We start from the raw sequence: 72,089 nt of genomic DNA on the forward strand, positions 1-72,089 counted from the left end.
ACACATGAAATCTACCAGCTAGTGGGCAAGGTTTCTCACACCAGAGGGAAGACTCTGATGAAGAAGCACTGGATGACGACTCCTTAGAAGCAATTGTAATGCAAAGGATGTGTCCCAAGTGCAAACTGAGCTACAAATGGTTGAAAAGGCTTCTAATTGATGGGAAGCAATATTACAGGGATGTGCAGAGACGTCCTAAACTAACCAATGCTTACAATAAAAGGCCATATCCATCTGGTGTTAGGCAGCAGCCATTGATGGTTGAACTAACAGCTGATAGAATGCATTCCAAAGGCAAGAGGCCTTTATATGAGTCCAGGCCACCTAATTATTACAGAATGGAGAGCAGTCATTCTGAGAGGAGACTGGAGAGAGGTTCAGTTTATGGGATCAAAGCCAGAGATTGGCCCCCTAGACCAGCCTTACGCAGGACAGAAAGTGGACACCTTCATCAAAGGCCTGAGTTAGGCCCAAAGCATGAAGTCAGGGCCAAACAGTGGCCTTCACAGCCAGCTTCGAAGGTGACTTCGAAGGAAGAAAGAAGCAGTTCAATAGCCGGGTCAGTAAATTCGTGGGTACCTGGGGTCCCAGATTGGTTTGTGATGCAGAACAAACCTAGGGAAGTGTTTACCCAAAGAGATGTAATTGGAAACCAAGACAGGATAGTCAAGCCTCCTTTGGTGGCTCCAAACAATTGGGTATTGCTTAAACACCCAAAAACAAAGGAACCAGATATGGTCCCCGTAATTTCTAAATCACAAAGGAGGAAAATTCAGCGTAGGTACACACAGTACCAGCAAGACCTGAAGGAAAGTGGAGAAAGCTCTTCATTGGTCCAGACAGAAGGAAAGAAGAATCCAAAGTTAGACCATTCTCCAAGACCAACTCTACAAGACAAAATGGGTTGTAGCAGAGAACAGTTGGCCAAAGTGCACTCTGAACTAAAAGCTAGAGAGAAGTCCAGTTTGGCAGGATTGGAGAAGGCGTTGATGGAGAGTGATAGCGAGGCAGAGAAAGAAGTTGGCCTAGGCCAAAAGAAAGAAATTGTTGAAGAAGAAATGTTCGAAGCCTTCATGGCTAAACAAACATTTTTTGTTGAAAAACCAGTCAGAAAAGACCATTTGAAAGAGCTTGTTAGTAAGGAAGTACCAGAATGCAGTATGGAGGATGCTTCTGAAGTAACTGAACAAGATGGCCATGAGGAGAAACAGACAGGCATAGCCAGCCATCCAATTTGGCTCAGTATCAGTGAATATGGTACACATACTACCGCATGAATTCCAAGTTGGAGATGAGAACCAAGAGGGGCAAGAAATGGACCCAATTCCAATCTTTAGTGAAGACTCACAAGTGAGTATGGTGCAAGATGATTCCGGAATGGCTACCCCAATGGAAACTGAATATGAGAGTGAAGAAGTGGTGAGCATTAACCTCTCATATCCTTTTGAATATCCCTCGAACTCTATGACACATCATGTCAAGCCTTTGTATATCAAGGCCTTTTTCGATGGGATACAATTGAACCGAGTCTTGATAGATAATGGGGCAGCAGTGAACTTACTACCGAAATCTTCCTTGAAGAAACTAGGAAAAAAGAACCCCAGGTTAATCCCAACCAGCACAACCATTGTTGGTTTCGCCGGAGACAAACAAATGGCTCAGGGGATTCTGCCTATCAACCTGAGTGTGGGAACCAGGGACTGCATGACAGCATTTTTCGTCATCGACAGCAATGCTAAGTACAATGCTTTACTTGGTAGAGATTGGATTCACACTAACAAGTGTGTACCTTCCTCTTTGCATCAAAAAATAATGATGGCCTTGGGCAATGGGGAGACAGAGGAAATTGATGCAGATCCTCAACCCTTCATAGCCTGTGCAGAATTCGTAGAGGCCAAATTGTATATTGAGGGAGTGACACCACTCAGTATGCTGAGGAAACCTGATGGCTCAGCTGAAGTGACGGCTGATGAGGAAGTGACACACCTGAAGCACTTAGTCCAGGAGAGTGCTGATGAAGAGGCTGTCGTTAAGGATGACAATGACGCCTGGTTGTAGGCAAAGAAATGAAGTCCAAGAAGCCAAGTCTTTGGCTCTAATTAAGTTCTCAATATTGGATGTAAAATCAATAGTCCAGAGAGTACAATAGCAAGAGAAAGAAGCCATGATAATTGGCTGCAAGCAGAAGCAACAACAGGCCAGAGTTTTGGTCCTTGACAAATACTGTGCATTGGACATTGAAACAAAAGTCCAGGAGATACAGGAGGAAGAAGCCTTATGGATAGACTTTGTCTATGAGCAGGAGGGTAAAGATGTTGAATTAAAGAACCTGGAAGCAGAACAAAGCAAAAAGACTGCTTCGAAGGCAGAAGGGATCAAAGAAGAAACTTCAGTAAGTTCTCAGACACAAGACTCCTTAGAAGAAGTAAATTTAGGGGAAGGTTCTATATAATAGCCCACCTATAGAAGTGCTTGTTTGAATGCTCTGGACAGGGACCAGTTGTTGGTTGTTCTGAAGAAATATAAAGATTGTTTTGCATGGTCTTATAATGAACTACCAGGATTGGATAGGTCATTAGTGGAACATAGGCTCCCTATGGGGCCTAATTTCAAGCCATACAAGCAAAAGCCAAGAAGAATGAGTCCAAAAGTGATTCAGAAAGTTAATGAAGAAATTCTTAGACTACTCAAGGCAGGCTTTATCAGAACAGCTAGGTATGTTGAATGGCTATCCAATATTGTGCCTGTAGTTAAGAAGAATGGTAAAATGAGGGTATGCATTGATTTCAGAAACTTAAATCTAGCAATTCCAAAAGATGAATATCCTATGCCTATAGTAGACTTGTTGGTAGACAGTTCAGCAGGACATCAAATTTTATCAATGATGGATGGGCACTCTGGTTATAACCAAATCTGCATTGTAGAGGAGGATGTTCACAAGACAGCATTCAGATGTCTTGGGAATATTGGGACCTTCGAATGGGTTAAAATGCCATTTGGCCTGAAGAATGCTGGGGCTACATATCAGAGGGTTATGAACACTATCTTTCATGACCTCATTGGAGGGTATTTAGAGTGTTATATTAATGACATTGTAGTTAAATCCCAATCCATGGAGGAGCATCTGTTTCACTTAGAAGCAGCCTTTGAAAGAATGAGAAAGTTCAAGTTGAAACTCAATCCTTTTAAGTGTGGTTTTGGCGTATCATCTGGAAACTTTTTGGGCTATGTAGTACACAAGAGAGGAATACAGATTGACCAGAATAAAGCCAAAGCCAACATTGAAGCCAGACCTCCATCAAGTAAGAAAAAATTATAAAAGTTCCTTGGACAGGTTAATTTTCTTCGAAGATTCATTTCTAACACTGCAGGGAAAACTAAAGTATTTTCTTCCTTATTAAGGCTAAAAGATGAAGAGGAATTTGTGTGGATAGCGGAGCATCAACTTGCTTTCAAAGGTATCAAAGCCTACTTGGCCAACCCTCCAGTGCTGATGCCACCAAAGGGTGATAAGCCCTTGAAGTTGTACATAGCTGTAGCAGAAGATTCATTGGGAGCTTTCTTAGCCCAAGACAAAGAAGAAGGTAAGGAGCAAGTTGTTTATTACCTTAGTAGGTTTTTAAATTCTTGTGAATGTAAATACTCAGCTGTAGAAAAGTTGTGCCTTACATTGTATTTTGCTGCAATGAAATTGAGATACTATCTTTTGCCTACAATTGTCTTGGTAATTACAACCATATATTTGGTTAAGTATATGTTATCTAGACCTATGTTGAGGGGAAGAATTGGCAAATGGATATTAGCCTTATCAGAATTTCATTTAGAATATGTTCCCCAAAAGACAGTAAAAGGACAAGTTTTAGCCAATTTTTTGGCAGACCATCCATCTCAAACAAAAAGCCAAGAGATAATAGAACTTGGTATGGCTAGTGTTGAGCTATGGCAAATGTGGTTCGATGGATCAAAAGACAATGGCCTAACTGGAATTGGTATAGTGATTAAGTCACCACAAGGAATAGAAACCACACATGGTTCAGAGTGGATGAAATTACTTGTTCTAATAATCAAGCTAAATATGAAGCCTTAATAGTGGGATTGGAAATTCTTATTGGACTACAAGTTCATGCAGTTGACATATTTGGAGATTCTCAATTGGTGGTTAACCAAGTGAAAGGGATTTTCAAATGTCAAAGTATAAGCATGTTGCCATACTATGTTGTTGCATTACATCTGCTTTCTTAATTTCAAATAGGAAATGTAACTCATGTCCCAAGATTCTTGAATAATAGAGCTAATGATGTGGCTCAGAAAGCTTTGAATTTCAAGAGAAAGGATAGTACTCAAAGGGACATAAGCCAAACAACATACCAGAAATCTATACCACCCTTAAATAAAAGGAATGTGGTCCTGGAAGTCAATCATAATGACTTACAGGAACAAGATTGGAGGCATCCAATAATGCAGTACTTGGCTGGCCCATCCTCGAAGGCCAGCAAAAAAATTAAATTGCAATCTATGCAATACATCATATACGGTAATGCTCTCTACAAAAAAGGGGGAGATGGTTTATTGCTGGAATGTTTAGGCCCAAAAGAAGCATTGATAGCTATGGCTGAGGTTCATGAAGGCATCTGTGGTGCTCATCAGCCTGGTGTGAAGATGAGGTGATTGCTTCGAAGGCATTCCTACTATTGGCCAACTATCCTTAAAGACTGTATAGAATATGCAAGGGGTTGCTAGGCATGTCAAAAGCATGGCACGATCAGGCATGTGCCCATAACTGACTTGCATGCAGTAGTAAAGCGTTGGCCATTTAGAGGATGGGCCATGGATATGATGGGGAAAATACACCCACCTTCTTCGAAGCATCATTGTTTCATCTTAATGGCCATTGATTACTTCACTAAATGGGTCGAAGTTAAGTCATACAAGGCTGTAGACCAAACTGAGGTTATTGGATTCATTAAGGATTTAATCCACATATTTGGTATCCCATAGACTATAACTGTTGATAATGGGACTGTGTTTGATGGGAAAATGGTAAAGTCTTTTGTGGCAGAATTTGGAATTAGCCTTGTTAATTCCATCCCCTATTATGCACAAGCCAATGGTCAAGCTGAATCATCCAATAAGTCCTTGAAAAAGGGAATACAAAAAGTTATGGAGGACAATCCTAGGGATTGGCATAACTTGTTGTTGGATGTATTGTGGCCTTATAGAACTTCCCCAAGGTCAAGCACAGGAGTCACTCCTTATGCCTTAGTATACGGGCATGATGCAGTGTTACCTGTGGCAATTAATGTTAAGTCCTTGAGGGTAAAATGTCAAGACTAGTTAAATCCTGAGCAATACCATCAGAGTATGTGCTTGGAATTAGAAAGCATAGATGAAGCTAGAATTCTAGCATTAAATAGCATTCTTTTCCAAAAGAAGAAAGCAGCCAAAAACTATAATAAAAAAGTCAAACACATTGGCTTTGATGAAGGTGATTTGGTGTGGAAAACCATACTCCCAATAGGGATTAAAAGCCATAAGTTTGGCAAATGGTCACCTAACTGGGAGGGACCATACCAAGTCCATAGAGTCCTTCCTTTTGGAGCATACCATTTGAGAAATTTGAATGGATATGTACAACCCAAAAAGATTAATGGCAGGTATTTGAAGCCTTATTTTTCAACTATATGGGAAACACAAGGAGTAAAATAAATGCCAAGTACAAGAACACAAAAATACTCAAATGATAAACAATAATTTGTCTTTCACAAAGAGTTGAATACATTCTGCCATAAATTGGCCCAAAAATCATTATAATGCCTCAGTTGTTCTTTTACAATGGATGCTCTATTATTAAAAGATGAAAACAACTAAATGGCTGTGGTCATTTCCTGCTTTCGGTCAGCCAGTCCTTGGTTGGTGATCTGCAGTTTGGTGTCAGTTCGGATTAAGGCCTGGTTCATTGTAGATAGCTCCTCCTCAAGTTGAGCTTTCCTCTCCAATAGTTGAGTTCGAAAATGGAAGACAAAGGAATGTTTTTCCTTTAGCCCTGAGACTTCAGCATGTACTGTGGAAACAAAGCTCTGGTCTCTCACTAATTTCTCCTCTGCAGCCCTGGTAGCATGACAAATGTTGATGTAAAAGTCAATAGTAGTTGCTGCCTGAGATAGATGACTTGAGACAGTTATACTGGATTGCTCAACAACTTTGCAGCACTGAAGGAAGCCATTTCTTATTATAGGCTTTGTAAAGCCTTGAAAGGAATCCTTGAAAAAGATGTCAATAACTCCAGACAGCTGTCTAAGTCCATCAGAGGCGCAGAAGGCTTACTACTGGAAGAAGAGGAGCTCTCAAGAATTTTTAACAAGGAATCAGCCAGAACTAATGGCTCAGCCTCATCATTAGCTATTGGAGAGGTAGAGGGCATGTCAAAGAGACGGGCTAGTCTTGCTTCGAAGATATCTACCTCATCTGTAGACATGAGGGGTGCAGAAAGAGCAGTGGTGGAAGGCACAGAGGACTGCATAGGGATAGGAGAAATGAGTGGAGCATCTTTAGCAGTCTCTATGGTCTTAGCCACCAATAGGTCAAGGGAAGAAGGGTTGGAAGTAGGTAAAGGTAATAAACCATGGGTTGGAGAGTTACCAGCACCCTCTGTAGGAGAATCAGCTACCATCAGAGATGGAGCAGCAGTTGGAATTTCCTTAGGAGGAGGGGAAAGAGCAAGGCTCGAAAGCGAACTGAATTGAGGTAGATCTAAAGATAAGTAAGGAAGATACAGATTTAATCCAAAGGAAAGAGATGCAGGAATGCTTGGACTCAAGAAGGGTACATTGAATGTAGGCCTAGGAAGTAGGAGTATTATTTGAACGGATCTCACATTTTGCAATAGGTCAACTTCAACTGAAACTGAGGGAGTCCTTATTGGGAGAACAGGCTCAGTAGTCATTGCTGCAAAAGAAGAAGTACAACGTAATGTCAAGTCTCAATACCAAAAATTTGACAAGAAAAAACAGTAGAGGCTTGAAAGAAGTTACTTGTTTCAGAAGTGATAGTAGCAATAGGAGAGCTACAAAAAGAATAATGCTCAGCAATATGTTGCCTTCTTGCAGCTTCCCTTTGAATTGCATCAGCAGCAGCTATTTCATCTCTTAAGAATTGCTGCTGCCGTCTCTTCTCAGCTCTCTCAAAGACAACTATGGCCTTAGAATGTTCCTATTCTATTGCCTTGGCAGCTGCATCATGAATAGGGTCTTTGACCAAATCAGAAGCATAGACAGTCATCTTCCTTCTCTTTTTTCTTTGTATTGGTCTTGCATGTTCCTTCTCAATTTCTCTCTCTTCGATCTGGGATTCAGATTCCTCAGAAATAAGTTCCTCTTCTACTACTCTGGCGGCTGTCTCATGAGTGGGATCTTCAATCAAAAGAGAGACAGTCATCTGTTCCCTCTTTCTCCTCTGTAATGGTACTTCCTGTTCTTTCTCAATTTCTTCTTCTTCAATTTGGGATTCGGATTCCTCAGGAGTGAGTATCAGCTTCCTTTTCTTTTTCTGCTTTTGTTTGTCCTTGAGAGTAGCTAGGATTGCAGCCCTCTTAGGAGATTCTTCTTGTGGAGACCCTACACCAAGAGGTATGAATGTAAAGGAAACAAACAAAAGAGTCTAAGGGGAAGGCTAAAAATACTTACCCCACTTTGAAGCAGCTCTGGTAACTCTAGTAGGAGAGGATGAGGCTACAGGAGCAGTTTTGGCAACTGTGGAAAGAGAGAGGACGTTCTCAACTGTTGTTGATTTGGCCTTCGAAGACACTCCTAGCCCTATCAGTAAGTCATGAGGATGTACGGATAGGCGCACTTCCATATTGGCTGTCCACCAGTTTTGAAATCTTTTCAGAGTCAGGCCAGAAGGAAGGAAAGGGACAAATTTGAACTCGCTCATTTCTTTCAACAGTTTGAATGTTGCTTCTTCCAGTTTTGATTTTGGTATTCTCAGGTCTCTGGCTGTAAAATGGACATTCGAGAGACTGTAGAGTGGAATGGAAATCCCCTGAGTTAACCCAAATTGCCTGGCAAATTGAGAATGACAGTACACCTCAGCTATACACTTATAAGCTCGAGGGTTTAAAGTGCCAATGAACAGCTTCCTCGGCAGCAAAATAGAAGTCCATATGCCTTTGTGGGGTGGGGTAGAGCACTCTTTATCAGCTAAGAATGTTCGTAGCCTAGCAGGTCCTTTGTTGGCATCAAAAGGGCAGAAGAAGGTAGCAGGTGGAGAAATAGGAAGTTGGTGGAAAAAGGTGAGGTAGTAGGCAAAGGAAGCATGACAAAGAACAACTCTGGCATATTTTTCCCCATAAGTGCTAGGGTCCTGAACAAGGAATTTTAAGCATTTGGGATGTAAATCAGTGAAGTAAGCAAAGAGCCAGAGTTGGAGCATCCAAAGGGGACCTCCTTGGTTCACATCAAGAGGTTTCTCACAAAATTGGGAACAGGCTCTATAAACATGGCCTAAGAGATAAGGAGCTACGGCTATGTGTTTTTTCAAAACAAGTGCCTTCGCAAGTGGAGCGAACTCAGACATAATCCTCTGAGGTGATGTACAAAAGAGAAATTTGCACAACCAGTAGAAAATGAAGGAAAAAAGTTCTCTATCTCTGACGGGACCTACCCTTTTATTTTCAGCCTTTACAAAATCACTGTAAGAGGAGTTTAAGGGTAGAAGGGAGAACTTAACATGGAGGTCTAGATAGCCGGGTGTGAAAGGAGAGCCAAGGGGGTAAAGCCCTAAAAGATGGCAAATATCAAGAACGGTGGGAGCCATCATGCTACACCGAAATTGGAAAAAATTGAAAGCCATGTTCCAAAAACAAAGAGCAGCAGGAATCAAGAAAGAGTCTTCAGGAATGATAAACCTGGAAAGACGGAGGGCATCGAGAATATAGAGCTCTTGCAGGTCGTCTTCTCGCGCAGGTACAACTCTGACATACCATTCTTCCCATTCAGCTCTCAATGTCGGCCAGTAGCGATGAGGTCGGGTCACCCTCCAATTTCTCTAGTCGAGCCCTCCTTTGTAGAGAAGAAAATAGTCCTCTAGACGAGGGTATAAAGTTGGAAGTTGAGCAGGAGCCTCTCGAAAGATGGGACCCAAGACCTATTCTTGTTTGTTGCTGTGACGAGGAACGAAGAAGCGGCCGTCTATAGTGCTTTACTTATTAGTTGTTAACTTGGCGATCTCTTCATCAATACATCTTTTCAAAGCCATGGTTGGGCTTATACGATCACCAGCAAGCACTTTTAAAGAAGAAGAATCCATTGGTAGCAAGCAGCAAGGAAGAGGGGGTTAACAGAAGAAAAGGGTTTGTGTTTTGAGCGAGTGAGTGATTTCAGAGCACGAAATAAAAAAGGTTTTAAAAAAAATACTAAAAGTACAAATACGAAGAGCTTCCTTCAATATTGATACTTTTGGAGGGAAAAACACATCCCAGATGTTGAAGCCAGCTTCGAAGTATAGTATTTGGCTTCGAAACCAGATTTTGGCGCCAAAAGTCAAATAATAAACGGCTTCGAAACTACGAAGCCAGCTTCGAAGTACATTTCATACTTATGGATGTAAGAATGCTTAAGTATTTGTTTGCTTCAAAAGGATTGAAGACCTGTTTTAGGTTTCTCAATAAAAGTAATGTCTTTCAAAGTAAAACTTGAGACCCCTTAAGGATGGGAATTGGTATTCGAAATATCAAAACCAATAGTTGGTTTGTATACATACAGACAGAGATTGTCTTTTGAACTAAAAACAGCATGGACTGTTCTTCGAAGCAAAAATGGTCAATTTAAAATTGGTTGATCATACTAATCATGACCATATGTTGGTTATGATTAAAACAAGCTTTAAGGGATAAGATTGTTAAATTCGAAGCACTAATTCTAGATGAAAATCAGCAAAAATTGTTAACTATATTCCATAAATTAGAAAGGTTCATTGTTAGTTCTTTTTAGTGTTTCATTTAAAACGATTGAGTACAAATTTGAAGGACAAGATTGTTCAGTTCGAAGCCCTGAATTTGCTTTAAAGACAAATGGGGACAAGATCAAACCATACCAAACAAAGAAAAAGTCTTAGTGGTATTAAAACAAAAGCAATTACATCGAATGGCCCTATTTGGATACAAACTCAAGCTCATAAAAATAGGGAATGGAATAAATAACAAGATCATGAAATTTAGTCCAACTATGATCAATGAATTTCTATTTTTTCTTTATTCTATCCTCTATTTCTTCTAACATTGGCTGCATGAGCTGATGTGCTCTCACTTCGTAAAAGAGCTCTTCAGCCTTTATTTCGAATGTTGTATCTCTCAATCCTTGTTCCAATTCGTCTATATCCAAGTCATCCCAGTACGCAGAATCTTTATTCTTGAAATCATCGAATTCTTCAATGAAGTTCTCCGCTTCGTACTGGGCATGAACTCGAAGGGACGAGAGTTGGTCTAAAGATTGTGTGGTGGCCATAGAGGTCCGATGCCAGTGGAGAAGCAATGAAAGTTAGTCCAAAAACATGTGAAGCTCTGCTTGGGCGAGGGGATTGAGGACATGACCCCGAGTCAGAATATCACAAGCCCATCGAAGGTTCTTGAGAGGGACTTCATCCTCAAGAACATTGAAGGGCAAGTGAGAGAAAGCTGCGAGCAGAAGTTGAGCTTGCTTTCGCTCAGCTGGATTAGAGGAAGGTGGAGGCTTGTAAGGTGGAAAGACCTTATCCGCGGAGAGGGAAAGCCTCAGTCTCTCTGTTTGGCAAGGATTTGGCGGAGGAGAAGGTGTGGATGCTTCTATTTCAGGAGATGGAGCAAGGGCAGAAGGAATAAGGGCATTAATATAATCGAGCCAGTCAGAAGAACAAATCTTTGCCTTTTGGGCTAAGAAAGATGGATTGTACCCTTGTGCCTCTTCTAGGCATCGGGTGGCATGCAATATTGTAAACGTCCCCGAACGCCCCGGGAGGAACGAGTCCCCAGTCCGTTCGATATTGGGCTCACTACAGTTCAGGACTCAAAATTGTCACGGTTCTTAATCTTGAACCAAAGAATCCAAATCCGGCAAATCATTTTGAGAAAACAGATTTTTTGTAAAGAAGTGCCAAACATGGGCTGCTTTGCCAGATACAGAGTCGCCACCTAAATATTTTATTTTAGAAAAATTTAGGAAACCCTGACTCGTTGCCTAAGGCCACATGTCCGTCATCACCAAAATTGCCTCGGCTCGGGAACTTGCGTACGATTGGGGAAGGTCACTTCGTGAGCACCCCCGCTCGCCCGATCAAAGATCGGCCTCTACTAACCATGATATCTAGTTTCGAAAATATTATGCGTTCTTATTCCGGTTATTAGCCTAGATTTACTATGTGATGCGCACAACATACAAGTATAGACTGGGTCGCCTGAATTGGAACAAAACATTTCATGTTTGTTTATTTGAAAGATGGTTTGATGGTGCTACCCGCAAGTAGGCTAAGACGTGGATTTGCCACGCTCGGGTGGGCTTAGAAAACATGATTTTGCCACTATCTAGTGGGCTTAAAACTCACAATTAATGAATTGTTCCAATTCAAATAACCCAACCTTCACCCACAGGTATTCAGACAGTTATATCACATAAGCAGTTAGCCTCATGGTAAACATGCTGTCATGGCATTCACTCACACGCATGCAAGGATGCTAAAGCATAAAACTTACCGAGTACTCCAAGCCAAAACAGAAGCTAATTAGAAATCCATGCATGATCCTAACTATACAGAAATGCCTAATGCAACACATGCAAGATGCAACTAAGATAGGCTCAGCTATTCTAAACATGGCATATGAAATGCTACAGTTAACATATATTCAACTTGGAATTGAAAACGCAATGCAGTTAGTGTGATGCGTCGAGCCCGGTGCATGCAATACAGATGAATGAATGCAAACATGCTATCACACTGTATGCTAATTGAAACATGCCCTAATCTAACCATCATAAGTGGGTATATAAAAGGGAGAAAGACGTGGGGTTGGAAGACATACATCACACACACGCACACTTATTACAGTTGTGCCCTCGCGCAGAGGGTCCGAATAAATATACAGTCCCAAATAAATAATTACAGTCCCGAATATGTACAAAACCCTAATTAATTAATAAATTAAATTAGGAAAGCAATAAATTGGCATGCAAGCCAGGGACTGCCTCAATTCTGCTCCGGATGATGAAGGATGCATGCTCGGGTTGACTTTGTCAGAAAATCCACTGCAATGCCCCAATTAGCCTCTGTTTGCAACTATTCTTAGGATGCGTGCCAAGCTCCGGAAGGCTGCTGATTCTTGATTTTCTACAACAGAGAGCAACAAAGGGGCATGACAAAGTATTTTCACATATGTATGCATGACTACTCTTCAGGGAGGGTAGTCCTCGATCCTCGTGCCACCAATCACGCATCTCGATGCATGATGGCCAAGGGGTCGATTTGCACAACTCAATGTGAAATAAATGCACATATGTACACAACAAGGCCTAGACTCCATCATGGATAATCCGGAGTGCTGGCGACCAGGAATTGAGACACGTTCCGTCACTCGGAGTACGAAACGTACATCGTTTCCCGTGCTTGGGCTAACTCCTATCCCAAGCACTATGCAATATGCATGACATGCATGAATGCAACCCTAACATGCAACCTAGCATACACAATACTATGAAATGGCATACACAATGCACGATGTAACGAGGCATACACAATGCTCTAACATGCAACCTAGTATACGCAATGCTATGAAATGAAATGGCATACACAATGCATAATGGACTTACACTAACATGAGTGGACCTCAGCCACACTCACATCAGTAGCCATTAGATGAAAATGAGACTCTCGAAATACGTGCATGCATGCACGCAAGCCGAGGACCGAACCTAAGGCATAGCATGCAACACCAACAAGGCATGGCAAGGCATGAAATATGGCATGCAAGCATGCAAATTTCAGTGCTGAAAAATGATGCAAAATAGCCCCAAAACATGGAAACATGGCACCCGATGCATGGAATGGCCCCGAAACGCAAAATTAGGCATATGCATTGGCCTATAGCTATACAAAACATGCATTATTTGATCATGAAGCATGAAGACAGAACCAAGGAAGTCCCAAAACATGCATATTTCCAGTTCGTAACAAGTCTCAAAAATGAACACAAATAGGGCTAATCTATCATGCAAAAATGGCCCTAAAAGAGAGATTAAACACAAGGGACAGTAGCTGGCCCCAAATGGCAAAGAGCCCTTCAACAAATTTGAAGAGGGGCTCAGAAAAAGGCACTTTAAAGTTTACATCAAGCCACGAAAATAATCACAAATAAGGCCAAACTATCATGCAAGAAAAGGCCTAAAAGAGGGGTAAAGAGACAAGTGGTAGCTTCTGTTCTCAAACAGAGATAGCCCTTCAACAATATTGAAGAGGGGCTCAGAAAAAGATATTTCACAGTTTATGTCAAGGTCCAAAACAGTTCACAAATAGGCCTAAAATATCATGCAAGATTAGGCCCTAAAAGAGAGATAAAGAAGTAAGTGGTAGTAGGAGACCTCAAACAGTAGGAGGTCCTTGATCAAACATGAAAAGGGGCTCAAAATATGGCTATTTACAGTTTGGGTCAGATCCAAAAAATGCTAGCAATTATGGCTTAGATACAAAACAAAATAAGGCACAAAAGAGGGAAAATGGGACTCACCCTTGTAGACCAATGGACCAGCAGCTCTTGGACGAATTTTGGGAGCTCTTCACCTCTGGAAAGCAGCCTCAAGTTGCTGGAATGGAGGATGGAGGCCTTGTGCTATGAGGTATAGGGTAAATGGTGTAGAACCAAGGGTGTTTTGAGGGTTGGAATAGAGAGAGAGGGAGATTTAATGCAAGAGCTTCAAACCAATTCTTGTAACCCTCCAAAATGCAGCTGGGGGTGCTGGTTATATAGGCAAAGGAATGGAGGAAAGGGGGGGAAAATCAAATTCAAATTTCCCCCCAAAAGACCCCCCCTCGGATACAGGATCTGGGGGGAAACAGAGGGTGCAACTGTAAGGAACCAGGTGAGGGGGTCATGACCGGCCAGTTTTCTTGGGTTCAGGTGGCCGACCGACCACCCTCCTTGGCCGACCGACCAGGGGTCAAAAGGGTCAACCATAATTAGTGGCCGGCCACCCCATATTGGTGGCCTCCCATGTGTGCACAACACAGCTATGTGGTCAAGATCCTGAAAATGTGAACCAGGAAAGAGAAAAACCCACTTTTTAGAGGGGTTCAAAAGGGTCAGGAACAATTACTGGCGGGCCATGTCATATTGGTGGCCTCCCAAGTGTGTACAACACAAATATGGGGTTTAGGGTTGAAGAAAGTGGCCCTGGGGTGGTCAACATTAGCTTTTTAGTGAGGAAAACGGGTGACGGAGAGCGATGAAGAAATAAAGCTGGCTTTTCAGAACAATTGCTGGCCTCCCACCCTCCTACAAGCTTCCTAACAATTAAAATAAGGTCTCCACCAAAAATGAACCAAAACCGATGCAAAACGAAGGTTCGGGGGCCAAAACACGCGGCCTGGGGCCCCGAAAACTGACTGTTAAGCATCGGAGGCGGCGTTCGATCACGAAGTTGGTTTATCGGGCCCCAGTGTCCCTCAAAAGGGAGTAAATAAGATGCATGCCAAAAATCGGAGCAAACGGAGGTGGTTAAGCGTTCCCGAACCGAGGCACACGGCCGATGGCTCCGAAAAACCAAAAATCGGGCTCCAAACGAGAAAAATGGCCTACGACCACGAAACGTAGCCTACGACCACGAAACATAGCCTACGGCCACTGAGAGATGATCTGCAAGACCTCTCTCTCCCTTCGGGAGGAGAAAGCGGGACCTGGTTCGCAAACTGAGGCAAGATACGAAAGAGTCCGGAAGTCTGGAGGCAAGGCTCGCAGCCGAGACTCTGAAACTTCTGAACGAGCACAATATGCAATATCGCCGAGCGCTCACTCGGTGACGTCTGAGTCTTAAGGTCGGTCAAAAATGGGATGTCTACAACTATCTTTGTAGGCATGGAGGATGTATACCATGCCACAAGCAGATTCTCCTCCAAACTACGTTGATGGTCAATGGGCGTGTAGGGATAGACCATCGAGCTTCGCGCATAAGAAGGGAACTCTAAAGGGTCAGTAAACTCGACAAAGTGATGGTTGATTTGTTCCCTCAAATCACAGGCCTCAGGTTTTGATCAGCTTGTCCAGTCAGAAGCCCTAGAAGAGGAAGAAGTTGTAGCCTTATCCCATGCAGAGGGATGTGAAGAAGAACTTTCCATGTCCATATTTGTGACTTTCTAAATCAAAGGATTGAGAGCAGTTTGTTCGTAGTCCAAGGATGAGTCAGAAAAAGAACTTCCCATGTCAATATTTGTAAGTTTCTGAATCGAAGGATTAAGGGCAATATGTTCAAAGTTCAAGGGTTGGTAATTTGCAAAGGCATTCATGACCTGAATATAGAAAAGTGGGTAAAGGTGGCTAATTAATGCATGGAGGTTCTTTCGAGGAAGAACAGCATCATCACATGACTCTTCGTGTGCTCGATCAATGGAGGGGAAAATTGATTCAGCCATAAAAAATGTATCAGTCTGTTCGAATACTAAGGTGGTAGGGGTGTTCAAAAGATTGAAGGAGAGTTTAATCCAGATGATGAATGACAGTTGCATTTCTGGGAGAATGCAAAACCCATGCACATTCTAAGACGTGGGAAAAAGACCTTGATCCACTAATATCACCAAGTATTGGGTATATTAGTGCGGGGGGTAATGTTGGCTACATATTTTGTACAAGCCAATTACAATTCGACGCGTGGCAAAATAAGGATAATATAGGAAGACTATTCAAGTCTTCGATCCTGATCATACACGTGGTAGTTGGTATTGGTTATTACGAGATCTGAGTAGCAGTGGTTCAACAAAAAGATGCAAGGTGATGTGGCTTCAACGGTTACTCACATTTCAAATTCAAATTTAGGAGGGAAGCCCAACTGCAAGTAATGGCGTAATGGAGCTAATCTTGATGCAACATGATCAACGATCATGGAGGAGTAGTTCGACGGTTAGAAATGCAGTTTGATGGTTAGCCTTGAGTAGTATAAATAGCAGAGAAGGCCCCAGAAAAAGCCTCCAGACTCAGATCCAACAAACTAGTCTTATTCTACTTTGTTTCCTTTCCAGTTTTACATTTACAGTCTTACGTTTCTAGTTCTTTACGGTTCTGTACTTTAAAATTTCTGCACTGCACTTCATTCATAGGAGTAGTTTCAAGTAGATTGTCGTTGTAAACCTCTACGAGGCTGAGTTTGGATCATTGTAAGTTTTTCATCTTAATGAAATGCTTCAACTGTTCTTCATTTAATTGTTATTTGTTTAATTCTCCTAAGCAAGCCACCAGTAAAAGTCCTCTTCATTGAGGCTGAAAGAACTAAAACACAATCGTTTGATAATTGGTTGGCAATTAATTTTCTGCAAGGACTGATTGATCCTTGCTGGCATGCTCGCAATTACAAAAATAACCTTCGAAAGCCAAAAAGCCAACAATTACATAGGGCATTCTACCTTTACTGAGAGTGATAGTACCTATGTTGAACATTCACATCTCTCTATGAGTGTCTTATTACACCCAACAATATGCTATTCAAAAAATTAAATACAAACCCATTAAACCTGTCGAGCAACATTCAAATCAATAAAATATATAATCACAAGACTTAAAAGTAAAAGTAAGCATGATTAATAAATCTAATTAAATAAATATTCATTTTGTTATTTTTTCAGTTTCCTTTGAGTGGATATATGATTGTAACTCATTTATCTTTCCATTATAAGGGCAATTCTGTCCATCAAAAGCCCATTGGCCACGAAACCAAGCACACGGCACGCCCTTAAGTATAGAAACTTGACGGGAAAATGAAACAAAAAAAGGTTCCCTAAATTGCTAGTTGTGCAAAACGATAAGATTGTGTTGGGCCCAAGTTCAAATGGTTGCTCTCTCTCTTGTTTGAAGGGCAATTTCATCCATTCGGGCATGTTGGCCATTGGACTAGACATACACCATGCCCTTGAGTATAGAAACTTGCTGGGAAAAGGAAATGCAAAATGGTGTTATTGCAAGTTGTGCAAAAAGATAGGATTTTTTTTTGTATACCTTAGCTATCAAAGCACAAAAGGGGCAGTCTTCTTTGAGCCTTACTCATACAGTTACTCTCTTATTCATACACGAAATTGAACACACGTTGCGCCTTGATTATAGAAACTTCAGAATAAAGAAACATAATGCGAAAGAATAATGTAGATTGCAAGTTGTCAACAACATATTGAGGTGTGTGCTTACTTTTTTCTTCTTTTTTTTTTTTTTTTTTTTTGCCTTTTTCTTTATTTCGCTGTATATTATTATTCTATAGAGGAATAACAAGAATAAGGTGTGGTTGCTAAACCCAGCTTTCTAGAAAACCCGAAAACATGTTGCATTAACGTAGTTTAGGAAATAAGTTCAAAACCGCTAGAGATCTAAATAATTTTTTTAGAAAAATCTATTTTTATTAAGAAGAAGCAAACTTGCCTGCTATTCATATAACACAAAAAGTTTTAGCATCCCCTGCCAGCTAAAGCAGTCAAACATAATGCAAAAGGCATATTTCTTAGAAACCAGGTTTCAAATTTACCTATATTCTGTTAATAAGAAAGCATTCAATATTTGCACGATAATATTTTCAAGTTAACATCCGGATTATTTCAATTTACTCATTTTCCGTTGTTTAGTTGAACAAAAAGCGAGTAAAACACACTACAGGAAAAAGGGGTTATGGTGGCGGTTTTTTAACAATGTTTTTTTAAACGTCACTGTTATTAACATTTAACGGCATTTTATAAATGCCGCATATTCTATTACACAAAACGGCACCGTTTTATAATAGGAGGCGTTTAAAACACCTCCAAATGCGGTAGCCACACGCGCCTCGTTTTGTGAAGCTTTATTTTGAATCGGAACCCTCTCTAAGCGATTCAGATCTATCTCTCTCAACCCTTATACGCACACATCTCTCTCTCTCTCTCTCTCTCAACCCTCTCCAAGCTCAATCGAAGATTCAGATCGAAGCGATTTTGAGCTCCATCAAAGATTCACATCAAAGCGATTTCGAATCTCCATCGAAGATTCATTTCTAAGCTGCATCGAAGATTCAGATCGAAGCTCCACTGAAGCGATTTCGAAGCTGCACCGGCGAGGTAGCGAGCTCCACCGTCTCATTTACAAAGATTCAGAGATTCAGTGATTTCCAGAAGCTCAGATCTGAACTCTGACCCCTCGATTACTCGTATTTCAAGCTCCGATGGCGGCGAATAGTCTACTTTGTTTCTGAACTTTAATCGGTACTCTCTCTCTCTCTCTCTCTTCTCGGTTTGTTCATGACGACAAATTGTCCTTTCGTTTGACTGCATTTGTACATGCTATTAGTTTGGCTATAGTTTCTCTTTAGCTCGAAACTGGTGTTTGATTTGGATGTCTCGTGGAGTTGAATATGTACATTTTGAGTTTTTGATCACATTAGTACTGTTTCAATATCAAAGAACTTATCATTCTTACTTCTTGGAATTATTGTTAGATGAATTTGGTTCTTGGTGGTGGTGGTGGTGTTGGTGGTGGTGGTTGGATTTTTGTTTTGTGATGGGCTCACATTGGTTGACTATGTTAATCTCTCCAAATGAAACTTCCTACTCATGTGTGGCAAGATGCTACGTGTTGAACCAATTTGTACTGATTTACTTCTAAGCTACTGAAAACCTCCTTTGTAACTTTATGATTGGCATTGTGATCCAAAATTTTGCTCTGGTTAATTATGTTGATTTAACAGTAGGATGAAAATTTATTGTCTTAGAACTTTTAATTGTTTTTGTTTCTGAGAACATGAAAAACAAAAATGCATAAGATGAAAAATGATACCAAGCATCCCAATTTCTATTCTCTGCTTTGCTAGTTTTATGACTTTTGAACATTTGGAATCTATCGCCATCAATCCTCAGGTTGAATAATGAACAGAGGGCGGCTATTACAGATTATTTCCGCATATATAAGGTTGTTTATTTCTGTTCCTGAATTCATATGATTGTTGGAAAATTGTTCATATCATGAAGTGCAAGTGTAATGAAAATTATCATACTTTTGGTTCAGGGCAATGAGAATAGTCATAAAAACGTTTCTTTGTATCTATCATTTGTGATATAGGAATAACCAGCATATTTGAAAGTTTCACTTGCTATAGTATAAAATTCTTGAGAATAGCAGAAAAGTGAATGTTTGTTGCAAGATAAGAATTTGAATTGCATTTTGTGAGAAAAAAAAGTCATGAATACTTGTTCTTTAGTGTCACTTGTACTTGGCATACTTGTTTAGCCATAGGGTTCTTAGTATTAGCATAATGCTTCTTTCTTGTTATTAATTTCCTCAACTATTTTCCAGGTCATATATGTGTTCCAATTGATCCAAATCATTTGTGAAGAATTCAATCCTACAACTGTACTAACCCTTTCCGAGGTAATTCACTGTGTATAGTACATTACTTACACTATTGTCCTTTTACACCTTTCTAATGCAATCCTTGTATAATAACTTCTATTTATGTATTTTAAAAAATCTTAGTAAATTTATATATAAACAATTGTTGCAGGTACTCAGTGGCTCAATGTTGTCCACTTCCTTCTCCTTTCGTTATCTTTTCTCTCCATCATTACTTGTACCATCTTTAGAGTTGAAGGGATCTAAGTTGAGGATCTGAATTGCTATTGGATTTTCACTATTAATCAATGTGCAGTCTCCTTAGTATCTTATTTTGAAAAGGGAGTTGAGCAGAGTAATAGTAGTCCTTTTTCGACTATGGGTTTTGTCTTAAGCAAAATCGTTTCTATTCATTTGAGGTATAACTTCACCAATAAAGCTTGATAGTCTGGTGTTTATGGCTCTATTTCCCCCAAAAAACTGTTGTCTGAGCCCACTTATTTCCCAGAAATTATAAATCATTTACCCCTGGTTGAATACTTCCCTTTACCTTATCCCTGTAAAGCAATTTTGCCTAACGTCTTTATTTCTTTTCTTTTTTTTTAATAAGATAATTAGTCCCTTCTTACTTACTAATTATCTGATGGATTCTTAATTATTTCATGCCAGTGCAGCTTGAGGCTATTCCCATGTCTGTCCATTCTCTTCTGTCCTCAGTTCTTGTTGTATCCTTAAATGATGCACTTTAAGTTCGCTATCTGCATAGTCTAGGTGCAGTATGCTGAAAAGAGTTGTTTTGGTCTACTAATTGTTATTTTGTTTTAAAAGTGCTTTCATTACTTCTAATTCGAACTTTATTGTTAATCTGACATAATCTCGTATTCACTACCACAAACTCATAGTGTAGCTTAGGTATTCTTCTCCATCTACTTTATGTTATACGTCTGTGCTAAGAGCTGCCAAGATTTGAGGTCATCCTGCCATTTTGCAGCCTCATAACTAATTCCATTACTGGATGATTTCCAAAATTTGCCTGGTTTATTATTTCAAATATTTTTTTGTTGGAGCATATAATGTTATTGTAGACCTTTTCACTTGTCTCCATGTGAAAAGGTGATGATGGAGGATGAATATCACTGGATACTGGCTTGTCTCAAATCAATTCTTTTGTTATTAATTGGTATATGAATTTATCAAATTTGTAGCTTTTGGGCGAACTTAATGTGTGAGGTTTGAGAGCAGATGGTGATGACGGTATGTCAACTGAAATTTCAGTAAACTTGGAACATGTTTATTTCCAACATTTTCTCCTTCCTAAAATCCATGGTGGTGATGACAAAATATTTGATGTGCACAAAGAATCTTTATGTAGATGCCAAGGCAAGACTTACTGTGGATTCTAAATTACTTAATTCTTTATGTTTAATGTGTTTCATATATTGTGGTATCTCTTTTTATTTTAAGGTGTCACTTGAGAATTTTACTTTAATAGTTTAATTCCAGTATCATGTGCATCCTAAAGAAAGAGAAAAAGAAGTATGATTGGCTGATTTGTGCAACAATTTAAGATATAGTAATAAATTGGGAAAGGTTATAAACTTGATCATATGTATTGCCTTTTATTCTCCAAGAAATCTCTGATGTTTGAAAATATTAGTGACTTAAATTTGAACAAAGAATTTCCAGCTAGATGTCCTTACAGCTAATTCTTTTCTACTATGTTCAACTAGATCTTGTGTATTGTATGGATTACTTAGAGAAAAACGTTGACTGGTTGGAGTCCAAATTAAAGCCTCTTCTCGAAGGTTAGTATTCAAGGCCTACATTGGCATTGACTTGTAACTTTTTTTTTTTTGGAAGTGATTATCAACCATCCTGGATTCCTGGTTCTTGTCATGCTTTCATATTTATCAGGTCCAGAATAAATATTGAATTGTTTTATTATCATTTGCATCTTTTTCTAGGGTGCTGCTCATTATGGTGATGAGCTGTACTTTGTACCAAATAGGATTTCTATTGTTTCAATATGATGAATCTATAAATTTTGTGATCATCGAGATTAATTGTTCAGTAGATTATTTTTAACGACGCTTTTTTAAATGCCACGTTTATTAATATTTAACGACGTTTTATAAAAACGTCGCATATTCCTTTAATAAAATGGTACCGTTTTGAAATAGGAGGCATTTTAAACGCCTCCAAATACGTTGTGCCTCACGCGCCTATTTTAAATCTGAGAATACTCATTAAAGCTTTGTAAACCCCTATTCTGAATCTTCACTACTGTAGCATCATTATTAGCCTGGTATGTCATTTGTTATCTTTGATATCTTTTCTCTTTGTCCTTGCTTTATTGTATTTATGGCCTTTTATGATGACCTCTAGTATAACAACTCATCTTTTTCCATGTCAGTTATAATGCTAAAACCATATCATAATTATAATCTTAAAAAAGAAATTTTTTTTTTTGATTGGCAAAAACAAAACTTAATTAGTTTCTCATTATACGTGCAAGACTTGGTTATGTAGATTTGTCCTCAAGAGTTGTGGATCAGATGTTTCAGTTTATTGTCCTAGACATTTCTGCTAAGTTTTATTTTTTAGTTTTTATTTTTGGTGAATCATTGGTTATTCCCTCCATTTTCCCATGAATAACAGGAATAAATTGGACATAATAGATTTTATCATTATTTTTTTTCTACAATTTTTCCTGCCAATGTTTTTGAGGTTTATATATATAAATATATTACATTGATAAGTTCTAGCATTCTGTTTGGCTGTTTTGTTTGTATGCATTGTCCTAAGATGGAATAGTTTTGGTTCCAGTCTCGTCCATTGATTGGGTGTAAATTGCACTGCATCTCAGGCTGATGCCCTCGTATTGAAACTTCAAACAATTGATAATCAAGAGACGGATGTCAAACCAACACTTTTAATAGCAGCTGACACAGTATGTCCTGTTTCATTTCTCTTGATGTACCCTATTTAATCAATTTGGTGGATCAAATCAAGATTGGGATCGCCTAGTTCCATCTATGCAACAAGGATATATTGCATTTTGAAGGAGATGGGACATGCCTCAGAACATTGTCAGGGATTTGCCCCCCCCTCCCTTTTTTTTTTTGGACAAATAAAATTACATTTTGTTACTTATTTCATATTCCTAACTTCAAATGATTTGGAGGTGGTTGTCTATGAAGGTGCAATAAGGGAAAAACCATCTAGTAAGGAAGCAGCGCGCCAATTCATCAAAGGTTTGCTTCATACTTTTACCACAATTTTCTGCTGTCGTAGTTTATGGTTCTGCCAATCTTACCATTTCTTTTCTCTACATCTCTCTTAACATCCAGCACACAATCCCTATTACATAAGCACAACACCTATTGATCACCCCCTCATCTCCAATATCCAAGGTCGAATTCGAGCACTCTCATTTCAGCGCGAGGATTCAAGGTCAAAACCGAGCTCTCCCATGTTGTACTCTACCATTGCACATTATTGTTATTAGTATAATTTTTTCTATAATCATTAGATGTGTAAGCTCCTCTGGTTGCTTGGTGTGCCAGAAAACTTTGAAATTTATGATGTGCAAGAACTTCTTTGTCAAAGATATTTTATATTTTGTAATCCAATATATCTATCTTTTAATTTGCATGACATTCCCTTTTCTTTATGCAAAAAAGTATTATTTTCTAGTGTTGTGTTTGTTAGTTGGTGCTCTTTTCGCACTATGAATCCTTCGTGTTTTTTTTTTCGTAAAGAATTATCATGTATAATATGTTGAAACTACACTTGTGGTGATGACTTGCAGATTTATTTCCATGACATACTGGATCAAGTCATTGATAACCTGGTATAGTATGTTTTCATTATAATTGGTGGTGGTTGTATTATTTGATCAACTGACAAGTCGACTTTTGTTTTCTTTCTTTCTCTAAGTCCAGATTAAGGAGGGGTTTGTTCCTTGAGTAGTGATAGAGCTAGGCTAAGAACTAGAAACATTCTCAACCAGCATATATGGACCTATTTAAGTTAGTTCCTTGGTTTCCTTAGGTATAACTGCATCAACTCTAGGACAGGCTTGAATTAAACTAGCACTTTTGCTAAAGTATTATCTTGAGGTAAAAATAGTGGTTTAGCCAAACTATTTTTATTATTTATTTTTTTCATTAACTATAGGTGCTTTCATTTTATCCTCAGGCAATCTGTAAATTGCAAGAAGACTAACACCAGCTTCTACTTGAGTGGCAGACTTTGAATCTAACCTTGCAAGTACTCTTCTTTGCATTTCAGAGGTAGTGCCTACTTTCCTCTTGTATTCTTAAGGATGCAGTTCTGAGATAAAGTTTAGTGACTTACCAACAGCTAGGATGGCAGAATGTAGCATTGGCTTATCTTAGAAAATAGATCTCTCAACATTTTCTAATTAGTAATATAATAACTTCGGTTCATTGGTTTTTTTCTCTCTTTCTTTGTAGTTTTCTTCTTTATAATAAAAACAAAAAGAAAAAAGTCTTCAAAAGCTTACAACCAGAGTTTGTATGGCAGGTTTAGGGAGACTAGGTGCCTAGTTATTTATTCACATCCAGAGATGTTTTAAAGTAGTAAGGCTTTATGTTTGATAATCCTGTTAAGTAGTTAAAACTAATGAGTTTTTATTTAATTTTTTTTTTTATGTTTTCTGTAGATGACTACACACCGTGCCTTCCAGTTTTGCAAGCAATACAAACGCACAACAGAGTTTCGCAGGCTATGTGAAATCATCAGGAATCATTTGGCCAATCTGAATAAATACAGAGACCAGAGGGACCGACCTCGTTTATATAATATATCATTTGGAGCTTGAACATGAGAAAGAGCGGAGTTTGAGGATGGCTAACCTTATAGGGTTCATTATCGACCCTAAACTTGAGAGTAGAGAAGTGGTAATGTTCGATTGGGTATGCTTTCATGTTAATTTCTACATATATTTTTCTTATTGTGAATGATTGCCTTTTTTTGTCCACAGCTTTCATAGTCATCTCTTCTCATAGAACTGGTAAGCACAAAGATATCTGCTCTATCATAATCCTCTCTCCTCTTTGTATTAGTGAGGTTTTCTTCTTCTTCTTATTTTTTTTTTTTTGTTTTTTTGTTTTTTTGTTTTCTATTATTTTTTTTGTGGTTTGGGTTGTGAGTTGAATTTTTTTTCTTATAGTGATTGCATGCTTTTTTGAATGCGTGTGGGAAATACACATTTATTTCACTAATAGAATGTCTCTTGATGTGCTCATTTTTATTAGAACTATATTTTGCTAGTGATATTATGATCCTGTCAACCACAACCCCTGGCCAAGGTGTTTGTGGTCTAGTGGCAAGCTGTGGTTATGGCGGATAGGTTATGGTTCTGAAAATTCACTTAAAATGGTTCTTAATGTCTTAAAATGGGTCTGAAAATTTCCATAGGTGAATGGGTCTTAAGGTCCATCTTCAGCATCTTGGAGTAATACTCATTCCATTGGTGAATAGGTCTGAAAATTCACTTAAAATGGTTCTCAATATCTTACTTGCAAATGATCGCCAGATTGATAGTTTTAAGGTTGGAATCAACACACTTATTAGCCACTAACTCAACAAGAATCACTATTCCTCGCATGAAAGCACTATGGGATTCTGAGATGAGCTGTGCAATTGCCTTCCTCAATCTCAATGCTAACACTGGCAATAATTTTATAGACACCGTCAATCAATTTAATAGGTCTTAATCTTGAATGTCCACTGCACCCCTTTATTTGACATGGGGTAATGGAGGAGGCATTCGTACTCATCTCAAACTCTTGTCCCAAAAAAGCATGTAGAACTGCTTGCCCGTGGAGCTTAGTCATCATTGAGGAGCCTCAATTACTTCTTCCTCTGAAAATGGTATTTTTAACTAGTTCCTATCCTCTTATAGCATACTAACCCCCAATTTTCCAATTAGGGTCCCAACATTTTGTTGAATATTGGCTACAGATTCTGGCCATGTGATGGAAAGTGGCAGCCAGCTACATGGTGGGGAAGCCATGAGGCCATGTGAGTTGGCCATGAGGCCATGAGAAGCCATGTGAAGCATCAATCTGGAAAGCCACCGAAAGCACAACAATGGGCTGGCAGCCAGCTCATTTCAAAGACTTTCTCTTGCATTTGTAATCTCTATATATAGAGAAGCTAAGGAGAGTTGAGATGAACAGCTAAGATAACAGAGAGGTGTGAGCTTAGAGAGCAAAGAGAGAGAGAGAATTACAGAGAGTGTTGTAATTCTTACCATTTTGTTCAATATAGTGAATCCGTTGCCCGTGGACGTAGGCGACTTGCCGAACCACGTTAAATCTTGTGTGTTATTGCTTGTTTGAGTTCCCTGGTGTGCCCCCGATCCGCAACACATTTGGCTCAGAATCAAGCCTGCTATACAACTCCACAATAGTTTTAGAGATATCCTCCTCCCTAGTCAAAACTTTCCCATCAAAACTCAACCTGCTGATGTGATTATCTTTTCTTTGTGCATTAGCCATTCTGTTAAAGAAACCGGTGTTTATATCAACCTCCTTTAGCCAAATAGATCTAGCTCTCTGCCGCCAACTAATATCTTTTGAATGTGTAAGCCTCCCTACCTTCTCTTCATGCCATCTTCCAACCCCTCTAATTCGTGTTCCAAATATAAGCATCGTTGCATGTGTTGGATACAAGGTAGGTAGGTGTCTTCATCAGTGCCATAAAATAGGAGTTATTTTGATATGTGGGGCCTTGGCGGTGTTTGGCACTTTGTGTTGCAAAAAAAATGCTTCAACATTGTCTGATCTTGACATTGTCTGATCAGACAATGTGATTTCTTTTCAGCATTGTCTGATCTTGACATTTTGGCAAGTTGCAAAAGGTGTAATGACCTGTGTGACTCAAGAAGTAAAAGATCTTTACCATCTTTTGGAGCATGAGTTTCTCCCTCTAGATCTTGCATTAAAAATGCAGCCTTTGTTAACCAAAATTTCCAAACTTGGGGGTAAGCTTGCTTCAGCATCTTCTATACCAGAGGTCCATCTATCTTAATACATTCCCACGTTGGAAAAGCTTGCCACTCTAAGATTGCTTCAGCAGGTACACGGGTGCTAGGTTTCATTTTCGTTACTTATTTTTTTTCCAATTTTATGCATTTTCTAAAAACTATTTTCATCGTGCTTGATATTTTTCATTTCTTGTTTTCCAAGTGTCTCAGGTGTATCAGTCAATGAAGATAGAGAGTTTATCAAAAATGATCACCTTTTTTGAATTTTCTGCTGTGGAGAAAATCTCTATCGATGCAGTCAAACATAATTTCCTTGCAATGAAAGTTGACCACATGAAGGGTGTTGTTGCATTTGGTAACTTGGTAAGTAATTCTCGTACCTTTATGTCTATATTGCTGTCTACTTGCTTTGCTGAATGTAACTTTATCATTTGCTGATGCTATACACAGAATAGTAGTAGCAATGAAGTTAACATTTGGTTGTTTCATTCTTATCCACATATGGAAATCATTTTGATGTTATGTATATATTGTATCAAGTACAATGTGTGTACGTTTATGTATTTATGTAAATCTGATTTTTTTTTTTTGTATGTATTTGGGTGTGTATAAGCTAGTCTTATGCATTTATTACCTCTGAGAATATTGCTATTTGAAATTTCTTCTGTATTTTTCCATTTTTTGAAATGCCTCAAACCTCTGTTTTATGACAAGTACAACATATACATGTGTTTATATTGTTTATCAATTTCATATCCTTGTCTTATGGGTTAACATATTACTGTTAAAATCTTGAGTTTTGATTGCTTGCTTAGTTTTTTTTTTTAATTTCTATTTTTGTCCATGTATAATGTAGATGCAAATAATAGAAGTTTTTATGAACCAAGATAGTTTATGAAATATTTTGCCTGCACTTTTTGAGTTTTGTGTACTGTGTTGCATAGTAGTTTATTGGTTTCAATTTTGTTTCTATTGGCATTGCTGTTTTTTAATTTGCCTCTCTACAACTAATTCTTGTTATGGTTAAATCACAATTTCACTTAATGATATATATAGGTATCAATCACACCTGAGGTTATTTCCAAAAAAACTCCATCGGAAAATCATTAACAAGCTTGTTGAATTGTACCGTGAGTCACACTTGGGCAAGCGACAGCTAGCTTATGATGGAAGGAAGCATGTCTACACTGCTGGGCCTTTGCCTTTTTCTTCCAAGGACTTTATCATCAAGCTCGTCGACCAAGATAGAGGAGAAAGTTATCTCTATTTTGTGGTTTCATTGCAATTTGTTATAGTTGAGTTGTATATATATGTCTTTATTGAAGTGTGATTGGTGAAGAGCATTGAAAATAGTAACCTTATTATCAATTGCTTTTCAACTCAAATGGAAAACTAGCTCCAATCTTTTTCTTATTGATTTTGAGTAAGATGGTGGCTCTTATGTCATTATCTAGATGCAAATTTGTGCTAACAAGAAAATATGGTATGCTTTAGTTGAAGTTAATGCTATGCTTGCTTTAATTGCAAGAAGGATCGTGAATTTAAGGTCTCAATCAAATTTGCTGCTAAACCTGACATACATCATCTTCAAGAATTCATGCGTGGTAGACAACTTGATACCCCACAAGAAACTATACAAGTTCTTGATGTGGTTTTAAGGGCAACACTATCAACGAAGTGATTTCTCTCACTGACCAATAACTATTATTAAGTTTTTTGTTTTTTGGCTTGAACTCTTGTTTTGTTTCTTTTTATCTTGGTCATGTGGTACATCAATTTCTGGGAACTGGGGTGATTGATTTTGAAGCTTTTGATTACAGTAATGCAGTTGTGGGAAGGTCATTCTTCTCTCCAAGCTTTGTTGTAGGTGACCTGGAAATGGATTTCAATATTGGAAAGGATTCTATCAAAGTCTTCGTCCTATTCAGATGGGCCTCTCCCTTAATATTGGTAGAAATATTTTTCAATTCTCCACTCCCTCTTCCCATATTTTATGAAATATATAGCACTGGCTGAGGTTATTATGGGCCTCCTCCAAAAATTATGATGCTGTTGATCATTCTTAATTGGACATCTGAATGTTGTTTTGCAGATATGTCAGCCAGAGCATTCTACGAACCCATTCTTGTTACTGACTTTGTTGCAAAGTATTTCAATGTTAAGGATCTGATAAGGCCTCTATCCGATCAAGAATGTCTTAAGGTATTTTTTGGTAGCTATACCTCATGACATACAGTAGGATTTTATATTAATTTGTTGAAAAGTGAATACTAAATATTTTAGGCTGAGATGGAACAAAACTGAGGGTTACGATATAGACTGAAGGTGAAGAAATAGGATTTCCATGACTAGATGCTATTCTTATAAGCATTTTACTATTTTTTCTTTTGGGTGGTAGTGGTTGTATTTCTGGTCAATATTAATATTTCAGGTTTAATGTTTTCTCTTTCCAAATTATTGGAACTGATTTTGTTTGTTATTATCAAGTCAAGAGAGCTCTCAAAGGCATTAAGGTTGAACTTGCTCACAGGAAGCATGTTCGGTGCCGTAGAATTTCAGGCTTGTCAGTTCAACCAACCAATAAGTTAATGTAAGTTAATAATCAGTATTATTTCTGTATGTGTTACACTGACATGTTTACTACATGATGAAGTGCTCTTTGTTTCCTCTAGTACATTTATTTAACACAATTGTGTCGTCATGTGAGGATATAACAAAAACAAAGAAGCACACAACTTGTTCTGCTGATGTTCTGTATCAGATTTAACAAAAACAAAGAAGCACACAATGAGTGGGAGTTAGATCAAATGGCCACTAAATTTGTTTATGCTATGAGAGCATTATTTATTTAATTTTACATGATTCTCATATGTGTCTGTATTGTCTTTGGGTATGTCCTTTTCTTTATATGTATTTAGTGCTTCTTGGTATATGATAAAATCTTCTTGTTAGTGCTTCTTCAAGTTTTAAGTACTGTTTATAAGTATTGGGTACAAATTCTTCAATTTGTGTTTATTTTGATGAATCTAATTGCAGTTTATGTTCTGATGCAGGCATGTAGACCAGTGAAGACTACAAGTGTAATGCTAAGACATGATTTTTGGATATATGTTAGTTTGTGGTTAATGTTAAAACATGATTTTTGGATTTTGGATATTAGATATGTTAATTTTGTGGATAATGGTGATTGGATATTAATTGATTGAGAAAGTGAATTAATGCTTCATTACAGCTATTTGAATGGGAGTTATTATTTTATGTTAGTGCTATTACAGGAATTTTTTTAGTTCAATCAAATAAAATTAGCACAATTTCAAAAAAAAAGAAAAAAAAAGAGGGATATGACGGCGTTTCTACAAACGCCTCTTAAACCCTACTTACTAACGATCATATTTTAAAAAAAGATATAATGATCCAAAACGTTGTTAAATATCATCAGTGACGTCAGCATGTCTTTAGGAGGACATTTGGTGGCGTTTTTAAAAACGCCGCCTATACTAATATCACGACGTTTTCAAAATGTCACAAAGTTATAGCGACAGCCGCATCTTCGGCGTTTGGTGCTAAGCGTCGCAAAAAGAATTAGCAGCGTTTTTGGCACTTATAACGGCGTTTTTTAAACGCCACTAAAAGTCTATTTTCCAGCAGTGACATAAATATTTTTGCATCATTTTCTCAAAAATGACATACTTTTAAAAATTGCGTGAGTCAATTCAAAAATTGTAAAATATAAATCAATATTAACGTCGAAACAAATGGACATATGTCTATTTAGCACAGTAAAAGGTAACATTTCTATATAACAAATTTCACAATTTTGGTAAATTCTGTTGAAACATTTTACACAGAGAGAGAGAGAGAGAGAGGCAGAAGCGTAACAACGGTTAGAAGAGCTTCGCAAAACCAGCAACCATTCCCAACCAGATGACACTGATGATGATGATTTTGAGCTCTATTCACTTGTTTGTTTGGTTCCAATCAATTTTTAAAAATTTGAATTTTTTATTTTTATCATTTTTTTTATTTGTATTGAATTTTTTTTTAATATTTTAAGCAAAATTTTTACACTTAACATAAATAAAATTTAAAAGTATAATATTTGTGAAAAATAATTTTTAACAATTTATAAATATCAAAAACAAAAAAAAAAAAACGAAATTTCAATATATTTTTGTATTCTTGTGTATTTATTAATTTTTTAAAAAAATATTTTTTTTACTATATTTTATGTAAATCTAAGTTAGGTGTATTTAAAAATTAAAAAAAATTTACTTAAAATATTAAAACAAATTCATTAAAAATTAAAAAAATATGAAAAATAAAAAATTAAATTTTTAAAAAATTAAATTAAGTAAATTAGAACCAAACAAGGTGATTCTTTTTCCTTTCTGTTTTTTCGGACTCTGTGTTTCTTGTGTACTCACGTCAAAGAATAATGCTATATACACCAATTTATGTACTAATTAGTGCATCAATTGATGATGTGGCATAATTTAAGAGGTTTTTGATATTTATAATGTAATTAATGAGTGGGGTCAATAATAATGTTATAATTAGTGTTGGTATACTAGTTAGTACACTAATTGGTGCATGTAGTACCACTGCACGTCAAATGTAAGTTAAAAGCATTTGCTATGTTTAATCATATTCACATCTCAAGAATTTGAGGGTTTGGAAGATTTATCTTAAGTCTTATTTCAATAATCCAAATAGTTTACTTTTGTAATACTTTTAACAAAATCACTTTATCAAAAAAAAAAAAAAAAAATTCCCGAAATGTACTTTTGTGGAAATGGCGCCAAAAAAAAAAAAAAAAAAAAAAAATCAAATTTGGATATCTACTCCCAACTTATCCTATGACTGGAATAGAATTTCCCTTAATTAGTATATAAAATCTCAAAATACATAAATCTCACACATTATGTAAACATCATGCACATATCTATAGTCTGATGGTATTGCAAAGAATTTGAAATAACATTGTCATATTTATAAAAACACAAATCTATCAAAATTCACAAACCCAAATCTATTTAACCCTTCAACAAAATACACATATAGCCCAATCACATCTAATAAAAATAGGGAATAAATCAAAGGCATATTTATATAGTCTAGTAATTCATTTAAGAGAATTTGAAGCTAGCCCTAAGGTAAGGCGAGTAAGGTCAACACTTTGGGCTCTTAAATTTTGTCTAAAAAATAGAGTCCTGAAATAATTTCAATCTTACGATATGTTTGGTTAATTATTTTGGTCATAAGTTATGTTTGGTTTATTAAAATAAAATTAAATAGAATAATCATTCTATCATAATGTCTATTTTCACATTTAATTTACTAAAAAGGATTACAAACGAAATCATCATTCATCATTGTGAATAAATAATAATTTTGTAAAGAGACTAAGGAATGACTATTCCATTCAATTCAATTTCATTTCGGTTAACTAAACACTACATTATAATATTAGTAATTTAAAATCATAGATTATTTAAACAAACAATTGAGCTGATTAATTATTTAAAAATAATAGGTTGTTGCTCGCCAAATGTGTGAATTATTATATAGAATATTGTTTGATTATATGAGTTACAATTATTTCTATAGAAATAATTTTTTAAAGTTGAAAATAATCAAATTTTACAATTTAATTTACTACGTCAGGAAAAAAATGTGAATAAAATAAGAGTGTTAACAATTGAAAATGTTCAAAATTTATCTCAATAATTATGTATACCATATGCAACAAATTTATAGAAGGTACAAGAAAAAGAATAAAAATAAATTGAAAATTGTTATTATTTTACCAATTTCAAAATATATATGAGAGTCAGGGTTCATCTTCTGAATTCGCGTTAAACCCCGAAAAAGTTAAGGTCGGCCTGACTTTCATGTTTCTAAAAACATAACAACCCAAACCCATCAATTGATCAAAATCTTTAGCAAAATAAAAATTAAAAAAAAAAGAAGATAAAAATGTAAAAAGAAAATAAACATATATACACGTCCCAATCTCAAATAATAAAATTGGGGACTAAACCAAAAAGGATTAAACCAAAAGGACAACACACAATACATGATATGACAAAGGAATTCATAAAAAGAGGGAGTGTTTTTCATTTAAAAAAATAATAAAAAATAAAAAGAGTGAAAATGTAACATTTCATATTCCTTGGATTAGTGGGATTTCTCTTCACTCTCTTATTATTATACTTAGAGTCTTTTTGATTGATATTGGAGTATTGATTGGGGTGGTATCATAATGGTAAAGGTGATTAGTATTCATTTATTATTCACCCACTCCAATTATGTTGGAGGAGGATTCTTTCCAATTCATAATTTGAATTGGAGAGCATTGTTTAAACTCGTGGGAATTACCATGAGTTTTATTTTGATAATTCAAATTATTTATTTTGTTGAATATTTCATGTATTTAATCCATACAAAAAATTAAACTGATCCGATAATTGTAATATATTCAATTTATTAGATTTGACACCAAAAATTTGGACAACAATCTTGTGTTTTGAAAAATAAATTATTTATTTTTTTGGTGAGAAATTCAATAAATTAAATATATTATAATTAGTAGATCAACCCATTTTTTTTATGTGAAAGAAATAAACGAAATGAATACCGGATAGAATAATCAATTCGAATTATTAAAATAGAATATATATGGGCACATGAATCCAAACGGTGCTCCTATTTTAAAATAGACTATTTGAATTTGATTTTGTCAGGCACTAGGTGAGAGTTATGTTGGCAAAATAACTCTGAGCAATTCCAAATTAAAGGGCAAATTACATATACCCCTCGAGGTTTAACTAAATTACAGATATCTCCTGAAGTTTGAGAAATTACGAATTCTCCCCTGAATGCTATATTTGCATAAGAAATTAGGGGGTAATTTGTTATGAAATATAAACCTCAGGGGACAAATTATTATGAAAATACAAACCTCAGGGGGCGGGATGTAATTTCCGAAACCTCAGAGAGTATCTGTAATTTAGCCAAACCTCGAGGGGTATATGTAATTTGCCCCAAATTTTTAAAATATAATCCCAGTAACAGCAGCTTCACCTAAACAGTAGTACACAGCATCATCAAAATCAAAGAAAAGTAGCAAAATCAAAATCACAAAGCAGAGCCACTAGCAAAATCAAAATCCTTAACATCGTTGCCTACCCAATCTCACAGCTCCAAAACAAACAATTCCCAAGGTAGTAGTGCCCGAAGGCTGAGATTATAGATCGCCACAAATTCTACAACTCCTCAGATGACGACCTAGATTGTAGACTTTTTTACTCGCGGGACTTACTGCAGATGCATTTCCGGGAACTACATTTCCATATAGAGAGAATTGTTGGGATGCTTCTTCACTAGTTGATTGGCTACTCTTCTCTTCTTGCTCCTTGTACACAAGATGGACTCCGACCTCCTTTACATGAAAATACCCATTTCCAACCACTGAAATATTCAGTTCATCGCCACATTCCAACTGATTTTCAAACTTCCAATAGCTTAACATCATCATATCCTCATCAGCTTCTGGAATGCCAAAGACAAATTGGGAATGATTCCAAATAAAACTCTTGGTCGAATTACTAATAATGGTATGTGTGACGCAATCAAACGGATGAAACCAATCATCTTCTTTTCGATTATTGGAAAGTGCATAAATAGAACATACACTCAAGCATCGGATTCTGAAATTAAGATGCGACGGCACAGTAAATGATATTGAAGATCCTTCATTTTTAAGATTAAACCAGTCTGGAACCTTGCTTCCTAAACAATAAGCATAGAATATGCGTTTTTCATGACATCCCTGTGCGACATAAAGCATAATTAATTTAACGATTATGTATATATATATTGTGTGTGTGTGTGTGTGAGAGAGAGAGAGAGAGAGAGACAGAGAGAGACCTGTAGGGGAAGCTTCCATGGATTCACTGAGTTCGGGCCGCAAAGCCTAACAGTTTGGCTTCCCATGGATCCTAAGTTGGACAAGCCCAAATTGTTAATTATCTCCATGTCAATATTTCCTAAAGGTTCAAGCTTGAACCTTCCCATAATCTCAACTATTTTGTGATTCTCGCCCCATTGTATTCGATTTGGATGCAAAAAACGAGTGCCTTGATTGCCATATATGTCATTATATTCTATGGTTGGAAAGGTTACTTTCTCCAACAATGTACATCCTTCGAACCGTAATTCTTCCAGTTTCTGCGACACTTCAAGTGATCGGAGCTTTGTGCACCTATCTAAACTAAGGATCTGGAGTCCAGTATGACCTCTGATGCAATTTGGGAGGCTACGAATTGCATTACAACTCAGATTTAAAATTTGGAATGAGCATAGGTTGCCAAGAACCATAGGAAAATCATCATCTGATAAATTACAGTTCTCAAGACTCAAGTGTACCAAGCACCGTGGTAAAAGAGCCCATGAAATTTCCATGCTTTTTCTTGGCTTCAACAGACAGGGATAGATGAATGAATGCCATGATTTGACCTCCTTACTGGTAGAGAGTAATTGACTTATGGAAATTCCACTTGCATGGAGAACTGTTAATGACTCCATAGTCTCTATTCCTGTTGGCAGTTCCTCAAGATTTGAGCAACCTGAGATGTCAAGTGTTTTCAAAAACTTTAGCATACAAATGCTTCTCGGGAGCATCCTCAAATTTTTGCAATCTTTTAAATTGAACAAAACAAGTCTCTCAAGGTGTCCAATGGATTCATGAACCTCAACTAGCCTTGCACAATTTTTAAATATCAACTTCTCTAGATTGGGGACTTTCGAGAAGTCGGGAGTTTTAGTAAGGCAATGGGAATGACTAAGATCAAGGATTTTTAGTGACTTGAGAAGCTGTAAAACAAGAAAAAAGCTGCTATTAATATTTCTTTCAGTTTTCACACGAAATTAAAAAATATATAATAAATGTGTAGCATACCTTTTCTCCTTCCCAAATTATTTGCAAGCTACTATAACTCATGTCAAGAACAATCAGGCTCTCCAAAGGAAAATCACAAGGTATAAATTTGAAAGGGAATCCATGCCAACATAACCAACGTAATCCTTTAGGAAAATTTTCCAAGCTTCCACTTATTTGTACATAATTGAGCTGCAAAAGTTTTAGTTTATGCATCCTTGCAAATGCATCAACTTCCAAAGTTACTTGATTTGAATTTCCTAGAGCAATGCCTACATTCTTGGAGGAGAACATGCCAAAACAGTATCTTTTAAATGAGTTGCCTACATTTGTTAAAAATGGTGTGTCGAGGAATTCATCATAATGACGTTTTCTATTAACACCAAAAATTGTCCTGTCATGTTTATCTTTCTGGAGCAAATTCATATCAAGTGTGAGGCCTTCGATTTTTCTTGTCCCCTGACAATGAACAAGAGGAGGGAAATATTTATCAATAAGAGTAATGCTATAAAAATATAATTTTTGCAAAGATCAATCATACAAAATGATGTGGCCTTTTTCAAATAAAAACAACAGAAATGAAACTGATAATTTCAAAAATCCAATTGCCCTATTATCCTAGATAATATATATATATATATATATATATTGTTGAATTACACTGTTAGTCCTTATAGTTTAAGCGAAGTGTTATTTTAGTATCTATAGTTTCCATTTGAACCATTTGATCCCTATACTTTCAAATTTGTTGCAACGTAGTCCCTTGTTACTTACCGTTAGAATTTGAAACAGAAAAAGACCATATATAAAACTAGAGGGACCAAATTGAAATTCAAAACAAACTACAATGACCATTGGTATAATATACCAAATTGGAATTCAAATAGACTATAGGGACCATCGGTGTAATGAATATATTACACCGGTGGTCATTGTAATTTGTTTTGAATTTCAATTTGGTCCCTCTAGTTTTGTATATAATTTTCTTCCATTCAAAATCTTAACAACACATGTCGGAGAGACCACATTGCAAAACATAAAAAATAAAAAAATTGTAGTGATTAAATTGTTCAAATTGAAACTACGAGAATCAAATAAAACTTCGATCAAACTAGAGGAACCGGTGGTGTAATTTACCCATTTTCGTTTATTATATTATACAAAGATTTTTCTAGATTATTTTTCCGATATAAATAGCATAACTACATAAATAAATAGAAATAAACATGAAAAGCAACAAGGTTAACACTTACAGTATTTTCTCTCAAAACATTCAAGGAATCCTTGTGATTCCAAAGTCTACTACGTTCTCCTGGCTCCTTAGGTGATTCTTGCCGAACAATTTCTCTTCCCATTTCTTGAACCAATTGATGCATCACCAACTTTTTGCATTCATCAATTGTTAACAGACATCTATCAATGAGATTTTGAATCCCAACCATTGTGTAAAAATCACATCCATCTAGAATTGTAACTACCCAATCTTCATCCATCCCAACAAAGAAACAAGCAATATGGAGGAATAAATTTTTATCGTGGTCATCTTGTAAAGAGTCATAGCTTATTTTGAGTTTTCCAAGGATTTCATAATCAGGAAATGCTTTCAATTTTTCTAATTGACTTTTCCAGATATTTAAACTTTTTCCAGACAGAGAAGAACCCAAAATTTTTATAGCTAATGGAAGCCCTCCACTGTAGTGCACCACCCTCTTTGAGTCCTCTATGAAACCATCAATGGGACAATTTTTCCCAAAGGCATGCCAACTAAAGAGCTCTAAGGATTCATTATGATCCAAATTTTCAACCTTGTGCACCCGACAAACTTCATGAGCCTTGAGCAATTGCTCACGCCTAGTGGTTATGATGATTTTACTACCTTGAGAAAGCCAGTCTCTCATTCCAAGTATTGCATCCAATTGATCTACTGTATCCACATCATCAAGGACTACAAGAACTTTTTTGCAACATAATGCATTTTTAATCTTTATAACTCCTTCATCAACACTGTACAATTTTTCCTTTCTTCCCTTTAACATATCTGAAAGAAGTTGTCGTTGTAATCGAAGTAAACCATCTTGTTGTTTTAAAATTTCTCTTACATTTGCAAGAAAACTGCTACCTTCGAATCTTGAGAAGTTCGAATTATATAGTACTTTGGCGATGGTTGTCTTCCCTATTCCACCCATCCCACAAATTGCGACTATACCAACATCACTAGACTCATCTTGTAACCAAAGTCCAATGTTTTTGGCTCGAGAATATATTCCAATCAGGTGGGGGGCAATACCCAAAGTTGTGCGACTTAGTTTGTCTCCAACTACTTTCACAATTTTCTGGATAAACTTTGACTCAAGTCTAATTATCAGATTAAGATGGAAAATAAAGAACAATAAGAATGCCATCAATTGAATTTAATCGCTAATTCTCATGCAATACTGAACCAAAAGACCATGTTACTGTCTTTGTTGAAACAATTGGAAGAGTCTTGGATGAAAAGAAAGGGTTTTCACTATCGTGGTTTTGAATCAATACTCTTTTATCTAATATAAACTGTTATGTTTTTCAATTTTTGATTAGTAAGCCAAGTTGTTGAAACTTTTAAACAATGGGCCACATTTGAATAAAATGTCTATGAAAAGAAATGAATAGCTGCTTGTGATCTTTTCATATAACTTGAAAAGAAGGAGCATCTTAAAAAAATCATGAGTTAATAAATTCAACTTGTTTTTTTTGGAAACTGACTTGTAGGATGCTTTTGTGTTTGAAGGTTATCTTACAAAGACTAAACTATGTAAATCTGTCATAATTAACAAAACAATTCATTCCAAAATTTGAACAGACAATTCTTCATTCAAAAGGCCTTAGTATGAAATACTTTAATCTACGATATCCAAAAAATGGTGATATAAGTAATGCTTAGCTAAGAAAAGGACTTGGGAGGAAATTACCCGTCAGTTTGATTTTGTAAGTTCATCCCTGCCAAATCTGCAGCTTCTCTAAGTGCTGCCTTCCATTCTTCCACTTTGCCAATCCATTCAACTTGTCTTTCACTCGCTTCTGCGCGAAATCTCTCTTCATGCCTTGTAAATGCTTCTTTGAAACTTTTCTTTTGCTTCCTCACATGAGATGGATCCACATGATAGAAAATAGGTAGAACTACATGTCCAACAGTCCTCCTGCGTTCGAGGATCATGACAAGTTCATCGAGACACCAACTTGAAGATGCATAGTCCTCCGAGAAGACAACTATTGAAATCTTCGACTCTTGAATTGCTTTGTTCAATTCGAACTTAATATTCTCCCCTCTTTCAATTCCATCGTCATCTCTGAAAGTACGAAATCCTGCGTGTGCTAAAGCTGTGTAGAGGTGATCAGTGAAAGTCTTGCGGGTATCTTCACCTCTAAAGCTCAAGAACACATCATATCTACAATGAGAATTGGAGGAGGAGGTTTCTTGGGATCTGACAATTGCCATTGGATTAAAGCTCAAAGAAAGACCAATTAAGGACAGGAGAGCCAAGATATCAAAGAAAGACCAATTAAGGACAGAAGAGCCAAGATATGAATTACATCTGTTTAGGCACCATGGATATTTATAGACGTCACTATATGTAAATGAAGTACCAAGTAAGAGACCGATGAGAGAAATGCTATCTTAATTTACATGTTGGTTTTTCCTGGAAGCTTGTATGCGTCTTGACAAGAATTCTTGACTCTATGTCCTTACAATTATTTAAAAATTCTTACCCTTTGGAAAATCATGAACCAATCTACCCACCTTCATTTGTTTAATTTAAACCAAAATGCCCTAAACCAATTCAATCATTGCTCTATTATTTAAAGACAAATATTGCTATATGTCACCCATTTTCTGTGATCGTTTGGAATCACTATTTAAGTGGATATTTATAATTGATTCCTTGTTCATAAATAATTATTCTTGAAACTAAATAATGTTTTTTCATTTCTTAATGATATGAAATGGTGGCAAAACAAATAATATACAATAGAGGAGGATTTGAATGTTGTTTACAATTGATTATTTATTCTCAAGTTTGGGTTAGGTAGTTGGGCTTGGTGACTGTGTTCACTTTTTAATTATTATTAAATTAGTAGTTAATTTGATGTAATACTTTTTATATTTGTGAATAGTTATTGTTTATTGAAACTTTGTTTTCTATTGTTAACTATACCAATTAGGTAGCCACTGATCTATACAAATGGATGGCGTTAATCGTTCTTCTAAGAGGCCGCTTGGAACTTAGGTTTTTAGTATTTTTTTTACTCTTAATTTTTTTATGAGATAAAAAAAATTAATGTATTTGGAATGATTTTTTTAATTAAATAGATAGCTGGGAAAAAAAAAAAATTTGATTGATTAATTTGTATGATTTGACATTTTACTAATAGAGTTGAATTTGAAATTTGAAATTTTTTTGTGACTTTCTAATTTTTTTTAAACCAAAAAATCTCTTACCAAACAGAGCGTGCCTTAATAAAATGCATCATTATTCACGCATAAGCATTAGCGTATGAGGTAGGTTTGAAAATTTGGATTCTGTTTTGTTTGATTTTTAAAATTTGATTTTTAATTTTTTTAGTAATTTTTTTTCACATTTTAATTTTTTTAACTTTTAAATGTACTTAATTTAAATACTTAATTTTTTTTACAATTACTAAAATATAAAAAAAAAAGTTTATGAAAAAAAATAAAATAAAATAAAAATATGTGTGATTTTTGCATTCTTTTGCACCAAATGTGAATGGGACCGTGGATTAGAGAGAGTGCAAGTGGAGTACCGTGAGACAGGCATGGATGGACGAAGTTGGTGAAAAAGTGAGACCTTTAAAATAAAATTTTCAAATGTAAATTGTTTTTATTGCGATTCATTTACTCATATGGAATATTTGGATACCAACAATGCTATATCTATTTGAAATTTTATTAACAACTCTATTAAAAGCATCTATGTCCACATATTATTAGACGTAAAAATATTATTGTTATTTTCACAATCAATCACATTTAATCATTTGTATTTTTAATAAATTTTTTAGTAAAATTATTGGTATGGGATAGAATCATTCATTTGGATACGCCACGGTCCATGGCATGGTAAGGCCAACAAAAAATAGGGAAAAGAAGATAGGGTGTTTGGTAACATAATTTAGTACTTAGAATTGAATATATTAAGGCGGTGTTTGGCAAGTTGGGTTTGGGGGATTTGTTGGCTAAAATTCACAAAAGAATCCAATCATCTTTCTAAACATAAATATTTTAGCCTACTAAAATAGTCAAAAACTAAAATAGCCTACTAAAATAACCAACTTTCCAAACGAGGCCTAAGTATTAATCAATTAAATTCGTTTGACAAATATAATTGATATCACTTAAAAATTTAAGTCTCTCTTAAAATATTGGCTAAAACTTAAAAAAAAAAAATTAAAGTCATTTAAAACTTACTTAATTCTAACTGAATTTATAAATATTAAATATAAATATCAATATACACTATTATAAATTCACCACCACTATCACCATCGCTACCGCTATTACTGCCACCATCACCACCATGCCACTGCCACTACCGCTACCACTACCACCACTACTACTGTTATCACTACCACCAATCCACCACCGCCACCACAACCACAACCACCACCATCATGGCAACACTACTACTATCATCGCTACTACTACCATCGCTACTACCACCACCACCACATTCATTATCATTGTTATTGTTGCCATAAATGTCATCATCGTTTTACTATCACTATTATCGTTACCACCACCACCACCACCATTATAACATAAAAATTGAAATATACAATTTAAAAATAATAAATTTCAAATTTGATTTACATATCAAACAATTTATTTTTAATTTAGCACTTAAATTTTTATCAAGCAACTTTTTAGCTTAAAAAATTCAGTATTTAGTTTTCAATATTTAATTTTCAGTTTTCAATTTTCAGTCTTCAATTTTTAGTTTTCAATTTTATCAAACACCACCTTAACTCACATATAAAAATGATTTTTAAATTTTTCTTGTTTTTTGATTATAAAAATAGATATGTAGATAGGCATACTAATTCATTGTAAGTAAGAAAATATTCACAAGACATAATTACTCGCTTGGAATGATACCCACTTTGGTAGGTTTCAACCACTATGGGCATGGAGAGATTATAAATAATGGTCAGGAGTTAGAGATGTTGTTGGGGTCTTTGTGGGCTTATCACAAGGATCACCTCGATAATTGAAACTGTTTATATTAAAGAGCTCACAAAATATATTATTCTTGTAAAAATTAAATTATTTAAATAGCCTTGAGTAAATGTTTAGATCACATTTGTCATTAAAAAATAAATGTCAACTATAATTTTGATCATGAACCATTTATTATTTTGAAGACAAATGTAATATAATAATATATTTACAATATGCTGATCAATTCGATTTTTTTTATAAGAATGATTTTCTCAGCGGACCTTTGAATATGAGCAACTCAAATTATTGAAATAAATCCCGTGGTGAGACTATGTAGGCCAACAACACCTCTAGTAATAGTGGGAAGAAAAAATATAAGACCTTTGGGTTTGAATATTTTTTATATCTCATATGTTTATAATCACACATAGTATAGTAGATTTCTTTTTGACCTATTGATTTATGATTTTTCCTTGGAAGCAAGCGCAAGGAGATTTAAGGAGTAACAGCACAACATAGCTAATTAATTACCAAAGCTTGTATGGAGTTTTGCAACATTTCCTATTTTGTCACCCTCAATTACACTTCTGATTAGGTGAAACAATATTGAATAAAGAAAAAAAAAATTGAAGAGAATTGATTAGTTGATATTATTTGCTATTTCATTAGAGATGTAATTGGGGGTGATAAAATCGGAGAATAGGACATTTTTGAACTTGTATGTGTCTTGACAATAAATTCTTTTGCACCAAATGTGAAAGAGATTTTTGAGGGCATGCGAATGGAGGAAGTTGCTACAAAGATGGGGTGGAGAAGCAATGGACAAAATAAATGGAATGGAATCATATTAAACAACATTTTAGCAATTAAAAATAGTCTATGCCATTGGTGTGGATCATATGTATATATATACATATATTATTTTTTTTAAAAGCTATTAAGTTTTATTAAATAATAAAAAAGGAGATTGATTTCTTCCTTGTGTCCTTTTTTATTTTTTATTTTTTAATTGGACGATGTAGAGTTGCAAATGAATAGAATCTGTTCATGAATAGATTCGAGCTCGACTCAGTAAGGACTCTTTTAAACTCAGTTCGTGAAAATTTTATTGCATTTGAGTTACAACTCGTTAAAATCTTAATAAATAAGTCCAAACATATTAAAACTCAACTCGTTAGCTTAGTCATTAGTTGGTTCATTTAATATTTATTTAAATAATAGAATAAATATACTATTTATAAATTAAATAACGTAAAATTATGTATGAACAATAGGATAAATATGGTGGTTGTGGATATCATTATTTTAGTAAGATATTAACTTTTCTTTAGTATGTTTATAATAACATAAAAATATGTATGAATAATAGGATAAATATGGTGGTTGTAGATATCATTATTTTAGTAAGATATTGACTTTTCTTTAGTATGTTTATATATATATATATATTATAATTAATTTTTTAATCTTATATGCATGTATGAATTTATAATTTTTTTGGCTCGTTAAAGTTTATGAACATGCTTGAGCTCGAGTCAGAATCAAATCTAAACCAACTCAGCTCGAACTCTATTTGTTAAATTTCTATTGAGTTCGCATTCGAGTTCAAACATGTTTAAATCTTAATAAATAAGTCTAAACATATTAAAACGTAACTCGATTCAGTTCGGTTCATTTGCAGCCTAAACGTACATAAAGTTTATGAGCCCAACATCCTATAACATTCAAATAATTTCATGGAAGCAGTATTATGTTTAAGTTGAGAGACAAGTCTCGTATAATTTTATTCTAATAATTAATCCATTCTCAAAACCCAACCAAACTAGTCTCCGATAATTTTTAACCGTTGATTTATAGATTTGACTAATATTTAGAATATTGGATCGGGCCGAAAAGCCGGCACAGACACAGTTCTGCCAAAAAAAGATTATAAATTAATGTTAAACTTTATAGGCTTTAATAATTAAAATGTTATATTTTTTAATGATTTGTAAAAAATTTCCCCCACTCCACTTACAAGTAATTTTCCCTTTTGTACAAAACTGGTAAAATAGATGGTTGAATCAGTTGAGCTTAAACACGCATAATCAGATGCTGAAAAAAATAGTCTGCTAGGATCAAAGTTGACACCTCAAGCATGAAAGTACCATTGCTTTGCACCACACCAGCAATATACTCCTTGTAAACATATATCTAGGAATGAGAAGATTATCTGATCTAATTATATTTCTCTCCATCTGATTTTAATATTAAAAAATTTGGAAGAACATTGATAGGGTAAGGTAAATTATAGGGGTATGAAGATGCAATTATATCATTAAAATAGTTGAGTTTTTTTTTTTTTTTTTTGAAATTGTATCATTGAAATAGTTGAGTTTAAAATTAAGGATTTGATGCGAAACCTGAAAAAACTCAACCCGCTGCTATCCCTACATATATGAGATATGTTTCATTTATTTATTCAATTCATTTGCTCTCAAATATTAGTATAATTATAATTTTTACAAACAATATCAATATAAAAATAAACATATTTATATAAATATATAATGTATATTTAATAGGAAAAATTGATGAAATATCCATCACATGCGGTGTTTTGAGACGAGATCCAAGCTTTGATCTTTGTTGGTTATAAGTATATATACATGACATTTGTTAGTTGGTAAGTCTAGAATGCTGGGAAAGACAATTCTTAATATCTTTGCCCTTTATAAGTATTTTGTATTAAAAAACTTAAAAATTCTGTAACATGAGTTCTACATATCTAATTTTAATAGAATTAATATTTATGGAATCATATTTTCAAGATATTTAAAACAAGATCAATACATAGAATTTATATATATAATTTGAATAGATAGATTTTTCAATCTTGCATCTCATGACTTAAGTGAAAAAATTCAAATTCAATGCCAAAAGAAGGATTTTATCTCGTAAAAATAAGTGATGAAATTGTCTTTGGCTATTTTAGTTGAACAGATATTAAAAATTTACATGGAAATAGATCATCGAGCGAAAAGTTATGACCTGTTGAAATTTTAACATAAATAAATAAAAAAATAATTTGGTAGTATTTTTAGGTTTTAAAGGCATTAAAAATAAAATAAATAAATAAATAAAATAGGGAGAGATATAGAAAAAAAAAATATTTTTTTAACTTGAAAATGTATAGATACACGCTGAAATGACAAAGAAATGGGCAAATAGGTCTTAAAAATGGACAAATAGGCTTTAATATAGAAGATATGCCTCTTTTTAAACAATTTGTCCCCCAAATCTAAAAAAAAAAAAAAAAAAGCTTACCCATATTTGAACTTATTTAGATCTATTTATCCCCGTATTTTTAACTTATTTATCACCATATCTGGATCTATCTATCCCCATATTTTTAACCTATATATCATCATATCGGAACCTATTTGTCCTCATAATTGAACCTATATATCCATATACTTGTTACCTATCTCCCTCTGTTTTTTTGTACTATCTGTCATGATATTTTTAACTACACATAAATGTCCCCATGTTTGAACCTATCTATCCCCATTTTTAGATCTATTTGTCCCCATTTTTAAATTTTGTTTTTCATTTAAAAGTGATTTAAAAATATACAGATAAGCATACATGTTATTATTTTTAATTTTTAAATTTATTCTATTTTTTTATTAATTTTTAAAAAAGTTCACATATAGACATATTATATCCTATTTCTTTCTTTCTTAGCCTCCCCCCAAAAAAAAAAATTTCACAGCCTCCCCCCCCCCAAAAAAAAATTTCACATTGAATATTGATCTTGCTTGAAAGACCTCAAAAAGGAGAATCCACATTGATCTTGTTTAAAAGATCTTCAAAAACACGAATCTATAAATATTAGTTTTAATAAAAATGGATATGTAGAACTCAAGTTTTGAAATTTCATAGTTTTCAAGTATAAAACAAACACAATGGTGCATTTGTCCAACAAAAAATGCATTTCTTTATAACTTTAAGAGTTTAGTGCGTGAAGTAATTACCACAAAAGTTTAAAAATTAAATTTATGATCTGAATTCTCTATTTAATACTTATTTTTTTATTTAGACACAATTGTTAATATACTTATTAAATAATTAGAATGTCACAGTTTAATTTGATTTTACATAATTGGATTAATAATCCATCCCTATGACCCTTTATCTAATTTGTTCACTGTTTCAATTTTTAAAACCTTCTTTTTTACACCTTTCTAGAAGCCAATGTATGCACATGTAGCCAGTAATTTCAAAACATTATTGGTCCCAGTGGGGTAGTTGATCTTGACCCTCACACTCTACTAGGATTGGAACAAAGCATATATACCTCCACTGGAAGAAAATAAACTCCATGAAATAAAATAATATAAGAGGGCAAGTGAAATGTTTTTTGACAATTGTTCTCTTTCCTTTGTTTTTCTTTTTGTTATTTAAACCCTTAGGTTACAGTCTTGACATGTTTTAGCCAATGATCTGTTTGGAGATTTTCAAAAGTTAAGTTTTAGTTTTTGGATGTTTTCACAATCTTCCTTGGTTCTTCTTTGGAAAGTGACCCAATAATATGATTTGAAACAATTTTCATTAGTAAATTAGAGGCTATCGAAAACATCAGAATTGAAGGTTTTGGACCTATGTAGAAAAATTTAATTGAGATTTTTTTTTTTCTATATTTTTATATTATGATTTTTTCTGCAAATGTTATTTTGTCAAATATAATACACTCTATTTTAAAGACAATTTCCATTGGTTTAAAGCTACACAAAGAATCAAGGACAAAAGAATGGCTATGGGGTGGAATGAATGCTATCTGTCAAGGCATCATAGATAGTTTATAGGAGATGTAAATATATCTAACCATGTATATAGAAGGAAGGACTGAGTAAAAAGTAAGATAAAATAAAATAAAAAAAGAAAAAAAAAAGTGAGGAAATGCTACCATAATTTACCTCTTGATTTATGATTTATCCTGGAAGCTTCAACACTTGTTTGTAGATAAAATTATATTTTGCAACAAATGTGAATGAGACTCCATGGGTTGACATTTGGAGATGGTAGAAGCTGCTAGGAAGTTGGGTAAATTAAAAAAATAAAATAAACAAATGAAAGGGAGTAGAAAAGTGAGGGAAAAGTCGTGGGATGGACATGGGGACGAAGGTGCCGGGAAAGTGAAGCTTTTTTATTTTTTTATTTTTTACTAAATTCAATATTTTATGTATTTCTAAAATTTAATTTGGTCATTTTACAATATACACTTTTTTAGGTAAGTACTATATGTAAGTTATGATAATTTGTGATATTGATATCACAAATGTCATAAGTGAATTGCTTTAAGATACAATTAAAAAAAGAGAAAATTGGTAATAAATTCGTTTTAAGAAGGGTATAAGGCATTAAGTCCGGTAGATATTTTTTGTTAGTTAATAGATTCACCCTTTGTGAAATAGTTTGGTGAGAAATCAGTTTGTTATTTTAAAAGATATTTTATTTTCAATTTTACCTCTGAATTTGCCTATTGACTTTTTTTGACCATCTGTTTAAATTTATATCTATCTGCCCAAAATTTTTAACTATCTATTCAAATTTATATCTATCTGTTGAATTTTTTCCCCTATATGTTCATTTTTTCCTTATCTGTTCAAAATATATCTATTTGTTTAAATTTTTTTGACTATGTGTTCAATTTTTATCCTTTATCTATTCAAATATCTGTCCAAATTTTAATATCTGTTCCATTTTTCATTTATTTGTTTAAATCTATCTATCCCAATTTTATTATCTATTCAACAACAATAACAAATTCATCTGTTGAAAATCTAACAAAAACAAATCTATCTGTTAAAAATATATATCTCTTCCTACTATCTATCTGTCCAAATTTAACAACTCTGGTCGGTCTTTCCTCATCGAAAAGCCACTCACTATTTATTCAAACCAAACATATGGATCTACAATATATTTCATCATCAACAACAACCACACATCATCATCATCATTATCATTAACCAACAACTAAAAAAAAAAAAAACCCATAGAATCAGAAGCCACGGATCATAGCAACACAATAGCAACAAAAAAAAAAAAGGTAAAAAAATAAAGAAAAGAAAAAAGAAAGTAAACCTAGGGTTTCACCTTAGATCTATAAAACATTTAAAGAGAATTGATTACTTGATATTATTTGCTATATTTTATTAAAGGTGCAATTGGGATGATAAAATCGGAGAATAAGACATTTCTCAACTTGTATGTGTCTTCACAATAAATTCTTTTGCACCAAATGTGAAAGAGATCTTTTGAGGGCATGCGAACAGCGGAAGCTGCTACAAAGATGAGGTGAAGAAGCAATGGACAAAACGAATGAAATGGAATCATATTAAATAACATTTTCGACAATTAAAAATAGTCTATGTCATTGGTGTGAATCATATATATATAATATTTTCTTTAAAAAGCTGTTAAGTTTGATTAAGTGTTTGTTTGGGATCCTCTAAAAAAGATAAAAAGTCAAAAAATTACTAAAAAAATAAAAAAAAAAAAGTTAATAGTATTCACAAAAGTTTGGGCTGGAAAAAAGGTTCAATAGTCATAAAGCAAAAAGACAGAATTGCTCTTCGTTTGCCCGTTCCTCTGAGAATACACAAATAAAAGACAGTGCAGATCACGGGTGCAAAAGAAAAAAAAAATTATATGATGAGAGAGAGGTGCACTACCAGCATACTCCCACTTGGTTTTGTTCAAATCAACGTACCAAGTGCAGATCAAAACTGCAATGGAAAATATATATATATATATATATATGAATGGGGGATAGGTGCACCACTAGCATACTGCCACATGGTTTTGTTCAAATCAATGTACCCAAGTGCAGATCAGGGGTGCAATAATAATAATAATAATAATAATAATAATAATAATAATAATAGTGCACACATCAATTGCACATGTACTGACATGCACGAAATGCATGTTAGTATGGAGAGGGTTGAGAAGGTATTTTTGATATTTTATACAATATTTTAATACATATTTTTTTGTAAAAGTCAAAAAATTATCTTAAACAACCATCTTTATTTGCTTTACTTTTTTACCCAAAAAGTCAAAAAGTGTACTTTTATAGTTTATCCCAAACAACCTCTTAAAAATCATAAAAAGGGAGATTGATTTCTTATTTGTGTCCTTTTTTTATTTTTTATTTTTTTATTGGACGATGTAGGGTTGTAATGAACAAAGTCCATTCATGAACAGACTCGAGCTCGACTCGGTAAGGACTCATTCAAACTCAGGTTGTTAAATTTTTATCGCATTTAAGTTCGAACTTGTTAAAATTTTAGTAAACAAGTCCAAATATATTAAAACTTGGCTCATTAGATTGGCTTATTAGTTAGTTCGTTTAATATTTATTTAAGTAATAGAATAAATATATTATTTATATATTAAATAACATAAAACTATGTGTGAACAATAGGATAAATATGGTGGTGGTATATATTATTATTTTAATAAGATATTGATTTTTTTTTTAATATGTTTATACATTATATATAATTAATTTTAACATTTAGTCTCATATGTAAGTATAAATTTGTAATTTTTTTGACTCGTTAAGGTTTGTGAAAAGGTTCAAGCTTGAGTCAAGTCTAAACCAACTTAGCTCGAACCGGTTCGTTAAATTTATATTGAGTTCGCCCTCGAGCTCAAAATTGTTAAAATCTTAATACATAAGTCTAAACATATTAAATCTCAATTCGACTCAATTCGACTTGTTTACAGCCTAGACGTATGCAAAGTTTATACGTCCAACATTCAGTAACATTCAAATAATTACACGGAAATAGTATTATGTTTAAGTTGAGAGACTAACCTCGTATAATTTTGTTTTAATAATTAATCCATTCAAAACACAACCAAACTAGTCTCCAATAATTTTTAACAGTTGATTTATTGATTTTACTAATATTTAGAATATTGGATTGGACCGTTTAGGTTCCTCGGGTACACTCACAAACCTGTTCTACTTCAAAAATCAGCCTTTTCGTTTGGACGAAATAACGGCACAGTGCTGTAATATATATATATAAATTAATGTTAAAATTTATGCACTTTAATAATTAAAATGTTATATTTTTCAATGATTTGTAAAAAATTTCCCCCTGCTCCACTTGCAAGTAATTTTCCCTTTTGTATAAAACTGGTAAAATACACAGTTGAATCAATTAAACTTACACACTGATGATGCAGCGACTTCCAGACAAAACGGGTCAGATCGATCCACGCTTCCCCAACTGGTATCTGAGAAGCCAAACCCACAGAGAGACCTGCACAAGAGTTCAATGGGGAACAGGGAGTCCCCCAGCGAACCCTCCGACGAGAAAGTTAGAATAGAGAGAGATGGGATGTAGAGATAGATTGAAGATAAAAAAGCTCAACCTTTTTCTTGTCTTCGATGCCTGTTTATATCCTCTGCTAATCATTTCGTTATCCCTTCCGACCTGTCATCTTGGCCGAAAGTCTATGCTCTAGCTTACCTTGTTCATGGTGAGGCCGTTTTGTCCCGACGGGGAGGGGTTATCGCAATAAATGCTGCAGGAAAACTCATTAATGGCTGATGTGTGGTGTAATAACTTTCTAGGATCTTTGTCTGCTGATGTGGGTGATTCTCTATTTGCCAAGTGTTTAGATGTCATTGGTGTTTGGTGTAACGCTGGGTTTCACGAGTGTTGGGCTTTAGTATTTGAATCATGGATTGGACCTTAGGTGGTGGGTCATATCCTTTATGGGCTTACCCATGTCAGTAGTCCCCCATTCCTAAGTGCAGCTTTAGTCCAATGAATGGAATAATGAAGAAAATGAGGGTTGTGAGAGACCGGCAGGGCGAAGACCGACCGAGAGGTGGGACGACGGCAAGGGGTGACCGAGTGGAGGAACCGACCGTGAGGAGGGCCGACTGCGAAGGGTGACCGAGTAGAGAGACCGACCATGAGGAGGGCTGACCGCGAAGGGTGACCGAGTGAAGGGACCGACCGTGAGGAGGGTCGACCGCGAAGGGTGACCGAGTGGAGGAACCGACCGTGAGGAGGGCCGACTGCGAAGGGTGGCCCAAACCCCCTTAGATGAGGAGGGCCGATTGCAAAGGGTGATCGAGTGGAGGGACTGACCGTGAGGAGGGCCGATTGTGAAGGGTGACCGAGTGGAGGGATCGACCGTAAGGAGGGTCGACTGCGAAGGGTGACCGAGTGGAGGGATCGACTGTGAGGAGGGCCGATTGCAAGGGGTGACCGAGTGGAGGGACCGACCGTGAGGGGCACCGACCACGAAGGGTGACAAAGTGGAGGGAGAAGTGGCGAGGAGTGGCAGGGCACGTGGTGATTTGAAGTGGAAAAGACAGGGTAGGGGAAGGGGGCAGCGGATCGTGGTCGTACACATGTCAGAATCCTGTAATGGGGAAGGTTAGGCGTTGAGCAAGAAACGAAGGGATAGGTCAATATATGGTGTTTGAAAAGGCGGTTTTGAAATTTTTTTTGAAAATTTTCAAACTAGCAAAATTTGACCTTGACCCTTGGAATACAGGCAAGCCTTGGGCGTTTGGTTTTATCCGTTTTACCTATCTTTGTGCAAAAAACCAGCACGTTCCAGAAATAAACTCGTTTGTATCTAGTGATACACCTTTGCAACATTTTGTGAACTTTCTTGTGCTCAGGTCCGAAACCATTCGTAGACACACAAGAGAAATGGCCCAAGAGGAAGTAGCAACCGCAAGGCTTGATTTGTTAGGCGACGGCGATGCGGTGGAGTTGGTGGAACAGTACCGTGCAGAGCGAAGGGAGAGGGGGTAGTTAGTCAGGCAGTGCGGGCTCGTCTTATGATGATGATTGCGGCCGCGAAACCTATTAGTCAAGTAGGACTGGACCATTGGCACACGACGGCCGATAAATCGACATCTACGACGGAGGAGTTGGAGGAGATGTGCGAGAGGTATCAGATTCCTGCGGAGATAGAGTTGAAATTGCCGACGTCGAATGAGAGGCCATCCGACGCCCCACCGGGGGAGTTTGCCCTCTACGAAGAGGCGCTAAAAGGGGGGTTGAGGTTGCCGCTTCCCCGGATAGTAGTGGACGTGTTGAATCGGCTGGAGGTGGCTCCGGGCCAACTGATGCCCAATGCGTAGAAGATTTTATTGGCCTGTGCAAGTGTGTGGCCGCGGGCGAACGAGGGGGTTACAATGACGGTGGATGAGTTTTTTGCATGCTACAAGGCTTCAGGCCAGCAAGAGACTTGGGTCACTCTACAGGCGGCGGCAGGGAAGGGTCTGGTGGCGTGGTTGCCGTCGTTAGTGAAAGGGTGGAGGCTGCGGTGGTTCTATGTGTCCGCCAACGGGGGAGTAGGAGTGCGCACGGTGCGGAAGGTGCCAACCAAGTCGGTTGAGCCAAGGTTGGAGGCGGAGATAGATGAGAGGGTGAAAAAGGTGAAGGCATGGAGGGAGAAGGAGGGCGCCAAGTGGGACGACCTCATTCAGCCCTCAGCTTTGTTTGCCTCAAGGTTGGGCCCTCAGCCGACCGGTGGAGACCTTGCTCTGGCAGAACTAGAGGTGAGGAGGAAGAGACAAGAGGCGGAGGACAGAACCACCTTCGCCAAGGCCGATCAGTATAAAGGGCGAAGTTAGGCTGCCCACCCAAACCGATCATGAGAGAACGAGTCCGACCGCGCCTCAAGCCGCTGGGGGAGAAGGACCTGAGCGGTTTTGAGCCACGACCACCTCCAGTGGATCCTCTGAAGGAAAAGAGCAAAAATGAGGTAGATGTTGTGCTGAAGAAGAAGAAGAGAGTAAAGGAAAAGGAGGAGGGGCCAGCCTTGAAGAGGATGAAGGAGGGGATGGCAGAGGGAACCCCCGGAGTGGAGTTGGAGGGAACAACGAACGGGATGGAGAGTGCCCTGGGCCCCGAAACACAAGTGAAAGGTGGGGCAACTAGCCCTGAGCAGGGGACAGAGCAACAGCCCAAGGGGGGTTCTGTGCCCCAAGGAGAAGGAGGGAGGGCCAGATTGAAGACCACCATTTACCACGCTCCAACAGTGTCCGGGCAACTGGAGGGAGAAGGAGGTGAAGCCAGGACTACTGCAGATCGGCTCTTGGGAGTAGTGGAGGACGTGACTGTGCGTTCGATGGCAAGTTTCACAGAGGCCGAACTGCTAAGGGGGCTGTGCTCGACCCAAATGGAGGCAACGCCCTTACCAAGACCCTTACTGAACAAAGCGGTGCGCGCAAAAGGCGAAGTTGAGCCACTGAAGGCAAAGCTGGAGGAGGTGAAGGCCCAGCTTGAAAGTTTAAGGAGGGAGACCGGGGGCTGGAAGAAAGCCGTTCGGAGTGCATGTGCTAGGGGGCTGCAGTATGCCTAGAACGCCAAGAAGATGGAGGTGTTGGCGATGGTGCAGGGCTATTCAGCAAACCGTGCTAGTGCTGAGCTGCTCGCGACCAAGTTAGAGCTGGAGACGGAACGCCGCAAGGTGGTGTTGCTCGAGTTCTAGTTGGCTGGCGAGCAGAAAAAGCTGGAAGAGGCCCAGAAAGCCGGCACCGTCGCCAACGAAAGGTGGGATGAGGCCATGGTCTGTAATGAAGATCTACGCACTCAGTCGATCAAAGAAAAGGAAGAAACAGATCAGAAGATCGCTGAGTTGGAGAGGGCGTTGGCGAACGAGAGGGCTAGATTGGCGGTTGAGAGGGCAGAGATGGAGAAGGCCCTGGCCGACGAGAGGGCCAAGTCAGTGGTTGAGAAGGCAGGGTTAGAGAAGACCTTGGAAGAGGAGAGGGCCAAGTTGGCATCTAAGAGGGCGGCGTACCCCGACCTATGTGTTATAGCAGTAGAGCGGTTCAAGGGGTCCGCCGACTTCTAAATGGCCATTGATGCTACTATTGCCAGCAGCTTGGCAAGAGAGGGGGATAGGGGGGCTGGCCCGTCGAGAGCGACCGCTGGAAGAAGGAGTGAAGACGAAGTGATCCAGAGCTTCCAGCGGTCAAACTTCTACAAGCATGAGATGGCTGAGTTCTAGGACAACGGCTAGAAGACTTTTAAACGTAAAGCAGAAGAGTTGTTCCTAGACTTGGACTTCAGCAATGTAAGAATAGATGAAGACGATGTGGCTCAGACCCCCCTAGATGAGGGGGTTGACGAAAAAGACCTGGCCTCGAGCGAGGATGAATGATTGATGTAAATTTTTTGTGTTTTGCGTGTTGTTGTTTGTAAATAAAATTTTTGTTGTTGTTGTTATTGTTGTTTTTTTTTTTTTTTTTTTTTGGTCGTGTAATTTCTGTAGTGAATTTATGTGTAAGTTTGTAAATAAAATAATGAGTTGTGCTTTTTCGTACTGTTGTCTTTATTTCTTACAGATTTGAAAAGAATGAGAATGGGCATTTAAATAAGGGTTGTGTATAAATCATAGTAAAAGTTGAGAAGTAGGAAGCCAGTCTAACTTGTGAGAAAACCATGATGCAAAGAATGTTAATAATAAAAACGTTGAAATGTAAAGGTCTTAAAGTGTGAAACTTTAAATCATGTTGTAAGAGTGTTGAGAAATGAAAGATTGGATTGGGCAACGAGGCATGTGGATTGTAACGAAATTAAAAATGAAAGTTAAAAATATAAAGAATGTTAAGAGACGTAAAAGCATGGACCTGGATTTTTAATCAAGTATGGCCACAAATTCTCTGTTCGCATTGAGTGTTGGGTCTATAAGTAACTCAATCTGGCCGAGCTCTTCAGTTTGGCTGAGGCTTTAACTAACTCAGTCTGGCTGATCCTTTCGTGCTCAATCTAGCTGAGGCTTTAAGTGACTCAGTCTGGCTGAGCCCTTCGTGCTCAGTCTGGCTGAGGCTTTAAGTAACTCAATTTAGATAATTGAGAGATAAGATTGCTGTCATTTGAGGTGTAGCCTATTGATCGCAAATTTACATCATGTGTGAAAAGGACAAAAACAACCATGTGTGTAGATTGCCAAAAAGAATATACAGCAATTGATTAATACAGAAGTGGGACATGGCATTTTACTGAAAATAACGCTTCAAGTGCTCAGCGTTCCACGGGTGTGGGAGGTCTCGACCTTCCATGTCCTGAAGTCGGTAAGTGCCCGGTCGAGGCCTGGCCTTAACAATGTAAGGTTCTTCCCACTTGGCTGCAAGCTTGCCCTCAGCCGGGTTTTTGGTGACAAGAGTGGCTTCGCGTAAAACTAGGTCTTCCACGGTGAATTCCCTTGGTCAGACTTTGCGATTGTAGTGCATTCACATTTTCTATTGATATGAGGCTCGTCTAACGGCAAAGGACTCTCGGAGCTCTTCTATCAGATCTAAGTCAGCTCGACGCAATTTTTCTATTTGTTCTGGACTTGGGTGCAAAACCCTTGGGGTGGGTAGGCCAATTTCCACTAGGATGATTGCTTCAGCACCGTATGTTAAGAGAAAGAGGGTCTCCTCAGTAAGGGTCCGGGCTGTAGTGGGGTAGGCCCAGAGTACGTTTGGTAATTCCTCAGCCCAAAGTCCCTTAGTGGCTTTCAACTTAGTTTTGATGATCTTCAGAAGAGAACGGTTGGTAACCTCAACTTGGCCATTGGCTTGGGAATGACCTGGAGAAGAGAAACATGGTTGGATTTGAAGTTCTGCACAGAATTTCCCAAACTTGGCATTGTCGAATTGCTTGCCGTTGTCGGAGACGATGGCTTGAGGGATGCCAAATCGACATACGATCGACTGCCAGATGAATCTGGTTGTGTTCTGCTCAATAATTGTGGTGAGGGGTTCCGCCTCCACCCATTTAGTGAAGTAATGAATGGCGACGGTTGCAAACTTGGTTTGGCCGCGACCGGTGGGCAATAGACCAACTAGGTCGATCCCCTGTTTGGCAAATGGGTAGGGACTGCAAAATGTGATCAGTTCTGTAGGAGGATCGTGAGGAATGTTGGCAAAGCGCTGGCACTTATCACACTTACGCACGAATTCCTTGGCATCTTGGTTGAGAGTAGGCCAGAAGTACCCGGTGCGAAGTATTTTATGGGCTAGTGACCTGGCACCCGAGTGATTACCACATACACCCTCATAGATTTCCCTCATCACGTAGGTTGCTTGAGTAGGATTGAGGCATCTTAGGTACGGACGCGAAAAACCACGTTTGTACAAGAGGCCGTTAACAAGAATGTAGTTGGATGACCGGGCCCTGACTTTGGCAGCCTGTTGTTTGTCGTCTGGCAATTCCCCATTTGTCAAAAATAGGAGGATGTCTGCCGCCCATGGAATAGGTTCATTTTGGAGGAAGTGGACTTGTTGTTGGTTTGGGGAAATGGCAAGATGGGCCAGGTATTCAAGGCGGACGCCATGGCTGAGGTCTAACTGGTTGGCATAAGCTAATTGAGCCATTTCATCTGCCTTGGAGTTTTCCGTCCGGGGGATGTGTTTGATGTGAAAAGTGTTGAAGAGGCGAACAAGTGGGAGTGCAATATCTTTGTAAGCCCGCATTGTGTCTTCCTTGGCCTCGAATTGCCCCGTAATTTTTCCGACAATGAGTTGGGAATCGCTGAACACCTGGATATGGCTTACACCAATGCCTCTGGCTAGGCGGAGACCTACTATCAATGCCTCATATTCAGCCTTATTGTTGCTTGCGTCGAACAAGAAACGGAGAGCACACTTAAAATAACCACCTTCGGAGGCGGTGAGGATGAGACCAGCCCCACTGCCTTCTTTGTGGGATGATCCGTCGACATTGAGGTTCCAAGAGTAGGGGTCTTCTGCCTCAGTATTGAGTTGCCTGGGCGGGGGGGCCGTGGTTAGAATGGGATTAGTGAATTCCAGGATAAAATCGGCGATAGCCTGCCCTTTGATCGCCGTTCGAGGTCGGTAGGAGATGTCAAATTGGCTGAGCTCGACTGACCATTGCATAAGTCGGCCGGACAACTCTGGTTGTTGCATTATCTTCTTCATTGGTTGGTCAGTGAGAACGACAATGGGGTGGGCTTGGAAGTAAGGCCGGAGTCGTCTTGAGGCTATGACCAAGGCCAAGGCATTTTTTCAAGCAGTGGGTAGTTCTGTTCTGCTTCCCTGAGAGCCCGACTGATGTAGTAGACTAGTCGCTGGACAGAGCTGTCCTCTCTGATGAGGGCTGCATTGACTGCGGTGTTTGATACAGCTAAGTAGAGAAAAAGGGGCTCACCCGTGATTGCCTGAGAAAGTAAGGGGGTTGGCCATGCACTGCTTCAATTGCTGAAAGGCCTCTTCGGATTCTACCGTCCACTCAAAAGCCTGCCGAAGGACTTTGAAAAAGGGGAGGCACTTGTCTGTTGCATGGAAAATATAACGGTTGAGGGCGGCGACTCTGCCTGTTAGCCTTTGGACCTCTCTAACTGTTCTGGGTGACTGCATTTCTATCAGAGCCTTGATCTCTTCGGGGGTGGACTCGATACCCCGTTGACTGACCATGAAACCCAAGAATTTCCCCGATCTGACACCGAAGGCGCATTTCGCTGGATTTAGATTCATTTGATACTTATACAGAGTGTCGAAGGTCTCCCGCAGGTCTGCCAGATGGTCAGAGGTGAGTTTGCTTTTGACAAACATGTCGTCGACATAGACTTCCATGTTCCGACCTATTTGGTGATGAAAAACGGCATTGACTAGCCGTTGGTAGGTTGCTTCGGCATTTTTTAGCCCGAATGGCGTGACATGATAGTGGTAAGTTCCCCGGTCAGTGATAAAGGAGATGTGTTCCTAGTCTGATGGGTGCATCAGAATTTGATTGTAGCCAGAGAAAGCGTTCATGAAGCTGAGCATTTGATGTCTGGCCGTGGCGTCGACAAGTAGATCTATGCGAGGAAGGGGATAGCCATCTTTGGGGCAAGCTCAGTTGAGATCGGAGTAGTCGACACAGAGTCACCACTTACCATTGTTTTTACGGACCGGGACCACCTTTGACAGCCATCTGGGGTAGTCCATGTTTTTTATGAACTGTGCCTCAAGGAGCTTATCTACTTCAGAAACAATAAGAGTATTGCGTTTCGGGTGAAAGATGCGCTACCTTTGGCGAAAGGGTCGAAAACGGAGCTCAATGCTGAGACGATGAGTGATGAAGGAGGGATCAATACCCGGCATGTCAGAGTGGGTCCAGGCAAACACGTCATTGTGCTCAATCAAGAGGGCTGTAAGGTCAGCCTTGGCTTAGGAGGATAGTTGGCTGCCGATCTTGGCCGTTTTTATTGGGTTGGTAGGGTCGATGAGGACCTCGACAGGCTCTTCCATTGGTTCCCCTCTGACCAGCTCGTCTTCGTCTCTCACGTCAAGTTCTTCAATGATCATACCCTCCTTCAGCTTGACCTCTTTAAGTAAAGTGACGTAACATTCTCTGGCCACGGTCTGTTCTCCCCTCACAGTGCCGACCCTAAGGTTGGTAGGGAATTTTACGGCTAGGTGGAAAGTGGATGTGACAGCTTGAAAAGCATTTAGGGTAGTGCGGCCGAGGATAATGTTGTAGGCAGGGGAACAGTCGACGACGAGGAAAGTGAGCAACTTTGTGGTCTGCCGTGGGTATTCTCCAATGGTGACGGGAAGATTGATGGAGCCTATGGAGGTCACCCGGTCTCCAGTGAAACCAACCAGTGGGGTTTGGAGAGTGGACAAACTTTTTTTCCCGACCTTGAGCTGACGATAGACGTTTAGGAAGATGATGTCTGAAGAGCTACGGTTGTCAACAAGAACCCGTTTGACTTTGTAGTTGGAGAGGAGGGTAGAGATGACGAGGGGGTCGTCATGGGGGTAACAGATACCTGTGCAGTCGGCCTCCGTGAAGGTGATAGGCTTTATCCATTGTTTGGGGTGTTTGAAAGGGTGGTCCAGTGTCGCGACTTCTTTGTCAGAGCCCTGCCTGATTTTTCTGAGTTTTGCCTGTTTGGCCGAACGGGATGGTCCCCCACACGCAAGCCCACCAGCAATAAGTCTGATTTCTCCAACTAGGGGGGGGAGGGTTTCCTTGTACTCGGGGTTGTTGTGGGGTTGACCATTGCCATGGTTGGGTTGGGCAGGTTGTCGAGGAGGAGTGTGGCGGCGGTTATTTCTGGTAGGTTCGGTTTTTGGCCGTTGCAGAGAGCGGGCTGCTGTGAACCGACTGAGGCGCCTTTGGCGTATCAAGCTCTCGACCTGATCTTTAAGGTTAACACACTCCTCGGTATTATAGCTGTGGTCCTGATGGAAACGGCAGTATTTGGACTAGTCTCGCCGGTTGGAAGGAGACCGCGATGGTGGGGGCCATTTCAGAGGATAATCTCGTTGGATATGGTTCAAGACTTGTTCCATGGGGGAATTGAGGGGGGTGTATCGCTCGAACTGTCCGGGCGGTCGGGTAGGTGCCGACCAGTCGGCATGAGTGGGTCGGTCGGTATACTGTAATGTTTACTGTGTGTACTGGGTGCTTCTAGTTTCAGGGTCCTTTCTCTTCTCTCTAGAGATCGGATTTTTGGTTGTGGAGTCTTTTCGGGCGGCTAGGGAATCTTCGACATTCATGTATTTTTGGGCTTTGGAGAGGAGGGTTGCCATGGAGGTTGGAGGATTTTTGGAGAGAAAGAAAAAGATATCGGATGATCGGAGACCGGCCATGAAAGCCGTGAGGATGACTTTGTCATCGTTTTTCGCTAACTGCAAGGCTTCGTTGTCGAAGCAGGTGACAAAACTACGCAGCCACTCCCCTTTCGTCTGACGGATGTTTAAGAGTTGAGTTGCTGGACGTGGTTGGCACTGGGCACCAATGAAATGGCTGAGGACGGAGTCACTTAGGTGCTGAAAAGTAGAGACAGAATCTGGAGGCAACTGACCGAACCACAGTCGGGCTGATCCCTTAAGTGTGACGGGGAAGGCTCGATACATAATCTCATTAGGGAATGCATGGAGGATCATGAGGGTCCTGTAAGTCTCCAAGTGGTCAACTGGGTCTGTTGTACCATCGAAAGAGTCGATCGAGGGCATTTTGAACTTGGGAGGTAGGGGTTTGTCCCTGATGGAGGCAACGAACGGTGAGTTGGCTGTGGTAGATGGTTTATTCTGTATGATCTACATGACTCCTTGAAGCTGGAGCCTCATGGCTTGAAGTTCTGCATCCCAGAGAGGGACGTTTTCATCGCCGGAATGCAACGGAGGTTGGACACTACTGGCCTCTCCCTCAGGGGCAGGTGCTTGGAATGATGGGCGTGGGGCTCGGGATGGCGGGTTCATTTCTGGAGGAGGGGGCGTAAGCCTTCCAAGTTGGATGGATGAGACTGTTGGATAGTATGGCTCGGGGCTCATTCTTGGTTGGGTGGGATATCTAGAGGTGGGGGAGGAGGCATATGAAGGTTTCTTTGAAATAGAGCATTAATCAGGGCTTAGTTTTGTTCGGCCAGGCGGTTAATGCTCTTGGTGAGCTCAGTGAAATACTGTGGTACGTTGTTTGGGTTAGGGGGGTCGGCTTGGGGATCGGCAACGTTGTATTGAGAAGCCATGGATCTAGTTGTGACCATCCACCTTGGTGGGTGGTAGATAGGGATTATCAGGAGTGGGTCTCTGACGACAATGAATACAGTTGCCAGACGGAGCAAAAAGGCTTCCCACAGACGGCGCCAACTGATGATGCAATGAGTTCCAACTAGAACGGGTCGGATTGACCCACGCTTCCCCAACTGGTGTCCGAGAAGCCAAACCCACAGAGAGACCTGCACAAGAGTTCAACGGGAAACGGGGAGTCCCCCAGCGAACCCTCCGATGAGCAAGTTAGAATAGAGAGAGATGGGATGTAGAGATAGATTGAAGATAAAAAAGCTTAACATTTTTCTTGTCTTCGATGCCTGTTTATATCTTCTGCTAATCATTTCGTTGTCCCTTCCGACCTGTCACCTTGGCTGAAAGTCTACGCTCTAGCTTGCCTTGTTCATGGTGAGGCCGTTCTGTCCCGATAGGGAGGGGTTATCGCAATAAATGCTGCAGGAAAACTCATTAATGGCTGATGTGTGGTGCAATAACTTTGCAGGATCTTTGTCTGCTGATGTGGGTGATTGTCTACTTGCCAAGTGTTTAGATGTCATTGGTGTTTGGTGTAACGCTGGGTTTCACGTGTGTTGGGCTGTAGTATTTGAATCATGAATTGGACCTTAGGTGGTGGGCAATATCCTTTATGGGCTTACCCATGTCACACACGAATACTTAGATGGCTCTAATGATGTGGCATAGAGCACCAAAAAAAAAAAAAAGGCAAGACATATAGATCAAATCATTCATGAGTGGGGCCTACGTCACATAAGTAAAGCTGTCATTAGAGCTCTACTTTTAGTGTTCTTAAACAGTTTTGCTAAAAAAAATAGTCCGTTAGGATTAGAGTTGACACCTCAAGCATGAAAGTACCATTGCTTTGCACCACACCAGCAATATACTCCTTGTAAACATACATGTAAGAATGAGAAGATTATCTGATCTAATTATATTTCTCTCCGTCTGATTTTAATATAAAGAGGTTTGGGAGAACATTGATAGGATAGGGTAAATTATAAGGGTATGAAGATGAAAACTGTTAGGATTAGAGTAAAATATGAAATTATATCATTATAATAGTTGAGTATTTTTTTTTTTTTTTTTGAAATTGTATCATTAAAATAGTTGAATTTAAAATTAAAAATTTGACGCGAAACCTGAAAAAACTCAATCCGTTGCTATCCCTACATATACGAGATATGTTTTATTTATTTCTTCAATTCATTTTCTCTCAAATATTACTATAATTATAATTTTTACAAACTATAAAAATAAACATATTTATATAAATATATAATGTATTTTTAATAGGAAAAATTGATGAAATATCCATCACATGCAGTGTTTTGAGACGAGATACAAGCCTTTTAATCTTTGTTGGTTATAAGGATATATACATGACATTTGTTAGTTGGTAAGTCTAAAATGCTCTGATTGGAAAAGACAATTCTAAATATCTTTGTCCTTTATATGTATTTTGTATTAAAAAACTTAAGAATTCTATAACATGAGTTCTACACATCTAATTTTAATAGAATTAATATTTTGGGAATCATATTTTCAAGATCGTTAAAACAAGATCAACAGATAGAATTTATATAGATAAATTTTTCGATCTTGCATCTCATTATTTATGTGAAAAAATTCAAATTCAATGCCAAAAGAAGCATTTTTTCTCGTAAAAATAAGTGATGATACTGTCTTTGGCTATTTTTGTTGTATATAAAAAATTTACATGGAAATAGATCATTGAGTGTAAAGTTATGACCTGTTGAAATTTTAACCTAAAAAGAAAAATGGTAGTATTTTTATGTTTAGGTTTTTTAAAGGCATTAAAAATAATAAAAAAATATAAACAAATTAGGGAGAGGTATAGAAAAAAATATATTTTTAACTTGAAAATGTATAGATAGGCGTTGAAATGACAAAAAAAAAAGAAAAAAAAAAGGACAAATAGGTCTTAAAAATGGACAAATAGGCTTTAATATATAGAAATAAGCCTCTTTTTAAACAATTTGTCCCCCAAATCTTAAAAAAAAAAAGAAAAAAACTTCCCCATATTTGAACTTATTTAGATATATTTGTCCCCATATTTTTAACTTATTTATCACCATACCTGGACCTATCTATTCCCATATTTTTAACCTATTTATCATCGTATCGGAACCTCTATATCCTCATATTTGAACCTATATGTCCATATATTTGTTACCTATCTCCCTCCACTTCTTTTATCCTATCTGTCATGGTATTTTTAACTACACATAAATGCCCCCACGTTTGAGCCTATTTGTCCCCATTTTTTAAAAAGTTTTTTCATTTAAAAGTGATTTAAAAATATACATATAAGCATATATGTTATTATTTTTAATTTTTAATTTCATTCTATTTTTTAATTAATTTTTAAAAAAGTCCACATATAGGAATTTATATCTTGTTTCTTTCTTTCTTTCTTTTTTTTTCCCCCTCAAAATTTCACATTGAATATCGATCTTACTTGAAAGACCTCAAAAAGGAGAATCCATGTTGATCTTGTTTAAAAGATCTTCAAAAAACCGAATATATAAATATCAATTTTATTAAAAATGGATATGTAAAACTCAAGTTATGAACTTTCAAAGTTTTTATGTATAAAACAAGCACAATTGTACATTTGTCCAATAGAAAATGCATTTCTTTATGACTTTAATATATAAATACCAATTTTATTAAAAATGGATATGTAAAACTCAAGTTATGAACTTTCAAAGTTTTTACGTATAAAACAAGCACAATTGTACATTTGTCCAATAAAAAATGCATTTCTTTATGACTTTAACAGTTTAGTGCGTGAAGTAATTATCACAAAAGTTTAAAAATTAGATTTGTGGTAGTTCTCTATTTAATACTTATTTTTTATTTAGACATAATTTTTAATCTACTTATTAAGTAATTACAAAGTCACAGTTTAATTTGATTTTACATAATTAAATTAATAACCCACCCATATGATCACTTATCTAATTTCTTCACCGATCTAATTTTTAAAACCTTGTTTTTTATACCATCCTGAAAGCCATTGTATGCACATGTAACCAGTAATTTCAAAACATTATTGGTCCGAGTGGGGTAGTTGATCTTGACCCTCACACTCTACTAGGATTGGAACAAAGCATATATACCTCCACTGGAAGAAAATAAACTCAATGAAATAAAATAATATAAGATGGCAAGAAGTGAAATGTTTTTTTGGCAATTGTTCTCTGTCCTTTGTTTTTCTTCTTGTTATTTAAACCATTAGGTTACAGTCTTGACAGGTTTTAGCCAATGATCTGTTTGGAGATTTTCAAAAGTTAAGTTTTAGTTTTTGGATGTTTTTACAATCTTCCTTGGTTCTTCTTTTGGAAAGTGACCCAATAATATGATTTGAAACAATTTTCATTAGTACACACTCTATTTTGTGGACAACATCAAAATTGAAAATGTTATTTTGTCAAAAATAATACACACTCTATTTTATGGACAATCTCCATTGGATTAAAGCTACATAAAGAATTAAGGGTAGTAGAATGGCTATGGGGCGGGATGAATCATAGTTATAAAAATCGACCGATATGCTACGTACCGGCTGGTTTGTATCGGAAAAATGGAGTATCGCGATGGATACAAGCCAGTATAGTGCTGAGATAAAAAATCACAGGAGAAACAGCCGAGTCTCGATGCGTAGCGGTCTATAACTGTTACACAAGCTACGATGGGCCGATATTTACTGGTTCAAACCAGTACGGGAAAGAAAAAGTTGAAAAATCAGTGAAATAATTTTTAAAATTTCACCGCCGCGACACCCAATTCTCTAATATGTACCGACCGATACCGATACTCCACGATCGATACTATTACATTACCCGATACAGCGATTTAGAACCATGAGATGAATGCTATATGTCAAGGCATCATAGATATTTTATAGGAGATGTAACTTTATCTAACCATATATAAAAAAGGAAGGATTGAGTAAAAAATAAAATAAAATAAAATAAAATTAGAAAAAATAAAAGATGAGGAAATGCTACCATAATTTACCTGTTGATTTATGATTTATCCTAGAAGCTTCAACGCTTGTTTGTACATAAAATTATCTTTTGCAACAAATGTCACTGCTGGAAAACAGACTTTTAATGGCGTTTAAAAAACGCCGCTATAAGTGTTAAAAACGCCGCTAATTCCTTTTACGACGCTTAGTACCAAACGCCGAGGACGCGGCCGTCGCTATAGCTTTGTGGCGTTTTAAAAACGTCGTGATATTAGTATAAGAGGCGTTTTTAAAAACGCCGCCAAATGTCCTACTAAACACACACTGACGTCATTGATGATATTTAGCGACATTTTTGTAAAACGCCGTCATATCTTTTTATAAATTAAACCACTAATAAGTAAGGTTTAAGAGGCGTTTGTAGAAACGTCGTTATATTATTTTATTTTATTTTTTTAAATTGTGCTAATTTTATTTGATTGAACTAAAAAAATACCTTAATAGCACTAATATAAAATAATAACTCCCATTCAAATAGCTATAATGAAGCACTAATTCACTTTCTCATTCAGTTAATATCCAATCACCATTACCCACAAAATTAATATATTCAAAATCCAAAAATCATGTATTAACATTAAACCACAAACTAACATATATCCAAAAATAATGTCTTAGCATTAACCACAAACTAACATATATTCAAAAATAATGTCTTAGCATTAAAGTTGTAGTCTTCACTGGTCTACATGCCTGCATCAGAACATAAACTGCAATCAGATTCACCAAAATAAATACAAATTGAAGAATTTGTACCCAATACTTATAAAGAGTACTTAAAACTTGAAGAAACACTAACAAGAAGATTTTATCACATACCGAGAAGCACTAAATACATATAAAGAAAAGGGCATACCTAAAGACAATACAGACACATATAAGAATCATGTAAAATTAAATAAATAATACTCTCATAGCATAAACAAATTTAGAGGTCATTTGATCTTACTCCCACTCATCAAATTAGGCAAGACTTCTTAAGGGTCTTTAACATATTTTTTTCTTTTAGAATGTGTATAACCTTATCAAATTGAGATTTGCCATGGTTGTGCATCTTAAACTACTTAAAAGGCATGTTTCAGATGTTAGAAAATTAAAATAAAAATGCTATTGAGAAAAGCTATTGAGAAAAAATAAAATAAAATAAAAACGCTATTCAGAAATCGCAGACCATGCTGCTTGCAGACCAGATCAATTGTGAACTCTTATCACAACAATTATCAAGTACATATCCCACCATACAAGAAAATCATGAGATGCTCTAATGTGAAAAGTTCTCTTCTACAATAGCTTCAACATGCAAAGAAAGTTAGCTGGTTCCAAAGGAGAAAACTGAACTCTAGAAAAATAGTAAGTGAAAAGGGGCCACTTTACTATCGCATATCTTATTATCAAACCTAACATTCATACTCAATAACAGGCTTAACATCCATTTATAGATGTCATTTGTCTGTAACAGAAATAGCCCTTAACAATCTTGCCTTTTATTAAACTACTACGCTAATTTATAGATCTCATTGGAAACAAAATGAAAAAGGCATTAGTACATCATTTAAATTCATTTGCGTATTGTTACGTGTAATGAGTGCAAAGGGTATACATCTCCTATGTAGTCATGATTTCTTGTACTTTATGTTCCTTCCGTCCAAATTGTTTGTCTATTTCACTATTCCAGACATCCCAAAAACTCATCTATATTTTTAAATTTATTCTCTTCTGAACAATTTTGAAGATTTTACCTACAAGAACTAATTGAGATATGTAATTTGTGGGAGAAAAAATTTAATTTTTTTTAAAAAAAATATTAGTTATTGACCCGATTAAAGGGCACAAATGCCAAAAATAGACAAACAATTTGGGATGGAGGGAGTAAGATAGAAAGCAACATTTCCATAAACTTGAGGATTTATAAAAAGATATGCATGCAACAATAGCAAGATTGTAACACCTTATTTAGCAAGTAAACAAAATAATTGTTATTTTCTCTTGCATCAAAGTGGGGGCGGTGTGGATGTGATCACAAGTCAAACATGTGATGAACCTCTCATGGGTCTTAAATTACTAACACAATAACTTATTCAAAATTTTACTGGGATCAAACCCAACACATGATGGCCAATCATACGCACTAAAATATTAAAGTTCCCTGTTGCATAGTACATACCTACACCAAAATCCCAGTTATCTGCCTCCCCTTCCACATTCAGGCCTCCAATAATTAAAAATTACAAGCAAGAGATAGTCAGCACTGCAACTTCCAGAACCACAACCACCACAGTAAAGCAATTTAAAAAGGAAAATTATATCTATATAATGACATCCAAGACAATATGAAGCAGCAAAAGTCAATGTCGATGCGAGGAGAAATGAGAGATTGGTTACCAATTGAACAAAATATGCTTCCATGCCTATTGACTGTCGTACATTTGTCCATCCAAATTTCATAGCAAGTTTCTAAATGATTTACCCCAAAATCACCATCTTATTCCTTTGATTTACTTTTCCAAAATAACAAGAGACTAAAAACTCCATATAATGGTTTTGCTATATTGATCAAATGACTGACCGCAAAAATTGAGTTTACGTGGTCACCAAAATCTTACTTCGGCAAAACATTATAGAAAGTTTTGTAAACATAAATTTCAGAACATGAAACTTCATGTTTCGGATCATCTACCATGTATATCATCAAGAAAACAAGACTAAAACTTACCCGAATCCATCGATGAATGGTTAAACGGAAGCGTCTGATTGTCAATAAAACCTTTGATATTGACTTTGTTAAAGCCTTCTAATCCTTTCCCTTTGGTGCCTTATGTTTCTCCTTGAGAGGATTTAGAAAAACAAACAATGTTCTTATTTTTCACCTTAGGAAGGAATAGGGACCATAACCTTTTAAAGGTTGTAATTGGTTTTCATAACTGAAAGATAATGAAAACCAATAAATTAACTATTATTGGTTTTAAAACTGAAAGGTAATGAAAACCAATAAATTAACCATTATTGGTTTTAAAACTGAAAGGTAATGAAAACCAATAAATTAACCATTATTGGTTTTAAAACTGAAAGGTAATGAAAACCAACTTTAACCAATATGTTTTAATTTCTATTTCTGCCCCTCATAGAAATAGAAATTATACAACTAGTAACTACACATTAGGTCCATAACACATATAACCTTAAGCCTATTAACTAAATTGAATCACTTAAATTGTAGGCTTTTTATAAATGATAACACCACATTTAATTATGTGGTCCCATTGAGACATTATCTAACAATCTCCCATTGGACCACATATGTATCTTGAAAAATGTGCTTAACTTTAGTGAGCTCAGAAATTTGTTATCATAACTTGAGGGTATCCAAACAATCTTGTCCATTAACTATATTAATATAGGATCAAAGCGGTCTTCGTTACATCAATCGTAACTCGACCCACCAATGGTCACGTATACAAATATAGCTAAATGACATAGATCAATCATGGATGCGTAGCATGGAAATTACATGTGATGTGATCCATACATGCCTATGTCTAACTGGTCCTACTTAACTTTATTGAGATCAATACTTCAAAATACGTAACAGAGCGTAATAAACTGAATACTTCATTTCTGCAGAAATTAATCTAATTACATAAATAAAACTCAAGGCTGACATAAAGTAGTAATATAAATACAAACTCCCACTAAACCAGAATGTTCTCAAATAGAACAACACCCATATGAGCAGTGTGCTCATGAAAGACCTTAGGTGGTAGTTTCTTCGTAAGTGGATCCGCTATCATGGAGTTTGTCCCAATGTGCTCTATGGAAATCTGTCCACTCTGCACTCTTTCTTTTACAACTAGGAACTTGATATCAATATGCTTTGATTTTGTCGAGCTCCTGTTGTTATTGGAATATAAAACTGCAGACTTATTGTCACAATATATCTTAAGTGGTCTTTCAGTGCCTTCCAAAATACGCAACCCAGTGACAAAATTCCGCAGCCATATCCCTTGGTTTGATGCCTCATAACATGCTACAAACTCCGCCAGCTAACAGATAAATATAGCCTGATGTGGATTTCCTACTGTCTTGGCATCCAGCAAAATCAGAGTCGGAATATCCAATGACCTCTAACTTTTCCGATCTCCTATATGTGAGCATATATTCCTTTGTTCTCTGTAAATATCGCATAACACGCTTGACTGCTTTCCAATGATCCATGCCAGGATTACTTAAATATCTGCCTAACATGCCAACTATAAACGCAATATCCGGACGCGTACATATTTGAGCATACATTAGACTCCCTACAGCTGAGGCATAAGGAATCTTCTGCATTTCTTGAATTTCAAGACTGTTCTTCGGGCATTGGCTGAGACTAAACTTGTCTCCCTTAGCAACCGGGGTTTCACCTGATTTACAATTTTGCATGCCAAATCTAATGAGTATTTTTTCGATATAGCTCCTTTGTGATAATCCCAGAATACCCCGAGAACGATCTCGGAGTATTTCGATTCCTAATACAAAGGAAGCATCACCAAGATCTTTTATTTCAAAATTCTTAGATAGAAATCTCTTGGTGTCATGCAATAAGTTTATATCGTTTGTGGCAAGCAATATGTCGTCAACATATAAAACCAAAAATATGTGTTTACTCCCACTGAACTTGTGATACACACATTCATCAACAACGTTAGTTTCAAAACCATACGAAGTGAGAACTTGATGAAATTTGAAGTACCACTGACGAGAAGCTTGTTTGAGTCCATAGATGGATTTAGTCAATTTGCAAACCATATTCTTTGGGTCTCCTGACACAAAGTTTTCTGGCTGCACCATATAAATTGTTTCTTTAATGTCACCATTAAGAAAAGCTGTTTTGACATCCATCTGATGCAACTCAAGATCAAAATATGCAACAAGCGCCATAATTGTCCTAAAAGAATCTTTCGAAGAAACTGGAGAGAAAGTTTCTTTAAAGTCAATTCCTTCTTTTTGAGTAAAGCCTTTGGCTACAAGACGTGCCTTATACCTCTCCACATTACCATTTGAATCCCTTTTGGTTTTAAATATCCATTTATAACCTACGGGCTTCGCACCAACTGGTAATGAGACAAGTTCCCAAACTTTATTGTCTTGCATAGACTTATATTCTTCATTCATGGCTTCTATCCACTTATGAGAGTTGGAACTTTCCATGGCTTGACGAAAGTTGATTGGATCATCTTTCGACATTCCATTTTCTACCTCATGTTCCTGGAGATATACAATATAATCATCTGAAAATGCAAATCTCCTTTCTCTGGTGGATCGCCTTAATGGCACAGATTCTTGAGGTTGAGGTTGTAGAGTTTGTTCCTCAGGAACAATTACCTCATCTGGAATGGGGGTTTGAACTATATTATCTTGAACAACATTGTCTGGTTGAGGATTCGAAATTACTTCTCGAGCAATAACAGGTATAGGAACCTGTGATTGGTCAAAAGTAGTAGTAGGAAGTGGGATTACTCCTGCTTCCTCCTCAAAGACAATGTCTCTAACTGGATTTCTCCCCCCAAACTCAACATCCTCAAAAAATGTTGTAATTCCCGTCTCAAATATTGACCTATTTGTGGGATCATAAAACTTGTAACCCCGTGATCGTTCGGCATAGCCAATAAAGTAGCTGCTAATGGTTTTAGAGTCCAATTTTCGTTCATGAGGTTTATAAGGCCTCGCCTCAGCAGGACACCCCCACACATGCAAATGTTTTAGACTAGGCTTTTGCCCAACCCAAAGCTCATAAGGTGTTTTTGCAGCTGCTTTAGTTGGCACCCGATTTAAGATATAAGTTGCTGTCTTTAGAGCCTCACCCCAGAGGGACTCTGGTAAAGTAGAATGACTGATCATACTTCTTACCATATCCTTAAGAGTCCGGTTTCGTCTCTCAGATACACCATTCATGCTAGGTGATCCTGGCATGGTGTATTGTGGGACGATTCCACAGTCCTCCAGGTATTTTGCAAACGGTCCTGGACGTTGTTCACCTGATCCATCATATCTGCCATAGTATTCACCACCACGGTCAGACCTGACACTTTTAATCCGTTTGTTGAGTTGTAACTCAACTTCGGCCTTAAATCTTTTGAAGACGTCCAAAGACTGTGATTTCTCATGGATAAGAAATATATACCCATATCTGGAATAATCGTCTATGAATGTGATAAAATATTGTTGACCATTCCAAGACGCCATAGGGAATGGGCCACAAATGTCCGTATGAATTAGTTCTAAGACATCTGTAGTCCTATGGGCACCATATTTCTTTATTTTGGTCTGTTTTCCCTTGATACACTCAACACAGACATCAAAATCTGAAAAATCAAGAGAGTCCAAAATTCCATCAGACACAAGGCGCTCAACTCTAGATTTAGAGATGTGACCTAGGCGTTTGTGCCATAATGAGGCTGAATTTTCCTTAGTTAATTTACGCTTTGTACCTCGTGATTCCACGTGCAAGGTTGCATTATAAGATGCAATAGTTTCGAGCAAATATAGATTATCAAACACATTAAGTAAACCAGTACCAATAACATTGGAATTAATAGACATACTAAACTTCATATTTCTAAAAGAACAATAATATCCCAATTTGTCCAATACAGAAACAGAAATTAAATTCCGTCTAAAGGACGGTACAACAAAAGTGTCTAATAAATCCAAATAATAACCAGTTTTCAGTAATAATCTAAAGTGCGCTATTGCCTGCACTTCTATTGACTTGCCATCACCCACAAAGATGTATCTTTCAGCATCAGTTGGCTTTCGGTAGTTCAGGCAACCCTGCATAGAAACACATATGTGAGTAGTAGCACCAGAATCTACCCACCAAGTGTTTCTTGGTACTGAAGCTAAATTTATTTCAGAACAGACCAAAACATGAAATGGACCTTTCTTTATACGCCAGGCGACGTATTTGGCACAATCCTTCTTTCTGTGTCCGGGCTTGCCACAAAAGAAACAACCATCCTGCGTTTTCTGTTTCTTTGGTTCCGGACCCTGAGGAATAGCAACTTCCTTTCCCTTATGCGTTCTTTTGCCCATATGCTTGGAGGTGCTTGCTAGATGAGCACTTTCAGTCCTTTCTTGCTTCAATCTCTCTTCCTCTTGCACACAAAATGAAATGAGCTCATTGAGAGTCCATTTCTCCTTCTGGCAGTTATAACTGACCTTAAATTGGTTAAATTGTGCAGGAAGAGAGATGAGAACTAAATGCACGAGCAAATCATCAGATAGGTCGAGCTTTAGTGCCTTAAGTTTTGAAGCAAGATGAGACATTTCCATGATGTACTCGCGAACATTACCCTTGCCTTTATACTTTATTGAAATCAAGCTTGCTAAAAGCGTGCTTGTTTCAGCCTTATCGTTTTTAGCAAAACGCTTTTGAATTTCTAAAAGAAATTCACCGGCAACGGTAACATCCTCTGTTATTGCACCCCGAAAAACTTCTGGAATCCCACGCTTCATGATCATAAGACTTAGCCCGTTAGAACGATCCCACTTTTCAAAGTACACAGTTTCCTCAGGAGTACTTGTGTAGTGAGAGCATTCGGTTTTGGCATCCTTAATGCCAAGTCTATGTCCATGCAGCCGAGAACAATCAATATGTTCTCTTTCCAGTCCTTAAAGTTTGTTCCATTTAACATTGGAACATTGTTCATGTTGGCAAAGATTGAAGTAGTCGACATTAAAGCTGAATCGAAAAGAAAATAAAAGGAATAAAC

General features: G+C 37.1%; 1 protein-coding gene across 1 annotated transcript; it reads right to left on the reverse strand.

Annotated features, from left to right (window-relative positions):
- Positions 1–33,221: 33,221 nt before the first annotated feature.
- LOC114291699 (disease resistance protein RPV1) lies at positions 33,222–39,217 on the reverse strand. Its single transcript, XM_082868872.1, has 5 exons — positions 38,469–39,217; positions 36,774–37,875; positions 35,542–35,979; positions 34,512–35,456; positions 33,222–34,413 (listed from the first exon to the last, which is right to left on the reverse strand). Exons 1-5 carry the CDS (start codon positions 38,993–38,995, stop codon positions 33,829–33,831), a joined length of 3,597 nt encoding a protein of 1,198 aa, XP_082724998.1. The 5' UTR covers positions 38,996–39,217; the 3' UTR covers positions 33,222–33,828.
- Between the last annotated feature and the right edge of the window lie 32,872 nt (positions 39,218–72,089).

This window comes from Camellia sinensis, chromosome 5 (assembly GCF_055761805.1).
Source record: "Camellia sinensis isolate YWXY chromosome 5, ASM5576180v1, whole genome shotgun sequence".
Classification (NCBI taxonomy): Eukaryota; Viridiplantae; Streptophyta; class Magnoliopsida; order Ericales; family Theaceae; genus Camellia; species Camellia sinensis.

What these genes read in the sequence shown, in the direction of transcription:
- LOC114291699 (XM_082868872.1), bottom strand. Translation starts at nt 38,995, where the DNA reads ATGGCAATTGTCAGATCCCAAGAAACCTCCTCCTCCAATTCTCATTGT. An exon ending in TTACAAAATCAAACTGACGG is followed by an intron (nt 37,876 to 38,468) that starts GTAATTTCCTCC and finishes TCTGATAATTAG; the next exon opens with ACTTGAGTCAAAGTTTATCC. An exon ending in CATGGAAGCTTCCCCTACAG is followed by an intron (nt 34,414 to 34,511) that starts GTCTCTCTCTGT and finishes TATGTCGCACAG; the next exon opens with GGATGTCATGAAAAACGCAT.